We start from the raw sequence: 72,089 nt of genomic DNA, 5'->3' as shown, positions 1-72,089 counted from the left end.
TTGTTTTAGAAAGGAAGGTAGGATTATTCACTAAAAAAATTTATTTTTTCCTTCATCAAAATCAATATCAAAACACAACCTCTTAATCCAAATGAATTCCTTAAAAGCATGAGTAGCTACCATGTAATTTTCTTCTGTAGTGGACAAAGTGACTATAGTGTGTTTCTTTCTCATCCAATAAATATTACTACCAAACATCATGAACACCTATCCACTAGTGGATCTTATTCTATCAATGTCATCTACCCAATAAAAATCTACATATCCACATTTTTAGATTGAATATTGAGGTCTAGAAGGATAACCATGAAAACATAGGGAATACTTAAAAGTACCTCACAAATACATGAACACTCTCTTCATTTCATCCTAAGGCACCCATTTAGGATTATCCATAATTTAGCTAAGGACTCCCACAACTTGGGAAATGTATGGCCTCATACAGACCATAACATTCATCAAACTACCTAAAACACTCACATAAGGAACTTTGGTCAAGTCCTCATACCACTGGAACAACCATCTATCTGCAAGTTGCCATGTTTAATCTCTCCAACACAAAGTTTACATACATTCTCTAGCAGATCCACATTTTATTGTTACCTTTATCTCTTTTGAACTCCATCCCTATAATATAACTTGCTACACCTATATTTTTCATCTTAGATTGTGTTGACAATTAAGAGTTCAAATTTGAAATCATACTCTTTCTAGTCCCAATGAACAACATATCATCCACATACAAGACAATAACGAGAATGTGACCATTATCATATTTATAATAGACACAATGGTAAAATTTATATCTCATAAATGTCAAATACAACACATAGGTGTCAAAATTTTAGCATCACATTCTAGAGACTACTTTAGACCATACAAATATTTCTTCAACTTGTACACCAGATTCTCTTTACCTTTCTCAATGAAATGCTCTAGCTGTGACATACAAATTTCTCCCTCCAAATCACCATGAAGGAATGTTGACTTTACATCCATCTTGTAGACTTCCAAGTCATAAGCTATTGCAAGTGATAATATGAATCAAATGGATGTTAGCTTCACAATAGGAGAGAATATATCACCATAATCAATTTCCTCCACATCTGAATACCCCTTCATGACCAACCATAATTTATGCTTCTTAACACTACCATCTAGACCCAACTTCTTCTTGAACACCCATTTACATAGAATGAGTTTTCAAGCCTTAGATAAAGGTACTAGATCCCTTGTAGCATTATTTTCAATGCAACTATTTATTCATTCATGGATTCCATTTGTGAATTTGCATCATGCATACCCATATCCTCTCTAACAGTCCTAAGCTCCTTAGAGATAGAAATGAAAAAAAATGCAATTATAATCTAATAAGGAAAATACAAATGTTTTTTAGTTGCTTCCTAATAAGTGTAGACCTCCTCAAAGGCTAAGATTGAGAGTCTCGTTCTTTAGAAATTTAAAAAATGCTAGAGATTTCCTCATCATCAATTCTAATATGTATGTAGTTCTTATTTTGTTAGAGTAGGTGGAAATTTAACTACCTCCTATTTCTCTTCTTTCTCTAGCTACAAATCAATAGTAGAATGTTTCAACTCTTGAAATATCATACTTCTTCCATAGATAACCTTCTCTAGAACTAGATCCCAATGCTTGTAATTATTCACACCAAAACCATAACCGATGAACATACACTTAATAACCATTTTATCGAATTTTATTTTTTTATTACTAGGCACATGAGCGTATGCCTCACAACCAAAGATACTGAGATATCTCATTGAAATATTCTTACCAAAACACACCTTTATAGGTGTCTTTTCAACTAGTATCAAAGTAGGAGATATGCTAATTAGATAACATGCAATATCTACAAATTCATCCTAGAACTTTTGTTGAAGACCAACACCAATCATTATACTGCTAGCCCTCTCCATCAATGTGTTGTTCATCCTCTCTACAACTCTATTTTTTGGGGGGTGTATGGAGTTGTCTCGTGTCTCTTAGTCTCATGGTCCTTATAGAACTTGTCAAATTCTACCAAACAAAACTCACCATCGTTATGAGTTCTCAAGCACTTAGTTTTTTCTACTAGTATGGTTTTCAACCATGGATTAGAATTATTTAAACCAACTAAAAAATTTAGATTTAATTTTTAGGAAATACACAAATTGCCTTCTACCATAGTCATATGTTCAAGAGATAAATTACATAGATCTAGATAATTAAGGAACATTAACATGACCAAAAACATCAAAATGAATATAGTCCAAAACCGTAGAAGACTTATGAGAACTAGAGTAAAAAGAAACACGGTGTTGATTTCTATACATACAATGTTCACGAAAGTTGAATTTGAGATTACAATCATCAAGGACTACAACAAGGCTCTTATTTTTTATGGATCTAAATCTATTTTCAGCAATGTCGCCAAGTCTTTGGTGCCACAATATTGTTTATCAACAAGATGTTTCACTTCCAAAGGATTGGCAACCTTGGTTACCCAGAAAGCACAACTATTAGATGTAGAGACCATAGTCTTCTTCTTTAATTGATTTGACAATGAGGATGAAGAATCCAAAGCCTTTTTCTTTGAATTTATAGAAGTATTATTATACTAAACCCTGCATGGATCTAAATTATATAAGGTGCCAATCCGAACACACTTAGAAAGCACCATAAAACCTCTTGTCATCTTGCATCCACCACTTGAGAAAAAACCTACATACCCACAACACTCAATTCGATTATTGGAAGAAGGTTTTATACCAAATCATATATATGTAGGACATTATCAATTCCATTCACTCTATCATCAGTGAATAGGATCTTGGGTCTTCTATAGCTAAAATATTTATGTTAGAGTCATCACCCAATTACACCTTCCCACCATCATACTCTTCATACTTTGAGAAGTAACCTTTGTGAGAGGTCATAAGGAAAGAGACACCTAAGTCAATTGACCACACATATTTTGATGCATGCAATGCCAAGGCTATGACAACAACATCACAACCATCTTGAGAAGATTTGTTTGAAATAGCATTAGAGAGTTTCTTTAAAATTTTTTTTTTTTGCTCCTCCTTACATTTATTCTACAAATGACCAGATTTGTTGCAGTTCCAATATTTTACCCTGTTCTGTTTACCAAAAGACTTATATCTCTCGAAAGGCTTGGATTTACCTTTCTTGTCCTTCTTATATTTTTCCTTTGATCTACCATGGGAAACCCAAGTTTCTTTAGCCATCTCAAAATATTTTCTTCACGTGTCTTCAAATAGCAATGAAGCAACTACATCCTCCATATGGAAAGTGATTGTTGTACTTCCAATGGATATAACAAGGCGATCCCATGAATCTGGTAAATAATATAACAAAATAAATCACTTTTATTGATCATCAATTTTTATACCAATAGAACCTAGTTAGGCAAAACACATATTAAATGCACTCATATGATCCACAATAGATCCTCCTTCCTCTGTCCTTAAAGAATACAACTTTTTTACCAGGAATAGCTTATTTACAAAGGATTTCCCCTAATAAACATCACCAAGATTCTTCCCAAGCTTGATTTTATTCTTCTCTTCATATACATTTAAAAGATCAAAGTTAGCCAAACAGGGTCTTATCAAACCATTGGCTTTTCGATCTATTGTATCATATACATCCTAGGTCATAGTTTGAGGTTTTGTCAAGGATACATCAATTCATGGATATCTATCTATGATCATATCCTTCATTTTTAGTTTCAAAAGTTCAAAATTTTTTCCAATGAACTTCTCCATCTTGATTCTACCAATTGTGCTTGCCATCTATATCTTACAATAAGATTACAATTTTTTTTCTACAAAGCTCCCACTAAAACTAGGACTAGTACAAAAAATCCTAAAACCCAACAAGGATAACAAAGTTGGTCAGGCTTGAATCTCAATAGTGTTAGAGGTCAAGTTCTTATTCAAGAAAGCAACTTTTCTTCCATCAAATTTGAGCATTTAAAAGATGAAACCTCTTGGGTCCTCACAAACATTTATGCTCCTAACACCTTGAAAGCCAGAAGCAATTTTTGGAAAAAACTTATGGAAGTAAGGGACAACTTTAAGAACCTCAGTTGGTTGGTCATGGGAGACTTCAATACCCCATTGAGAGAGGAGGAAAAATTTGGTGGAAGCCCTTCTCAGTTGGAAAGCAGACTGGCCCTCATGGATTTTATAAACACTCAGGCTCTTAATGATGTGGAGATGCAGGGTTTCAATTACATTTGGACTAACAGGAGGGTTGGAAATGACTTTATTCAAGTTCGTCTTGATAGGGCTCTTATTTATGATGATTGGTACATACATTATTTCTGCTCTCTATCTGCTCACATTCGTGTTGTGTCTGACCACTATCCCATAACATTTATTGCTGACCCCATAAATAGAAGAAGGCACTTTGCTTTTAGATTTAAAAAAATGTGGACTTTACATCCGAATCTCACCCATAAAATTCAGGAATGGTGGAACATTCAAGTTGAGGGTACTGCCATGTATAGAGTTGTGAAGAAACTTAAAAGCATACAAGACAACATAAGGACTTGGAATAAATCCATCTTTGGGAATATTTTAGAGGCCAAAGGAAAAATTCAGGAAGACCTCAATAAAATACAGGTCCAAATCTAGAAGGATGGATTCTCTACTGTGACTATTGTTGAAGAAAATGAGATCCTCAAAAGATACCATGAAATCATTGCTAAAGAAGAAGTTTTTTGGAAGCAGAGGTTTGGATGTATTTGGCTGAATGAAGGAGATAAGAATACCAGATTCTTCCATATGTCGACAATCAAACATAAAGCGGCTAATAGGATCAAAAAATTGATGGTGGACAATGTGGAGCTGGTTAAGGAGGAGGAGATAAGAAATGAGGCCAAAAGTTTCTTCACTGATCTTTTTTGTAGGGATCAAAGCCTGGATGATGACGTTCAAAATTCCTTCCTTCAGAACATTCCCTGCCTTATTGATGAGTAGAAGAATGCCTTCCTAACTTCAATCCCTTCGAATTTGGAGATCAAAAATGCTGTCTTTTCTTTTGAAGGTAACAAAGCCCCTGAACCTGATGGCTTCCCTATGTTCTTTTTCCAACAGTTCTGAGATATTGTTGGGAAAGATGTCTCCAGTGGGGTTAAAGAATTTTTTGGGGCCATAAAACTTCTGAAAGAAATTAATGGCACCTTCCTTGCTTACTCCATGGATAAGTTCAGGCCAATCAACTTATGCAACTCTTTTTATAAGATAATTTCCAAGGTCCTAACCTCCAGACTCTTGAGAGTCCTTCCATCTTTAATCAGTCATCATCAAAATAGTTTTGTGCCAGGAAGGCAAATTATTGATTCCATCATAACTGTCCATGAGAACATCCATTCCCTTGTTATGACTAAGAAATAGGGTTTTATTCTCAAGCTTGATCTATCTAAGGCCTATGACCAGGTTGATTGGTCTTTCCTCATGAAGGTCCTTTTGGCTTTTGGCTTCTCTAACAAATGTGTGGACCTCTTCAAGAAACTTATCTTCTTTTCCTCGTTTTCTATTCTTGTTAATGGATCTCCCTCCTCCTTCTTTAAAGCCTCCAGAGGACTAAGGCAAGGGGAACCCAGCTCCCCTATCCTCTACATAATTATGCATGAATGTTTTGGTAGGTCCATGGAAAGCATGGTGTCTAGAGGTATTTTTAAAGGTCTCCAACCCTCCTTTGAAGGTCATACTTGATGCTACTAGCAATTTGTGGATGACACCATCGTTATGGGGGACTCAAGCATTTCGGAAGCTAGAATCTTGAAGGACACCCTTTGTAAGTTTGCATTTGCTTCTAGCCAGCTTATCAATTGAGTTAAAAGTGAAGCATTTTTCATCAACACTCCTGAGAGAAGACAACATAGAATCAATAGAATTCTGGAATGTCGGATTGCTGATCTCCCTACTACCTACCTAGGCCACCCCTTGGGCATTGCTCCACCTGATTCCTTTTGGAGTTCTTTGGTGGATAAATTTCAAAAAAAGCTTGCTGGTTGGAAAGGTTCTCTCTTAAGTCAGGCTAGCAAGCTACAACTTCTTAAAGCATCCCTTCAAAGTATTCCTATTTATGCCCTCAACCTCTTTAGAATTCCAGTTAAGTATGCTGATGCTATTGAAAAAAATCAAATTTTTTTTCTTTGGTTTGGGGTAGAGGAAAAGAAAATAATGGCTTTAGTGGCTTGGGACAAGGTTTGTAGATCGAAAAGTAAAGGTGGTCTGGCCCTGAGGAGGATTTGGACCTTCAATGAATCTCTTTTGTCTAAACAAGTTTGGAGATTGTTCCACTCTGATAGGGAGTGGTGTAAAATTTGGAGAAGTAAGTATCCTCTTCTATCTTCTTCTCTTTTCTCTTTCATCAGTTCTGATTTTAGTATTAACGGGTCCCACATTTGGAATCATGCCTCTAAGTGTAAAGACAACATTGCTAAAGGGGTATTAAGAAAGAGAACCACATGATGGAGGGAATAGCGCAAGCAGAGGGGGGAAATTTGAAAACTAGAAATGGAGGGAACAAAGAGGTTGGATCCTCTGGTTTTGATGCCATTTTAGTTCAAGGACAAGCGATGGATGATGAGGATGGGAGACCAGATGGGGACCCATGGCACTGGGACCCTCCTCCTGACTGCAAAAAAGATTCCCCAAAATCGGGTCCCGAGGCTGTGAAAGTTGACACAGAAAAGATTAAGGAGGTGCAAGCCCTCAAACCCTAGAGTAGTCTCTTTACAAAGAAATCATCTGGAAAAATGACTGGTAAATCATCCTTTTCCTTTGTGAAAGACATATCTGATAGAAAAATGGGTAAGCTTGCTATTGCCATTCCAGATTTGGTTATCGATCATAGCATTTCTTTAATAGTTTTCTCTCTGGTGGGGAAGTTTGTTGGACCACGACCCAATATTGAGGATGTTAGGTCCTTTGTTAAGAGAAAATGGAGGATGAAAGGCTAGGTTGATGTTTCTGCCCTATCTAGAGGTTTTTTTGTTTTCTCCTTCTCTTGTGGGGAAGATATGGAAGTAGCTTTAAGCGGTGGCCCTTGGATGTTTGGTAAATCCTCCTTATCTATGAGAAAATGGTCTCCTAACATGGAAATCAATGACTCCTTTGAATCTACTCCGGTCTGGGTAAGGTTGCCAGGCTTGCTGATGAAATTTTGGGTGGAGGATGTATTCTCAAGAATTGCAAACACCTTTGGGAAGCTTGTTACGATAGATCCAATGATTGCAACTTGAAAAAGATTGGTTTATGCGCGCATCTGTGTCAATATTTCGCAGAAGATGGATCTTCCTAGTTCTATTGATATAAGTTCCAAACCTAGATTATGGGAATAGATAATAGAGTTCGAGTCACTCCCCTTTGTGTGCTTTTCTTGTAAAAAAGTTGGTCACTGGGCTAAGGCCTACCCTAGTAACCCTAAAAAACCTATGACGGTTAACACCCACAAACAGGTTTGGAAAGAAAATAATAATAATAAAGAAGGTAATAAAGTGGAAGGAAGAAGTGGAAGTCCTAGTAACATACTAGACCTATTTGAAGGAGATAGAAATGATCCTCCTAAGAATCCCCTTTGAAGGAAGATAAAAAGAATGAAATCAGGGAGTTTGAAATCAAAATAGTCAATACTTTTGAGGCTCTATAGACTTAGGAGGAGGAGAATGTTATCAGTGAAGAGACACTTGAAGATGGTGAGATTGAGAATGTCACTGAATCTCATCATGAGGCCCCTCAAGTTTCAATAACAAAGAGAGATGAACAGTTCCTAAAAGAATTTGAAGGACATGAAATTAAACTTGGAAGGAATAACAAGTTTGGATCGCCTAAGGTTAATCTAAATGCATTATTCCAGAATATTTGAGTTGATATGCCAACATCATCCCAGAAAAGAGGAGAACTGTGGAGTAATATGCAAGATGAGCCTAGAGAGGAGCATGAGGAAGAAATAATAGGGAATGGAAGAAAGAAAAACAAGAAGGCAGGATGCCTTAATGGGGTGAAACTAGGACCAGATCCAAGGCTGATATTGGTGTATCCAAATCTCCACCGGGACGTAAAACTATGAAATGGCATAGGGACCAGGAGAGCAAGCAAAACATAGCTGATGGAAGGCAGTGAACTATACAAGAATCCTACCCCCAGGTTTCCAAATGAAGGTAATATCATGGAACATCAGAGGCCTAAATGGTCTCAATAAACAAGATATATTACGAAATCTCATTCGAGACCAAAAATGGGATATTATCCTTGTTCAAGAAACCAAAATGAGTAAGGAGAAAGTGGAGAATTTAAAATTCTTTAAATGGAGGGGTCTGTGGTAGCAGCTCGAATGGGGCATTTGGTGGGGTGGCTATTTTTTGGATCAAGAAAACTATTTTAGGAGAAATGATTGATGAAGATGGTAACATTATATCCATGAAATTTAAAAGCATCTATGATGGAAAGGAATGTGTGGTTACAAACATCTATGCCCCTATGGAAGATGATGTTTTAGTCAAACTTCACAAAATCATTTCTAGGGAGGAAATCTATTGGAGGCAGAGATCTAGGGTGACTTGGTTGGAGGCTAGGGACAGAAACACTAAATTTTTCCACATGACATCTTTGAAACATAAAGTCATGAATAGAATTTCCAGATTAATTGCTGAGGAAAAAATTATTCTTAATGAGGATGAAATTAGGGATGAAGCTGTTAGTTTCTTCTCTTAGCTCTTCACCGGGAACAAGGATATTGATTATACCCAACAAAAAGATTTGGTTGATATCATCCCCAAGATCATTAATCCTATTCAGAATAAGGCCCTTTCTGCTATCCCCGCTGCTGGAGAAATTAAAAAAGTTGTCTTGTCTTTTCAAGGGGATAAAGCTCCAGGTCCTGATGGCTTCCCTATGTTTTTCTTCTAGAAATTTTGGCATATTGTGGGAGAAGACACGGTCAATGCGGTAAACAAATTTTTTGGTTCTAGGAGAATCCTTAAGGAATTCAACTCCACTTTTATTTCCCTAATTCCTAAGGTGGCTGGGGTGGATTCAATGGGAAAATTTAGGCCAATAAGTCTATGTAACTCTTTCTATAAGATCATATCTAAAGTTTTGACTACTAGAATTTTGGCTGTCCTCCCCTTCATCATCTCTGAGGAGCAGAAAGGTTTTGTTCCTGGCAGATAGATTTTGGACTCTATCATTCTTGTGCTTGAGAATATTCATTCCCTCAATGCTGCAAATAAAGAAGGATTTTTGATAAAGTTGGATCTGGCGAAAGCTTATGATAGAGTGGATTGGCAAGTTCTTTTCAGAATCATGGAGGCTTTTGGTTTTGATGAGAAGATAATCAAAATTATTAGAGAGTTGATCTCCACTCCTATGTTCTCAATTCTCATTAATTGATCTCCTACTAGATTCTTTAAATTGTGAAGGGGGCTCAGACAAGGAGATCCCATATCTCCTATTCTTTTCACCATCTTGGAGGAGAGCATGAGCAGATTGATCCAAAAATTGAAAGTGAAAAAAATCATCAAAGGCCTTCAACCTTCCTCTACTAATGACTTTTGTTCTCACCAACAGTTTGTTGATGATACTATCCTAATGGGATATTCGTCTGTTGGGGAGGCTGCTGCCTTTAAAAGTGCTCTTAATTCTTATTCTTTGGCTACTGGCCAACAAGTCAATTGGGACGAATCAACTATATACTTCATGAATACTCCGGTCATAAAACAATAGAGAATTCCTAAAATTATTGGTTGCAAGGTGGAAATGCTTCCATCCACCTACTTGGGTCTTCCCTTGGGTTTAGTTCCCCCAAATTCCTTTTGGAATATGCTTATTGACAAACTCAACAAAAAAATTGTTGGATGGAAAGGATCCATTTTATCTCAGGCTGGGAAGTTGCAGCTTCTTCAAGCTACTCTCCAGAATCTCCCTGTTTATGCTCTGAGTCTATTTGGTATCCCGGCTAAATTTGCTGAAGCATTAGAAAGAATCCAGAAGATATTTCTATGGTCAAGGGTTGAAGAAAAAAAGAGAATATCCTTGGTTGCTTGGGACAAAGTGTGTAAACCAAAGAGCAAAGGAGGGCTTGGGATTAAAGCTTTAAATTTTTTTAATAAAGCTCTCCTTGCTAAACAAATATGGAGAGCTTATGACATCAAGAAAGATTGGAACCAGATCTGGTTTGACAAATATATTTAGAATCAACCTCTCCAGGATCTCCTCAACTTTGAACACATCCCTTTTGGGTCCTTCATTTGGAATAGTATTATCAAATCCATAAAAGTGGCCAAAGGTGGAGCTGGATGGGTCCTTGGAAAAGGTGATAAAATAAGGTTTTGGGAGGATCCTTGGATGAATAATGAACCTCTCTTTGAGAAAGGCAGTAGTCAATTTATTAAGGAATGTAAAAGGAGGTTTGGACCTATAGTGTGTGACTACTGGAAGGAGAATAAATGGGCTAGGCTTGATGTTATATATGCTGGATTTCTCCTGCTCCAGCAGGAGCTGCTGTCTTTTTCTATTAACAAAGACTATGATGATGTTTTTCTCTAGAAGAGTAATCCTAGAGGTGACTTCATGGTTGCTTCAGCCTACAATAATACTTTCACTCAGACCAATAACCCCATTTGGGGTAAAGTTTGGAATAGAATTCTTATCCCTAAAGTCAATATGTTCCTTTGGCTTGCTACTCACAATAGGATCCTTACTATTGACAATTTGGTCCAAAGAGGTTTCATGTTCCCTAACAGGTGTGAGATATGCCAGAAAGAGGAAGAATCGGTTGATCATTTGTTTTTCCATTGCTCCTTTACCTTGGAAATTTGGAGTAAGTTTTGGGTGAAATGGAAAATTGATTGGGTCATGCACAAGAGTCTAAAGGAAATTATCTGGCAATGGACATTCCCCACCAATTGTCCTCTTATCAAGAACCTTTGGTTCATGATCCTCCCCATGACTTGCTGGGGAATCAAGAAAGAGAGAAATAACAGAATATTTAGGGAAGCTAAGTGCATTGCTCAGGTGGTCTTTGAAAAAATTTGTAGGGCTATAAAAGAAAACATAAATATTCCTCACAGGAACAATAAACAATGGTTTTTTACTGATATGAATGAAATTGAAAAAGGCATCCTTATTGAATGGAACTTAATACACAAAGTTTGCAGATCTAACAATAAGAATAGGAGAGATAATATTGTTTGGTGATTTCCTGATCATGAATGGATAAAGGTGAATTTCGATGGGGCGGCTAAAGGCAACCCTGGGAAGTCTGGTGGTGGAGGAGTCATTAGAAATGCTCAAGGTGTCTATATTGCTGCTATTGCTTCTCCTTTTGGGTTCCAAAATAATCATGTGGCTGAAGCTTTGGCCATGCTAAAAAGCCTCCATCTTGCTTAGGGATTCAAATTTTTAAAAAATTAGCTGGAAGAGGACTCCCTAAATATCATCCAAGCCCTTAAAGGTACTAGTTCTGTTTCTTGGAATATCACTAACTTAGTTGAAAGTGCTAAAAAATTATTAAATGACTATGTTAGTATTATCATAACTCACACTCTAAGAGAAGGCAATAAAGTTGTAGACCTTTTAGCTAATGAAGGGGTCAATTTAGAGGTGGAGGTTAAATATATCAGAGAGACCCATTGTAAAAGGGATGTTAGAGAACAATTATTATTTGATCGCAACAATGGGTCAAGTTAAAATCATGATTATCTTTTGTGGTCTAGATTTCAAAGACAGAGTTTGGGGGCAGATGAACTATCAGTTAATGATTGCTTTTAGGCATTAGTTATATGATCAAATGTGTGATGGGGATTATAATAATAAATGCTGGTTTTGTGCGGCCATTAACATTAGCTTTAAAACTACGGAAGGGACTCTCTTCTGTTATTCCAAAATTTTACACAAGAAATTGTGGTTAAACCTATGGATTGTGAGATACACCTTTGGGTAATTCTACTTGCTATTAAAAATGGGAGGTAACTTAAATAGGAATGAGCCCCCTGGCTGCGAAAACTGGAAGAGTGAACAAAAAGTATGGAGGAGGCTTCATAGATGTGGTTTCACCGACTATATGGAAAAGTTGAATGGAAGCAAAAATTCTATGTCACATGGCTTCACTAGGGGCTGGAACAACAATAGAGTCACATTATTCAGGGAGACATGGAAAATTGATGAGGATCTGGTTACGGAGGTCACGGGTCTTCAGAAGGAGGGCACTAAATTCTATAGAGACCAAAAGTATTCTGCTGAAGCATTTAAAAACTTCCCGAAATCGGAGGATGAGAAGGCCAAGCTTGTCAAGAAAGACAACATCTCCTACTACCTTCCCCAGTAGGTAAAGTCCTTTTGGCAGAAAGTTTAAAGGGTTTTGATGGAGTTTCTCACGGTAGATGGTAGATTTACTAAAATCTATAACTATCATTTTTCAATTCTTAATCACTTCCGCCATGGGGTTAAAATCTCCCTGCCCTTTTACTTAGCGTCTTCTCTGAATGAGAGTTTGGTTGATCACGCTAAAAAGTCTAATTCTTACCCCATAGCCCATCAAGGGCTTATCCTACTTATTTATGAATACTTGAAGGAAAAACCTAGGGATAGTAAGGATGATCACCTGGTTACTAATGCACATGTTTCTCAGAGCTCTAAAGATTTTGAGTTGGATGAGGATCAGTCTAATGCCCCTACGCATAAAAAATAGAGAACTGATATAGACAAGGTGGAAACAGAGGTGCATTGTGATTTGGAGGAGGAAAAGGGGAAGGATAGTGAGACAAAAATGGAGAGTGAGAAGGATGAGAACGTTGGAGAAAAGGAAGAAGGGAAAAAAGATGTTAATTCTGAAAACCCTTATTCTAACCCCATGGGCTCGGATAGTAGGAATATCGCCCCGAACTCTATGGAGGAAGACAAACCTAATTCTGCGGGCACTAATTAGGGTAGGGATTCGGTGAATACTATTCTGAATACTGCCTGTAATTGTACTCTGGAATCCTTCAACTTCTAGAAATGGGTTATTGACAACATTACTAGCAATCAGAGCAAACAAAGGGACCTGGAAAATAAGATACACAATTTGATTCAGGAAACAAATTCAGGGGAAAAGAATGAGGAGATGGAAACCAGTGAAGCTGAGGAGGAAATTGAATGGAGGACTGGATGGAAAAAGAGCTAATAAAAGGGGATTTGAAACATCTGGAGGATGTTATCAGAATTGTAAAAGAACAATCTAAGGAGGATAAAGGTAACATCATCACTCGGGTTGCTCGAAATGAGAAGGCTTTGAAAAGCTTCATGAACCACAGTCTTGAGGTATTAAGAGTTTTGTCCCATAACATGAATGCCTTGGTGGATCACTTAGAGAGGAAAAATCAGGATAAGAACTTGGTAATCATTGAAGATGTACCGACCTTCAGCTCCACTCATCAAATCTCCAAGCGAAGGACTAGGCAGAACACCACTGAGATGGAGACCAAAATGAAAGACATCTAGCTGAAACAGGAGAGAAATGATCTGAGAGAAGCTGCTAAGGCTATGATGCTTTTGGTTCAGAATTTTTGAGGAGTCTATAAAAGTTTTCATTTGATATGTAAAGCTAGGTTTTGGATGCCAATTTCTTGTTGGCTCCTTGTTGTCTTTTGGTCCTAGCTATTGGTTTTTGTGCTGGTTTTTTTGCAGCTGTTTTGTCTTGTTTCTTTCTTGCTCATCATTTGTATTGTAAGTGGGTTTGGGGTCCCTTAAAACCTATTTTTTCTTAATCAAAAACATTGCTAAAGGGGTGAAATGGAGAGTTGGTAATGGTAGGAAAGTTAGATTTTGGGAGGATCCCTGATTGGGCCCCTTTTGCTGCCCCCTATAAAAGAGTCTTTGACTCCTTGGTTGAGGGGTATTGGATAGGTGATAAATGGCAGAACATTGAAGGTATTCACCCTGACCTCATCAATATCAAGAAACACCTGTCTTTTGCTTGGTTGAACAATGAGGAAGATACTCTTATTTGGAAATTTGAACCCAAAGGAAACATTACTATTTCTTCAATGTATGGAGTTCTATCTCCAGTCCCCTCAGAGAACCCCTTCTGGTCAAAAGCTCGGATAAAGGGTCTTATCCCAAAGATCAATATTTTCTACTGGACCATCCTCCAAAACCTAAATTTTGACCTTAGACAATCTAAAGGTTAGAGGTTTTATCTTCCCTAATAGGTGTGTTTTATGTCTTGAGGAGGAAGAGTCTGTGGACCATTTGGCTATCCACTGTTCCTTCACTGCTTCAATTTGGGAACGTTTTCTTAAGAATTTTTGTATGGAATAGGTGTTTCCTAACTCTATCCAAGATTTGTTCCATTCTTGGAGTTATCATTGGTCTAACCCCACTTTGAGATCTTTGTGTCAGCTCTCACTCCCTCATATCTTGTAGGGGATCTGGAAAGAAAGAAACAACTACATCTTCAAGGACACTTCTCTCACCCAGGTTGTTTTTCAGAAAATTCAAAGGGCTATTGTGGAGAACATTAGGATCATTGGAGAACCATGCAATTCTATCAACCCCATGGAAACTCACATTCTCAACTCCTAGAATCTGAAGAGTGCTATTAGTACTCATTCTAAACAAAGAAATAGACTTGAAGCCAGATGGCACTCTCCCCCTCATGGTTGGATCAAAATCAACTTTGATGGAGCTGCTAAAGGCAATCTTGGCCCAGCGGGATGTGATGCATTTTTCAGAGATGAAAATGGCAGTTATAAGGAAATGATTGTTGTTCCTATAGGTTGCCAAACTAACCACATGGTGGAAGCTATGGCTACCCTCCAAGGTATTCTCCTGGCTAAAAGATGGAATTGTCCCTATCTATGGATTGAGGGGGACTCTAACAACATCATCAAATGCCTAAAAGGAATTTATAAGCCTTCATGGACTATCAACAACATTATAAAGGCTTCTAGAGATCTCATTAACACCTTCGATAAATGTTTTATTTCCCACATTTACTGTGAAGAAAATGGCCCTGTTGACTAGGCAACCAATGTGGTGGTCACTCACAACAATATGGTCACCTGGAAGGGTGAGGAGGGTCTCCTCAATGACGTCAAATCGATCATTTTCATGGATCGATATAACTGCACCCCAAAGATCATAAATGGACAAAATAATGATTAAAAGTATTAATTGGAGGGCTATTACTAATTATCATTGTGTCAGTACCATTAATAATAAGATGAATGCCACCTTTTTCCACGCTTTCTAGGTTTTTGGGGTCGCTTCGAGAAATTTCTTTCCTGTAGCTTTCTGCAACTCTCGGCTTTCTATTTTGAATAGCGAAACTATGGTAGAAAACATGCGTTGCTATGAGCCCAACAACTATAAGGAGTGGAAACAAAAGGAGGAAATTTGGAGCATCTTGCAGCAGGGTGGGTTTACGAAGTATATGGAGAGACTCCATAGTAGGGATGCCAAAATCACTAATTTTTTCTGCAAAAATTGGAGGAAGGGCACCCTGAAGATGGGAGATCAAACTATCTCCATTGATGAAGACCTCACTGCTTAGGTTATGGGTCTTCATAGGGAAGGAAGCAATTTCTATAGGGACAAAAAACTTAGCAAGGAGGCCATTGAGCGATACCCTAAAACGACAAAGGAGAAGAAGCGCCTGGTTAAGGTAAACAAGACCTACTACCCTCCTAGGACATTTATTAAGCCGTGGAGGGAGATTCTGTTTGCTATTATGCGATACATTACCTTGGACGACAAATTCACCAAAGTGTATGGCTACCATTTTGTATTGCTCAACCATTTCAGGTATGATGAAAAAGTTAACATACCATATATCCTGATTTGTTCAATGAATGCTACCATTAGATCCCATAGAGAGAACCCTAAGGGAGATACAACCATGCACCAAGGTCTTATGGTTTTAATTTATGACCATTTAAAAGCTAATGAAATTGCCTGCCCCTAGCCTTCTATCTCTGAGTCTGAGGAGGAAGGGTTGGATTCTGATTTTTTTATGGGTGATGAGTCTGAAAGTGATTCGATAAGTGAGTCAGAGGAGAATTTGGAAGACTCTGAAGTTGAACTTGGTAAGAAAAGAAAACAGGTGAGTATTAAGCCGTCCTCTTCTAAGGGTAAGAAAAAACTAAAGAAAAGGTTTTCCAGATTCACTCCTCCTCCTCCTCCTCGGAGGTCTCCGAGGACTCTGAGAAGGATGAACCCTAGTCCCCTTGGAAAAAGAAAACTAAAACTTCCATTCAGATAAGGAGGAAACAGAAAAGGTAGGACAATTATGAAATGGAATTGGAGGATAAAGTGCAGAGAAAGGATCTTGACATCGACCAAAAAGTGGAGGAGGAGATCACAGGGGAAGGTTTTGATCAGAGGGTTGGTGAAAATGCCGAACAGATCACTAGTGGAGATGTTCCCAATAATGAACATGACAATGCTGGCGAGAAAAGCCCCCCTTCAATTCCTCCTATAGAGGGTTTGAAAGGGTTTGTGGACTCCCTTGATTGGTTAATTAACAGTCACAAGAAAGTTGTGGAGGATAATAAGAAGCTAAGCCACAGGGTTAAAATTTTGGAGACAATCAGTAATGGTGAAGGTAAATCTATGGCTAAATATGTTGAGCATTTGAGTAAAACTACTACCAGAGCTGAAGAGATTAGAGATGCCTTCAACCCCAAGTTTGAGCAAATTGAGAAGCCCCTGGCAGAGATAAAAACCAATGACAATGCTAAGGACCATAGAATAGCGGAAACTGACAACAAATTCAACAAAATTGAAAAATGCCTCAAAAGCATTGCTAAACAAAGCCATAACATTTTGAAAGCCTCGACTGACAATACCAAGATTCTTATCAGCAAACTAGAGAACAAGAAGGATTCCCTGGAGCTAGAACCTGACACTGGAGGTATGGGAGAGGTGCAAGGACCAGAGGCAAGAAGAAGGAGAAGAAGCCAAACAAGGAAATTGAAGAACTCAAAGTTGCTTCGGAAAACTATGATCTGCTGGTCAATAAGGCGGCTGATCTTCTTAAGTCTTTGTAGTTGCTATTTGTTATTTAGGTCTTTTATCTGTTTTTTCACTTTGTTGTTCCTTTCTTTTGTTGTCCATTTGGTTTACTGACCTTTTTGCCAGTCTTTTGGAATCTGTTTCTATGCTGGTTTGGATGCTCTATGTTGAACAATCTTATGCTCCTATGTTAAAGGTTTCGGGTTTTTAAAACCTATTTTTCTTATTAATCAGAACAAAGTTGGTCAGACTTTGATACCAACTAAATGGAGATTAGATAGTGGAAACAAACACCAAACAATAATGTAAGTAGGAGGGTTACATAAATTATTTATTTAGTTCTTTAAATTATTACAATTTAGATGCACATTCATTTTAAAAAATAAAACAATAAATACCACAACACAGATTTATTGTTGGCATTCTATGTTGGCAAATGCACAATCTAATGAGAAATTGTAGGTGATTGAAGGTATTGTCATTGATGGCAACCTTACAGTCATGTGATACCGACAGGCAAACTCAGGCACTGACACCAATAGACTCTACACCGGTATACAGATCACCGACACCCAAAAGAAGATTACTGGCACCATGGCTGACAAGAATTTTGTATAAATGTATTTTGTAATTAATTGTAAAATCTTTTGTAAACCAACATGGTGGATTGTAATATGAGTCATATATATATGAGATCATTATAGATCATTTAAAGAGCAAAGTATGAAAAAGAATATAGCAGACCTAATGTGCGAATTATTAGGATAAGGATTTATGTATATTGCAGAGCCTAAACCGATATTGAATCTGGCATAGAAGATGCTAATCTGAAGCAGTACAAGACATTGGATTTGTATAATCCAATTTTGTAAGTCAGTGTGACTTCTTTTGTAACTAAGTAGTGAGCTCTAGGCACTTGGCCTTCCTGCATGTGCAGGCCCCTATTGTAGACAGTAATATTCCCTTATTGGCCAGTAAGCGAATATTGTGGGTCACAAATCCCACCAAGGTTTTTCCCACACTGGGTTTCCTCATTAAAATATTGTGTTATGTTGGAATAATGATATATTTGTCATTAGTGAATACACTTAGTGAAAACACTTATTCAATTTTGAATGTTACCGAGCTCATCACTCAGTCTACAGCCTATACCGAGCATTCAGCAAAGCTCACCGATTAAACAGTTCAAACCGAGTAGTAAGACTGTCACCGAGCATATGAGACAAACAATAGTTACCGAGAAGTCAGTTCAGACCGAGTCACCAGTGGTTACCGAGTGACACTATATCTACCGAGTCACCACAGCTACCGAGTTCCAAGCTACACTTCGGGACTAGTATGGACCGAGCTTCTACTCTTACCGAGAGCATTACGATGCCGAGTACTGTAGTGGACGCCGTGTATCAGAAGATCACCGAGCCAACTTGAGGAACCGCGTATCTACCGACTCAGTAATATTTTGTTCACCTATGTAAGGCCGACTTAAGAATGAGTTTATGTTATTAATTTGTATGAGGCCGACTTTATGAAATGTAAATGTAATTATGGACGGTATATATATGTGATGTATTATACCATCTGTAGTATGTATAAAAAATGTAAGATGTATGGATATGCAAAATTAGAAAGAGCAGAGCAGAAACTGCATTAAGGCAGCAGACCAGAACATTTTCGCAGAGTCAGTAAAGGAGCAGAATCGACATATCTATCTCAGAAGGAGATCAATACTAAAAGGATCTTATCAGCAATAAAGTTGTAAGTCAAGATCTACTGTTTCATCCTAACAGTTGAATCAGTTTGTAAATCCTTTTACCGGGTAGACTTAACAGTCTTTTGTAAATCTCTTAACCGAGTGCATACTTCATTGTATGTTTGTAAATCCTCTAACAAGGTGGACCTAGCAGTCCAAATTTGCTTCTAACAGGGCAGATCATCAGAAGTGATCATTGTAAGCCTTAACCGGCCAACTTTTACTGCAGTACCAAAGTTTTGTGGGTACCATCCCCACCCCAGTTTTACTTTCTATTTGAAAGGTTTCTGGGTCACCAAATCTTTGTGTTATGTGTTGTGAATGATTATATTTTCATGCATGCAGTAGATTAAATGAATGAATGGTTTAATATATGCAAGTGCAGAAATGAATTAAAAGTTTTAAGCGTTACTGATTCACCCCTCCCCTCTCAGTAACTTGGTTAGTCCTGAATATTTTCAACAATTGGTATCAGAGCTTTGTGGTTCTCAGAGCAAAAGTTTGACAGCTTGAGAAAAGATCAAGACAATGGAGATATTCAGACTTGACAAAGCTATTAAGAATGAAAAGCTAGATCTGGAAATGGCCATAGCACAACTCAAAGAAGCAAGAGAACATCTTTCCCAATCCCTAAAAAGAAGAAAGGAACTAGCAAAAGAAATAAATGATCATGAGTATGTTGAAACAAAAATTGAAGATCTCTTTCCTACAAGCAGTTCAAATGAAGTAGATGAAGCAAACAATGCAATCAAAGAACTCCTAGAAAAAAATGGATTACTGCAAAAAGAAGTAAGGATGCTAAGAAGAGAACAGGAAATTCAGTCTGCAAGATTTTGTGAAATCTTGGAACAAAGGAATAAAATGCAAAATGAAATAGAAGGAAGAAACAATGAAATTGTACAGCATGAAGATCTCACCGAGCAACTCTCCAATGCAAATGAAGAGATCAAAATTCTCAAAGAACAGAATGAAAGTTTGAAAAATGAGCTAGATATTCAAAAGCAAGCAAATGAAAGGACAATGAAATCTCAAACAGATCAATTAAATGAGCAAAATCTTCACAAACAAAAAGGTAACGCTGGTCTTGGTTACAATGAAGAAGGTGAATCTTCCGAGCAAGGTAGCCAAAGAAATCAAAGACCTACATGCAATTACTGTGGTAAGACAGGTCACACATCAAACAAATGTTGGAGCAATGGAAAGACAAGATTCAAAGGCAAATGCTACAGCTGTAATCAGCATGGTCACAAGGCTAGTGAATGCAAGGAAAAACCAAAATTTGAAGGCAAATGTCACAAATGCAAGAAACAAGGTCACAAGGCATCAGAATGTAGAACAAAGACATTCACTCCAGCAGAACAAATTGTCAAAGCAATATTTGGTTGGGATTACAATACCTGGTGCAGATGTCATTATTGTGGAGAATATGGACACATTGGGATGAATTGTATAAGGCATCATCTAAGGAAGAAAGATACAACTATAAGATGTTATACATGCACTGAACTCGGACATATAGCCAATAACTGCATGAACACGAAGAAGGTTGAAGATGAAAAGAAAGCTAAAGCTGACAACATTCGGAAACAGATGAGACAGTAGTGGGTTCCTAAATCTACCGAGCAGGATAATTCAAGCAATGGTCCTGTCACTCAAGAATTGGGTGACCCCACCATTACAAATTAGATCCATTAAAGAAGATAAGGAACTGCATTTTCAAAGCCTTACCATAAGCAGTTCCAAAATACAAAAGTATAATCGATGAAATCTGTATTTCCGATACATACAGAAAAGTCACTTACCGAGTTGAATGTTACCGAGCATGGTAAAACTGCAGACCTTACCGAGTTAGGTCAGTCTTACCGAGCAATCGCTAAAGTCATTAAGTCATCTCACCTACCCACTTATCAAGCATTAATGACAAAATTTTAATAAAAAGGGCAAAATCGACTTCATTCTTCACCGCGTTATTCAGCATTCAAAGAGCTTAGGTTTTCAAAGTGCTTAAGGAGATTTAAGACGAATTTGCAGTGAAGGATCTAAAAAGAACTCGTTCCATTCAGCAATGACTTCCACTAGCACCACCAGCAGGAGCAAGGTGAAGAAGACTTCCAATATGTTAGTGAAAGGAGTTAAATGGACAGCGTCGAACTTCAAACTCGTTCTAGCAATCGCAGAATCACTCGACCCAAGTGGAGCACAGTCCAGAATTCCTTCCAAGGTACTTCTTATCAATGACATTCATACTCATTTCAAATGCACTATTCAGGAGTTAGGGACTTTAGAAATGGACAATGCCCTAAGTCAGCTATGTGTTGACAAAACCCTAAAACCCGAGCATAGACATTTGGAAATCAAAGGTTTGACCCATATCCCACACCTACCAAGAAATTTTCAAGTGAAATGGATTAGGTATGTATTGAGCCATGTACATGATGGGCAACTATGGTTAGATCAACCTATCTTAATAACAAAGAAGATGATTCATAGGATCACAGGTTTACCAATGTCAGACAAAGCAAAATCCACCAAAACCCTAGGTCGGGATGAACTGCAGGAGTTAACTCTTGCCGAGTGGGATGGCAGAGGATTGAAAATTAACAATGTATCTGATGTTGAACTTAAATTTGGTATTATTATCATTGCATATAAGCTGTATAGTTCCAGTAGGCTAAATAGTGTGGCATGTGAGGCAGTAGACCTTGCCTACAAGGTAGTAAAGAAGAACATGGATTTTGACCTAGCAGAGGTTTTACTAACACAATTCAACAAGAACATGGACAGTATAAGGACATCAAAGAATAATCCATGCAAATTCGGTTCTTTGTTGATTTGTATATTTTTCTATGTACAAAACTTTTTCCCTTCTAAAGGCACAGTAGTATGGAGGAAGGATACTCCAATTTTGTATCAGATAAATGAGTTTATAGCAGAAATAGGTCAGAATTTTGAGACAGTAATGGATAATTATTTTGAAGAATTTAAGGACAAAATGAACAACAGGTTCAGGATTCCTCCTAAGTTGGTAAAAGATTACAAGGATGATATATGTTTCATGGTAGACTGTGATAAAGTTTACATCCAGGCAGCCATACCCCGAGTGGCATGGGTAAAACCATTGCCCTATGAAATTAACATAGATGAAGCAAGGGATATAATAGAAGCCCTGATAAATGAACCAGCCATTCCCAACACCCCTGCATTTGGCACTTATGATGAGGCCAAAGCCAGAATTGAGCTTGAAATCAAGCTTCCAAAGGCCATCACCAGTACCAAGAGAAAGGCAGCTAAAGAAACAGAAGAGGAATCAGAAGAGGAAGCAGAAACACCAAAGAAGAAAGGCAAAGTAGTAATCACCAAGCCTAAACTTAAAACTGCAGTGTTCACAAGGAGAACCAGGAAAGGGTAGAAAGAAAGTGAAGTTGTATTCAGGAAACCCCCTCCTACCTTCGAAGAAAAATTGAAACAGTTGGAACAAGGATCTGGCATGTCTAACTTCAAGGCACTGAAGTATGAAAGCAGATCAGATGCAGAAAAGATGCAGATCGAGGAGCTTTTATTGAACAAAATGGGTAAATGGAAATATACCCCAGATGATATCAGTTCTCAAATTCCAAATGAGCTTCTAGTCAGGATTAGACCAAGATGGACTTCAGCAGTGCAAATTGTCAAAGACATTTATGCACAAACCTTAAAACAGTTGTTACCGAGCCTGACATATAAAGAAGTAAAAGAGGCATTAAAGGAGAATGAACACCAAATGACACTTAGGTTTCATACCTTCTTAGTTCTCTCCAAGCAGATAGAAGCGATATTAAATAATGCCACAATTGTGTGGAAAAGGATATATAAGCTGCCAATGCCATCTGACCCCACGGTAACAATTGAGGGTGATAAAGATGATGAAGAGGATGAAGAGGAGAAGGAAGAAGAAGAAGCAGCTGAGGAAGAAGGTGACACGGTGATAATAGATGATGAAGAAGACACGGTGATAATAGGTGATGAAGAAGATGATCTTGAACAGGTAGCAGCAGAAGTCATTGCATCTCTTCCTCACTCACCGCAGAAAGGCGTTGCATCATCAGCTTCAGCCAGCAGGATTGTGAGCACAGTAGCTACATCTATTGCTCAATCCTTGCCAATCACCTCTCAGCTCCAGACCCCAACAGTTACCTCATCCACTGAGCTGCAGAGCATGTCATTATCTACCGGGATGCAGAGTGTTGCCTCTACCGAGCAACAAGTGACTTCTTCAGTCACCGAGATCACAACTTCTCCTACAGCATGTATAGTAAGTTTTGCAACCTCTCCAGTTTTGACACATTCTTTAGCACAAATGATCACACCAATCAGCACTCCTGTATGTACATCAATTTTGGGAGCAGTCGGTACATCCATGAGTCTTCCTCTAGTAAATCCCATTCCAGTTATAACAGCTACTCCAACCTTATCAACCATTGTAACTACATCAAAAGATAAGGAAGTAAGCACAGAAGTAATACAAAAGACACCTTTAAAACTTCTGCTTACCGGCAAGTCTATAGAGGATGATATAGATCTGGATAAAGAGATTGTCATTCCACAAATAGACCTCAATACTGCATCAATTGATGAAATGAGATTGATCAGCCAGTTGTTAGAACAGAAAGCAAAACAAAAACAACTAAGAAGTGAGAGAGACAGGGAATTCAACATCATAAACGGTGCAAAGACTATTCTCACAGATGCCTTAGGTATAAAAGTTGATCCCTCTCAACACATTTTGCTACAACTCGAAGAGGCTGTGAACAGATTCAATGAGGACTCATCAGGAGAAGAGAAACTGATAGAAAGAACCAAGAAGAAATTTGATAACAAGGTGCTTGAGCACATTGCTCAGCAGATAGCAATAAAACAAGTTGAATTGACCACTATTTTGGTCAAGTTAGAAAATTCTTTTAATAATATAACTTCATTTTGTGCAAAGTTATGTGATGTTACCGAGTTCACAAAAGGAATCAGAGATCAACTGAAGAAAATTGATGATGATCTGAAAGTAAGTGCACAACAGTTGCAGCTTGACCCCAGCTCAAGCTCAACTCACCATTCAAACATCAGATTCCTATTAGATAAGCAATCAGAATTGCTCAGGGAAGATGCAAGGATCCGGTCTACATTGTTAGATATTCAGAATATGATCCTTCCTAACATGGATACAATGCAGAAACACATTACACATTCCAAAACATTGATCCATGATAACAGTTTTTCAGTTGCAGAGCATGTAATTGAACTATCAGCCAAAGTTCAAGTTGCATTGTCTATTTGCACAATTTTGCAAGAAAATTGGGATAAGACCTTGGCTCATATCAAACAAGTACACTCAAAGTTTATCTCACACTTTAATATTTCTATTTGAGTTATCTATTCTTTGGCATTATTGTCAAAAAGGGGGAGAATATGGAACATATTAGAGACAAAGGGAGAATGTAAATAACAATTGGTATAGAGATAAGTGTATAGAATTATATGTATATTCTATGGGGGAGTTATGTACAGTGAGATATACAGGTATATACAGCAATCTACAATTGGTATCAATTTTGAAGAATCAAGTCAGCATGACAGATTCATTTTTGTCTCATAAGTGTTTTTGTCACTAATGCCAAAGGGGGAGATTGTTGGAATAATGATATATTTGTCATTAGTGAATACACTTAGTGAAAACACTTATTCGATTTTGAATGTTACCGAGCTCATCACTCAGTCTACAGCCTATACCGAGCATTCAGCAAAGCTCATCGATTAAACAGTTCAAACCGAGCAGTAAGACTGTCACCGAGCATATGAGACAAACAGCAGTTACCGAGAAGTCAGTTCAGACCGAGTCACCAGTGGTTACCGAGTGACACTATATCTACTGAGTCACCACAGCTACCGAGTTCCAAGCTACACTTCGGGACTAGTATGGACCGAGCTTCTACTCTTACCGAGAGCATGACGATGCCGAGTACTGTAGTGGACGCCGTGTATCAGAAGATCACCGAGCCAGCTTGAGGAACCGAGTATCTACCGACTCAGTAATATTTTGTTCACCTATGTAAGGCCGACTTCAGAATGAGTTTATGTTATTAATTTGTATGAGGCCGACTTTATGAAATGTAAATGTAATTATGGACGGTATATATATGTGATGTATTATACCATTTGTAGTATGTATAAAAAATGTAAGATGTATGGATATGCAAAATTAGAAAGAGCAGAGCAGAAACTGCATTAAGGCAGCAGACCAGAACATTTTCGCAGAGTCAGTAAAGGAGCAGAATCGACATATCTATCTCAGAAGGAGATCAATACTAAAAGGATCTTATCAGCAATAAAGTTGTAAGTCAAGATCTACTGTTTCATCCTAACAGTTGAATCAGTTTGTAAATCCTTTTACCGGGTAGACTTAACAGTCTTTTGTAAATCTCTTAACCGAGTGCATACTTCATTGTATGTTTGTAAATCCTCTAACAAGGTGGACCTAGTAGTCCAAATTTGCTTCTAACAGGGCAGATCATCAGAAGTGATCATTGTAAGCCTTAACCGGCCAACTTTTACTGCAGTACCAAAGTTTTGTGGGTACCATCCCCACCCCAGTTTTACTTTCTATTTGAAAGGTTTCTGGGTCACCAAATCTTTGTGTTATGTGTTGTGAATGATTATATTTTCATGCATGCAGTAGATTAAATGAATGAATGGTTTAATATATGCAAGTGCAGAAATGAATTAAAAGTTTTAAGCGTTACTGATTCACCCCTCCCCTCTCAGTAACTTGGTTAGTCCTGAATATTTTCAACAGTGTTATGGTGTGTCTCTTATGTTGTGGTTGTTATTCTTATTTACTGCATTATTTTTGGTTTATCGGTACACAGTTTTAATATGCTTTTCATGTTATAAGTTAAGAAAATTATCCAACCGGTCAGATATTGATTCACCCCCCCTCTCAGTATCTTTGGGAATCCTAACATTCTACACTCTTATGAGAATAATTGATGTTGTCATTGATGGCAACCAACTGGAAACTCACTGAATTGGTTTCTACATGCCCGACATCACAAACTTCATACATCGGTAGACATCGACAACGACAAGCACTTCACCAGCATTCAGATTACATCGTCAACAAAGCATACCGACACTCGAGTCGACATGGGATAAAGTTTTGTTTATATGAATTGTTTTATAATGTAATTATATTTTTTAAGCTGTGTTGGGACTCATAAAAATTTGAGGAATTTGAGAGGCCCATTTCAAAATTTTATATTTGCACTTTCAAAGGACCACCTAATGAGTGAACTTGAGTGGCCTAGTTTGAAAGAGGGTAAAATGGAGCCGATTGATTATCAAGGGGTAAGGCTTGGGAAATATGTCCTACACCTTTCATTTGGCCTATGTAGTGTTCTACAACTTTTAGATTCCAGTTTAGATCAGTTTATCAAGTACCCATTTCAAGGGGTGGACTGAAAATTGTTATAGGTGCAAATGCAGATTTTATCAAATGACTTACTTTGAGGCTTTGCATTTTATGACTAGTTGATCATCATATTGAAATTCAAAGTGCATTGAATTGTGTGCATATAGGTGAGTCCACATGTCAAGTTTCAAGTCTTTATGAATCCATTTGCTCATCTTGTCAAGCTCAGTTTATTTGCAATTTGTACTGTTTGCATAAGTCCCTGTTTCAATAGCTAGTCGGAGCACCACTTTGCACGTGTAAAATTTGCCCCGGTGAATTTCATGTTAGGATGTTTATTTCGGGCTATTATTGGTATGAAAGACAAGCTATATTTCTAGTTTGAATCCTATACCAATCCATTTGATCAGTTTTCCAAAATGGTTTCTTGAGCCATTTTACTGAGTTTTCTGCACTTTCATTGTTGCACTTGTTAAAGTTACCATTTTTATGAACTTATATCTTACACCCTATCAGCTTCCTGGTCAAATTGAACATTCCAAGGTCTTCTCTGTACTTCAAAGTATCTATGCCCCAGATTTAGGGATCTATGGAGATCATTTGATATTTTTAGTAAGGGCATTTTGAGGTCCCTGCACATTGATTTTAACAGGTTCAAATGCTGGCAGAGTAATTTAATCAACTTTGTGCATTAATATCTTACCACTCGGGATTTGTCATGAGGAGTGGTTTTGCAGGGTGATAGTCAATATATTAGACTACTTGTCCTTCAGATGGCGGAATACAGAAAGATGTTTTAATTAGTTTTCAGAGCCAGTTCCTGAGGCCATTTCAGTGTTTTGGGCACAAGTGCCCGAAAGTTGCAAACTCAGTTCAGTGATCAGAAAATTCTGCCAATAAACTCCAGAGGCATGTTCAAGATACCTGAAAGTTTTTCAAGGGTCAGTGGCATGAAAACAATTTTTTTTTTAGCCGGACCCACTTTGGGGCCCGACCTGACTTGTAGCTTCATGCATCTTTTCAGGCAAAGTTTAAATTGTTATTTTAAATCATGTGTTTTATGATTTAAGAGATATAGAAGAAGCTAGAGAATATTATAAGAGAAATATGGACATTTATGGTACATTGAAGCAGATGCCTAGCTATTTGATAGCTGAAAGGGCATAAAACCAAAGTTTTCAAATTTTGGTAGCATTCTCCCTGACAGATGGCGTGGTATGTTTGTGAGGGCAAAGAAGCTTAAAAGATTTCTAGAAAATATAAATTGGCAAGTGAAGCCAAGTCTTGTATGGCATGAAGGCCATGAAACATCAAGTAAATTGCAATGGCGTTAAATGCCAAAGTTCTCCTTGGCCCTTCAAGCAATTCCAGAATGATTTTGAAATTTCCCTCTGAATGGTACTCTTTATAAACTTTCAACAAATTGCAATTGGTAAATGACTTGCGTGGCCATTAAATTCCTTAGGCAAATGCAATGGTAGGTGTAAATCCAATTTCCATGGCTATTGCCAACTAAACCAAATCTTGCGTGAGGTGGAGATTAGGAAGAGGCATTTAAACCTCAAGCAGAATGCAATTATCAGGTGCTACATCCTCCCCTCACGTGCCTGTTGATATCCTCCTTGTGTGGTGCATGGTAGATTAGGCTTGGTGCATTAAAATTATCAGCAATTGCAAATTGGCAGGTGTAATTGCCCTGCCCTTCCACGTGTAGTATGGAAAAGAGAAAAGAAACTTTCAAGCAGTGTGGCGTTGTATGGGTAAAAGGCATCACAAAGAAATCTTCAAACCAAATGCATTGGCAGGCAATAAACCATCAAGGAATTTCCATTGGCAGGTGCTTGACCAATGCCCCTGCGTGGTTCTGGAAGGCTCTAGAAATTGAAGCAAATGCAGTGTGGCAATTTACCTCTCCCATTGCATGCCTCCCTGTTGTGTGTGGCATTTGAACAGGCAACCATGTGAAACTTCCAGACAAATGCAAGGGGTTGCATGGAAATGGAATTGGGGATGTGAAATCCCTTAGAAATTTTCAAACAGATGTATATTGGCAGGTTTAATTCCAAATCCTCCTTGCTATGCAATGAGAAATGATGAAAACGCCATAGAAACTTTTAAACAAATGCAAATGCTAGGCATAAATTTTATCCCACATTGACAGTGCAAAGGGACTTTTCAGTGTTTAAATACAAAACCACATATATAAATAATGTCTAAATCTTGAAGGCTTTTGGCAAGTGGAGGCTTGACAACCCAGTGGACCCCACGCACGTGCACACATCCCGAGGCAACCAAATTTTGCAGCAGATGGGCGAATTAACAAATGAGCAAGTTGCAGATGATCTGACAATCGTCGCTATACCACAATGGAAATACAACTGAACTTTAATCATTGCGACATGATGAATGAATGGTGGGGCCCGCTAGAAAAGAGCAGCTCAGGTGTTAAAGGTCGAGTAGGTCCGAGGCAGATCCAATGGCTGTCGCTATACCACGATGAGAAATAGCTCGCCGGTTAATCATCATGACTTTGCGACAAGGCGGGCCTAGGTCCAGTGGCGGGTCCGGTTCAAGGTGAGGTGGCGGTCCAGTGGATTTGTGAATGAACCATGAGGTGCCACATGGCAGAGCGCAGATCAAAAATAGAGTAAAAATTAAAATTAAATGTATAGTCCAGACTATTGAAAAAATTCAAAAAATTTAAATGATTGATCTGCATCCAGGATTTATTCGTTAGAGGAGTATGTTTTACTCAAATATGCAAGTAGTATATGTCATTGGAAAGCTCTCGAACTAGGGAATTGATTTCTGTAGTTAGTTTCAACAAATCTCAGATATTTGGAGAGAAGTTTCCATGGGAAGGATAAAGGAAAATCTTCAGTTGGGGAAAGAGGACACTTGGTGATTTCTGATGCAGATCTAATATTTTCCCTCCTCTTTTTATTCTCTATTCTTCTCATTTGTAAGGGATCACAAGAATTTTGTAAGAAAGCTCTGGCAAAATATATTTAGGGTTTTTTTTGTTTTTGGAAGATCATTCTGAGTTATGTATAATTTTGATGGAGAATATTAATATACAAATCATAACATTTTGAGCCCTGACTCATGCTGTCTTCTTGTCTGCATGATTGGTTACCATTTTGATGATATGATCTAGGATTGTTTAATTAAATAAGTTGCAAGGCAATTTACGAAAATGTTTTAGGTTGTTCTCTCAAGGAGGGAAATTAAATATACTTAAATCCTTTTCGTTGGTAATCAGTGATTCTACTTGAATTTGATGGTTGGGTTTAGCATATGGTGAGAGTTTATATATATCAGACATATATAGATTTAGTTAAGCAAATGTAATGACATGTATGTAAGTTTCTTCTGTCAATTCTTATCCAACTCTGGATGACTCTGAGGCCTAGATAATGTTGGAATATGTGTCTCTAATTCACTTGACAATAGTCCATACTGATCGGAGTAAGTCTTGCCGATGAAATAGTATGAAGGTTTTTGTTATGAGCTCTATCGACATGACTCTTGCTGATGTATTCTTCTCTGTTGGCTATCGAAGTAACAATTTTGAAGTCATCTCGATGACCCGATAAAGCCCAGGGTAACTTTGGCTATCGGAGTAACAATTTTGAAGTCATCCCGATGAACCGATAAAGCCCGGGGTAACTTCGGCTATCGGAGTAACAATTTTGAAGTCATCTCGATGACCCGATGAAGCCCGGGATAACTTTAGCTATCAGAGTAACAGTTTTGGAGTCATCCTGATGACCCAATGGAGTCACCTTCTGATGTTCGGGTTGCGTATTGGCTATCGGAATGACTTGTGCAGCAATGTGCCGATGATCCGATGAAGTCATCTCGGCTATCGGGTTGACATTCTGAATGTTATGTCGATGCCCCGATGAGCTCACTCTATCTGGTCTCAAAGTGTTCTACTCATCGGTATTATATTTTTCCTTGTGTTCCGATGACCCAATGAAATCATCTTGTCAGGCTGGCGATGCAGGTTGGGATAACAGTTTTGGCTGTGGTCCGATGAGTCGATGAGTCCATGCTCTTGGTATCGACGATCAAAGTAGTAGCTATGTTCCTATTCTGATGTTCCGATGGAGACCACTCCTAGCCATCAGAGATCGGAGTACCTTTGGAGAGTTATACCGGTGACCCAATGGGGTCACCTTAGGTGATCGAGTTTCATTGGGCCATCGGCTTTACCTTTTGAATGTTGTGTCGATAACTGGTGGAGTGGACTACGGGAGCGAGGTCGAATCGAGGTTCAAAAGGTTGACTCTCGGACACTAAACATGAAACCATCGGTATAAATGAATATGAACCAACCCGGTTCTCTACTGCATGTGGATATTGGTTTTTTCATGAATGCAGACTGACACAGACAGACGGTTAGACTTCGAGCCATTGGTGCAGTTACTCTGATGAACCATCTAACCGTTAGTATTTTGGATGCCGACTGAAATCCATAGTATATGATTGAAGCCTAAGAGCTATTGTGTGTTTTGCGAAGAGTTTGATCTGATTGTTTGTATGTCTGGAATGACTGTGTAATAGAGTGAAGGAAATCTGCAGATGAGACTCTATTGTATTGTTTTAACATACTGTTAATAAAGTCGATCATTTGCTGGTGGTGGGTTTTTCTCCCGAAAGGGTTTTCCCATGTTAACTCTGTGTGTTATCTCTCTGTGCTATTTTTGTGCATGTTTTTACTCATACCATATTCAGTAAATGTTGAAGCTTTGTCTACACTAGTTAGTTTCTCCTCTGCAAATTGACATTAGGGAAGAGAATTCCACACTTGCTTTCCTTACAGATAAGGCACTGATATAGCTTGTCGAAGATTATGTCCTTCTTGGTGATCAATAACAAATGAATATGAATCTTTCTATTATGTTCAGTGATGTTTAAGGTGATAAGGTTTGCAGAAGTTGACACTGGTTTTCTGTAAGTCTTCCATCACAATTGTGAAAAGGTAATCACCAAAGGTATACCCACCTAAGCTTAGTAGAGGCTTGAAGTGTAGAAGGTTTCTGTGTAAACCTTGTCAATTATTGTCTTATACTTCTTTTTCCTTATTGTTCTCTCCATATGCGACAAAGGCTAGAGATTCTTATAGAGAAAATAAGGAAATCAGAAATTGAGAACAACAAGCTGACATGGTAAAAGACACATAAATGTATGAGATCTTATAGGTCATTTTGATATGAGAGAGATGAGAGTTGTATGAGAGGTATAGAGAGTGAGACATTTTATTGTATATGGTGATATAGTTGACAATGAAAGTTTTGGTTATAGACTAAGCTTAAACCGGTACTAAACCTAGCATGAGAGATGTTGTTTTGAGCAGTACATTGTATTAGATTTGTTAATCCATTTTTGTAGTAAGTGTGACTCTTTATTGAGCAGTGAGCTCTAGGCTGTTGGCCTCCTTGCATGTGCATGCCCCTATTGTAAGTAGTATTTATTCATTGGCCAGTGAGTAAGTATTGTGGGTCACAAATCCCACTGAGGTTTTTCCCACACTGGGTTTCCTTGTTAAATATCTTGTGTTATGGTGTGGTTCTATGCTGTCTCTATTATTTCTGTTTATCACATTAATTCTTATTTACCAATACACTATTTTTGGATGCAAAGTTATAAATAAGGTTAGATATTCTGTTAACCGGTTAGACACTGATTCACCCCCCCTCTCAGTGTCTTTGGGACTGTCATTGAATATAAAAATTGGTATTAGAGTCTGGTCCTCTATTTTCAAAATCCTAACAGCTTAAGGAAGATTCTGACATCGGTACAGATGGAGAATTTAAGAAAACAGTTGGAAGGAGCTCTTGAAGATTTTGATGCAGAAAAATTGAAGAATATCAAACTTGAAGATGATCTGAGGATTGCACAGGAATTTATTAAAGGACTTCAGGAGAACTTTGTTATAGCACAAAATAAAATAAAAGAACTTCATGAGAAAATGCAAAATGATGATGATGAAAAGGAAACTGACATTGAAAATAAGTTGAGACAAGAGAACAGTGATATGAAGAATGAAATGCAAGACATGACTATGGGGTTATGTAAGGATATTGAAGATATAAAGAAGAATGAAGAAGACTTGGCTAGGAGACTTAATGATGCAGGAAATGAAAATCTGAGACTTGGTCATGAAAATGATATGCTTAAGACAAATTTGATTCACATGTAACATGATAAAGCTGAGCTTGTGAGACAAGTTGGAATTTTGGAAAATGAGTTGGTTACTGCAAACAAACACAAAGACAAATTCAAGAAAAGTTCAGAAGAACTTGATGACATGCTTAAAAGATAGAAAACTGATGGAGATACAAATGGACTTGGATTTGAACATGGAGAAAGTTCCAGTACTGCAAACAATCAAGATCAGAACAAACCGGTAAGACAACCTAATGCTTATGAATTTAATGGGAAATGTTTTAATTGCAACAAATATGGTCACACAACAAATTAGTGTAGATTTAGAACTAATCAGAATACAAACTCACCCATCGGTCAATGTTCCAAATGCAACAAAGTTGGTCATAATTCAGAAAATTGCAGAATGAATGTGAAATGCTATGTTTGTGGAAGATTTGGGCATTTATCTGATCAATGTAGATCATAAACCAGTCAAGGATATGGAAAGGCTATTTAGAGGAATAATGTAACTTGTTATGCATGCACCAAGATTGGAAATATTACAAAATTCTATAGAAGCAATAATGCACTGGCGAACAACAAAGGACCTAGTTTGAAGGGCAAAGAAAAGGTAGATGAAGTAAAGAAATAATTTTCAAAACAATGGATTAAGAAGAGTGATCAGAGAATTGATGAAACTATCTCTGCACTGGTAGAAAAGAGTAATCCTCCACCAACAAGAGATTCTTCATCTAACTGAGGAATAATCCTTAGGGGGTATTGCAGCAAATTGAAGATCATGCATTCTACCCTTGATTGATGGTGAGAAGATACATTTCTTCTTTACCGACAGGTGTGTTAAGTTTTACTTAACCAACAAGTATTTAATGCAGTTTTAAAGAACCTTTTTGGCTATAAAGCACCAGGAAACGCTCATTTTAAACTCATCAAGCATTCAAACAATTAGAGAGCGTGAAATTGAGCAAGGGCATTCTAAGGCAAAGCTGCGAAGTGATTTTTAGGCAATCTAATTTTGGTTAAGAGGTATTTATCTTTGAAATGGCTTCCTCATCTTCTATTCTAGAGTTTATTTCGAACCCTATCATTGTGGAAAACATCAAATGCCCTAGACCTATATTTAAGATTATCCTCGAGATTACAAAACAAGATGATTCTATTGGAGCTTTTTTGAAAATTCCTAAGGGTTTAGCATTTGCAAAAGAACCTAGAATTTACATACATTGCAACATAGAAAACCTAGGGACTGAAGAGTTGAAGAAAATGTTTAATGAGGTCATTACTGATGAACATGGTGCGATTAAACCTGAACATAAGCTTGTGGAAAATTTAGGTTTTGTAGAAATTCTGAATATTCCCGAATTTCCAAAGGAAGTTGCAAGACTTGTATTAAGTAGAGTCCATGAAGAGTTCATGTGGTTGGAGTCAGTTTGCAAGATAACCAAGGATGCAATTAAGGTAGTTAGTGGTTTACCTTCAACCGGTAGTTGACCTGATAAAACCAAGAAGATACCTAACAAGGGAGTTATGGATTTAACCACAACCACATTTGATAATAGGTCACTTAGAGTGAATGATGTTAAGGACATAAATGTAATATATGTGAGTATGGTACTAGGTTACAAAGCTACTCATGCAAATAGACTAAATTTTATTTCTAGTTTATGTATTCACAGTGCATATGAGATGGTAAACAATAATGCTAAGATTGATGTGTGTGAATAGCTTAAGGATGAATTAATTGAAAACCTAAATAAGATTAAGGGAGACAAGAAAGGTACTTTCTGTTTTGGAAATCTTCTAGTATGCCTAATGTTGTACTTTACCATGGAGATACCCGACATAGGTCACAAGGATTTTGGTTATGACATCCCGGTAGGAAGATAGATACAAGATGATTTCACTGGGATGGGAACTGATAGTATTAAGAACATTACAAACTACTTCAAAACATTCTAATCTAAGATGAGAGCAAGAGATAGACTACCACAGAGCAAAGTTGATAAATATGACAAGGAAATTTGTTTTGTGATTAAAAAAGATGAAACTTGGATAGAAGTAGCTGATGAATAATGATGAACAATAGATACCCCAACCGGTACTGAGAGTGGGGGGGTGTGAATCAGTACAGATAAAAACTCTCTTAGCAACTTATCTAGCTAAAGAAAAACCAATTGGTTATCACCATTAGTGAACTTAACCATGGCAATATCAGTTAAACATAGTAAGACACAAGACACCATAAACTGATAGGTCTGAATAATTCAAATACAATCAATTATGCAACATCAACTTCACCCATAAACATATGCATGTGGTATACTAAAAATACCATAACCTATTAACCCTGCATGCATTATCCTTCAAGTAAATACTTCATAAACATCACATGAAAATGCATAACACATAACACACAAATTTTTCATGTGGAAACCCAAATGGGAAAAACCACGGTGGGGATGAATACCCACAATCTTGTTTTGAACTCTTTTGAAGCTCGCCCTATTAGAAGCCTAGTCCAGTTAAAGACTTTACAATAAGGTTCTGCTAGGAACCGATCCTGTTAGAGATCACCCGGTTAATGGATGGCTATATACCCTATTAAAGGTTACCTCACTAGAGGATTTAAAGAACTCAATGATCTTGAGTCAATTGGTTACAGGTTTTACAATAAGCCTGTTAAAGCTACCTGGTAAAGGGATTTTCCATCTGTTGAAATGATTAGAAGATAACAGGAAAAACTACAATCTGATAACAACACTACATGCCAAGGCAGATCCTTTTCATATCCTCTACTCTGCAATCACACTCTGTAGTTTACCTCTTACTGGTCTGACAAGTATCAAGTATCTCTTCACTCGGATACATACACACAACATTTTCCAACAACTTTACAATAACAAACATCATCGACCTTATAGGCAACAGGTAGGTTGGTAACATAAACCTTAAACTCTAAGTATCTTAAGTTTACAACACAGGCGATCCAATCCTGACTGTCCAAACATATTGCATAGAGCATTACAAATTCAAACAGATCATAAGACAATCTGCATCGTTTATTCATCACTGTACATGGGAATCAGTAACCCATCACGCTCTCTTCTCATACCACTTAAGAAGAATGATCATTCCCGAGGTAGACTTCAAATGCGGTCGATCTTCTTATGCCGCAATCCTTCATGCGCACAAAGCTAGCATGGAACCTTGATCACATCTCTTAGCTAACTCATCATAGAGTATCATCAGTTCATCACACAAGCTGGATCACCAAACCGATAACCATAGAGCTGAGACTACCAACCGGTAATCACACTTAGTGAAACCCTGACACCGGTTCACTGTACCTCCTCATGCCTCTTTATACCAGTTCACTTACACTTATTGACATCAATGACAACATACATTATCATCATATGCCAATGATATCCAACAACAACAAGTCCTAGAACTATTTGGGTTACGAAGATGGGTTATGAGGTAGATCTACATGTTCTGGAAACGTATGCTAAAGCTCTACTTGATGCACCAAGGGAGCCATCTGTGAAATTCTTTGGTAATTCAGAAACTATTGAGATTAATGTATCTATGCAGAAAAAGACTAGAAGAAGAGAAATTTTTATCAGAGATGCCTCCAAGAAGGTGAAAGAAATCAAAGAAAATGTCATGAATATCAGTGGTATATCAGCCAGTGAGCTTGAAGGACTACAACCTGAAGCACATGTTTCACTAGTCGTAACATCCTCTGATATTGACAGTGGTAAGACTATTGAGTTTAAAAGAGTAGAAAGGAAGATAAAACCCTCACCGATACCCTCTCCTTCACCTAAGAAAACCAGAACACTAAGGAAGAAACAACAGGTAGTGAGGGAACCAAAGAAGAAACTTACACCTAAGAAGAAACAGACAATGGTTACCCCCTTACTAGATGTTTTACTGAATGAGATAACAAAGGAAGGTAATTTATTTAATATGAATAAATGGTATAATTCTTTTAATGATTCTGACATAAACACCATTGAGGAAAGCACCGTTCTACACTTGGATATATACAAGAAAGTTTTGATAGAAGTGACTGATGAGCTACCAAATGATTTATACATGAGATTGGAAGCTAAAAGGCTATATGCGATGGAACTACACAAGAAATTGAAAGTTGAACCACTCTTGGCTGTTCATCCGGTAAACTCCAAAGAAGAGATAGATGAACTTATTTCTGAAGCTAACCGGTCAGTATTTTCTAGTGGACACCGACAAGTAAGCCTGATGGCTGGAAGAGTTAAGGAGATTGCTAATGAGATTGGAGATAAATGGGATATATTCTTTGTTGAAAAGGAAAAGCAAGAGGAAAGGAGAAGACCTAAAAAGAAATTCAAAGTATATCAGAAAGACAAGGACAAGGGTAAAGGCAAAGTTGGTGGTATTCCAAACATAAAGGTTAAATATAGTCTTCCACTGCCACCTTTGGATACACCGGTATAGATAGAAGATCCATCAGTTATTGATACTGAAGGTATAACTCTTGACAATACTAATCCAGAGTTTGAGATACTCTTTACAATGAATGTGGATACTTAGGAGGTAAACATTGTTGTGGACAAGGAAACTACAGAGGTTAAGACAAATAATGTTGATAATCACAAGATTTGAGAGAAAACGACAAAAATTGTTGACTCTCAGGAAACTGAGATACCAACTCAAGCAGAGCAACTGACAGAGACTAAAAAACCTACAGAGGACAAAGGTACTAGCATAGAGCCACCAAAATCTGAGAAACCGACAGTAGAACTTTTAGAGAAACAAACTGAGGTAGAGGTTCATGTTGAGACTAAGATACGGGTAGTTACAGAGACACTGAAACAATTTGAGAAACCATTAAAGGTTGAGGTGCAAACACAGACAAATCCACCGGAAGAAAATATAAGTAAAATGGATACATCTGATGAAAATAAAGAGGACATAGTGAAGGTGATTGGTCAGACATCCATTGAGATGAAATCTACAGTTGAACCGAGTACATCTATAGGTGAATTTAGACCAACTAACATAACACAGGTACTTTTGGATTCTATTAAGAGGATAACTAATTGCAATGTGCGTGTGTGAAAAAGTGAAATAAGTTTGATAGCTGTAGGTACAACACTTCAATTAAGTCATTACATGTATGGTTAGTAAATCAATAATCAATAAATAATAAACCATAACAAAGTGACTAATTTCCTTCTAAAAGATGCGAGTATAAGATTGCTCTCATAATTTTATAAGCAATACCAGTGACTAGATTACACCAAGACGAAGGATTTAATCCATATGAGCATGAGATTAAATTAAATGGATGAATAACTAAAGCAATAATGATTCAAGCAATATGGATTCAAGCAATAATGAAATAAATTAAACTAAGATGTAATAATCTCAAAAAAGCAGAATATCTTCAATGACTCCATAGCAAAATCAGCATAATAATAATAATCTCCAAGCGTGTTCTCAAAAATCTCTAGGGTGTTTTGGATGAGAGCTGAAGCTAAATTTATAAAGAATTCTCAAGAGAGATAATGAAAAAACTCAATTTAGGATTAATTGAAAATAATTGAGAAATCAGGTTCAGTTAACCTTGAGATAGATTCCAATTATAGTTTAATTGAAATGCATTTAAATAAGAAGTTCAAGTTGCATTAGAAATAATAATTAATTAATTCCATGCAATTATTTGATTTATTCAAGAAAAGGGTCTTTTCAATGCAACTGAACTTCTTTTTCTGAAAAGCTTTGAGTTCCAATTTTAGAGATTGATTAATAATTCAATTAATTGCTTTTCTGATTTCAAGTTCTAAATTTAGAAGAAGAAATAATATCTCAAGTTTGATTTCTCTCTCAATTCAATTCTTTTATTTTATTTTCAATTTAACTCTTGCTTTGTAATTAATTCGTCTTTTGTAATAAATCAATTCCTTTTTTGCATGATTAAATGACAAATTTGTTAATTAATTAAATATGCTAGGATATTTAATAAATTAAACATGATAACTGATCAAAATGATATTCTTGGAATGATTTAATTAATTAATTAAATATTTAATTAATATTGAGTAATTGGTTTGCCATGTGACATTTGATGATTAAAGAATTAATTAATGTGCTCAAAGTTGATTTAATTGCCTTTGGTTAGGACCTTGGTGATGTTGTCGAGATTAGGGGCCCATGGTTTAGATGACCAATTTTAGGGTATTACATTTGCCCCTCTTTGAATTAATGTGCGAGCAACGCGTTGGTTCAAAGAATAGTTGATGTCTAGGAGATGTCAGTTTTGAACTTGATTGAACACAAACCAGATGAAAAGCGAGGTGTTTAGCTTGATTTGAAGCAAAGAAGCTGAACAAAGTTGATTAAAGTGAAACCGATCCCAAACTTGATTGAACTAGGAATGATAGAGAGTAAAGATACCAAAATTGAACTTGATTGATCAAGAAGTAGATCTTACTGATCTAGAACTTGATTGATCTAGACACAACGAGCGAAGATAAAATCGATCTTGAACTTGATGGATCAAGATACGATGAGCAGAGATAAACTATCCAACTTGATTTGATGCGATGAAACTGAACACCTGCTTAGATTGAGCGTGTGATCGAAGATACTCTTTAAACCCTTGATTGAGTTTAAACGAATAATCAGCTTGATGAAAAGCGATGAAACTGATTAACATTAAGAGATTGATTCAAAATAAGACAAATATTAGCTTGATTTGAAGCGATGAAACTGATATGCCCCTAGCGATTGATTCGATTCAGATGATCGAGAGATCTCAACTTGATGTAAAGTGATGAAGCTGAGATGCCCCTTAGCAATAAGAATTTGATTTTCTTTAGTTGAAAAATATTTTTGCTTGAATTTGATGAAGATTTGAAAATTTTCTCGACTTTGAAGATGTGAGGTCATGAGGTCACTTGTACGCCCCCTCGGGAGCAAAATCGAAAGATAGCGAGGGTACATGATTATAGTCAATTTTTGGCGATGCTAAGTGATTTGAGCACAAATGATTCAGAGGAATTTTTTTAGATTTGGCGTTGATTCATGAGAAATTTAGTGCAAAGTGATATGTAGAATTGAAATTGAGATTCAATGTTGATTCATGAGAAATTGAGCGCAAAGTAAAGCGAGAATGAGCATTTGATGAAAAAGCATTAAGTGGTTCAAATTATGAAATTGACTAGGAAAATAATCTCGTATTTTGATTTCGATCCCAAAAATGGAATCAGAACGGGCAAATTAGCGAAGGGTACAATTTTCATGTCCATCGGAGCAAGTTGAAAAATTAGGGTTTTGGCTATATATGGGGTAAAAGTGTCATTTTCAATTCATTTTAACCCTTCAAGTTTGAAAATTCAAAAAGATTTCTGTGAAGAAAAATGGTGGTTCCCACTCATATGCATCAATTCAAGCACTAGAGATGACATAATCAACCTCAGAACTATGAGCCAACGGTAAGTGATCAATCTTAAGCCTATTATTCTTTTCAATTTTGATTTTTTTTGGTTGATTTTTTCAATTTTTGGCGCGTTGAAGTCGGGTTTTCTCATTTTGTCATGCGAGACAGGATCCTGTCTCGTATGACAAACTGATGAAGTCTATTTTTTTATTTTATCCCACCAGTTTTGTCATTCTAAGCCTACCCTTGTATCGTACAAAAACATTCAAAAGAGCCCCTTTTTTCGTCCTAAGGCTAGTATTTGTCGTATGGGAGTCTTTTCTCGTACTAGACCTATTTTTGATTTGTACGAATTTCTGCCCCTACTGTGTTTTGTCATTTGGAAAACAGTGAGCATTTTTGAAGGTGCAAACTTGAAATTTTGATTTTGCAGTTGATGTAGTTGGATTTGTGTGATGTTTTACTTCTCTGATAGGCTAATTTGAAATGTTTTCTGATGCTCTGTTGTTTGATTTTTGTAGGTTCGATTTCCTCACGTTCTTTTCAGATGTGTGTATCCACCAATGATGACATTAGTGCATCAGTTGTCAGAGGTTGACCAGGCTCATATTGATTTGTGTGGATTGACCCACCTTCTTGATTTACCTGATTCTTGTGTGAATCATGATATGCTCACGATGTTAGTTGAGGTTTCATTATGAGCATAACACATTCGATTTTCCAGTTGGGGAGATGACCATCACTCCTGAGGATGTTTATAGGATTATCCATATCCCTTTTGCTGGGGGTAAGGTAGATTATGATGCAGTGTTGCTTCCTGGATTACAGGTTGTCAAACATGTTTTTAGGGATCCAAATATTTTGACACGTTCTATCAGTTGGGATGTGATGATGAGCAAGTACAATGAAGATTTTACACTTGCTTGCATCTTGGCAAGGTTTATTGTCTATTTTCTTATGCCAGATAGGAGACAACAGGGATTTTTGTGTGGATGGGGCAGGATTCTGGAGAGGCTTGTTGAGACGCCTCAGAGATTAGGCTGGGGTTCTTGTATATTAGGATACATGTATCGTGAGATGCATGAGATTGTTTATAGGGAGGGGAAGAGCATGGCTATCAGAGTTTTGATCTTACAGGTATGGGCTTGGGAGTACCTCCCAGTATGCAGGCCGATTGTAGATGACGATAGAGATCTTGGTCAACCCTTTGTATATAGATATTTAGGTTATGTCACTCAACCCCATCTGGAGAAGACAAATTTTTGGAAATGACATGTAGATGACTTGATATCCATGACATGGAGGCCTTACAGGGGTTTAGAGTCGTGGGATGATTGGAGGATTGTTTGGAGAGATCTGTTTGTTACTCACCCACTCATTAGCAGATCGCAGACTGTGGTTGAGTGATTCATGGTTTCTCGAGTGATGAGGCAGTATGGTAGACCTCAGGGGATCTCGCAGGAGTTCACTACATACACATCATATGCGGATGAGGAGAGGTGGGGATGGGCACCAGGGTTATCTTATGCCTTGGGTATGTAGGAGTTGACTGGATTACAATGACTCATATGGGATTACATGGATGACATTGCAAATGTAGGGGTATTGCCCCAGTATAGGGATTGCTTCCAGCAATACCCTTTCCCTAGATTCACTGATCCAGCAGAGAAGGAACCTCGTATTGAGGAGATTGAGGATGATGCCCCCACATAGGGATAGGGCCAGGGATAGAGAGCCAAGTCTCTGAGGCAGACAGGTGGCGATCCTGGTGCTAGCAGTAGCAGGTTTCCAATTGGAGGTAGACAATAGAGGGGTGAGGGTGGATCCCTAGGTAGTGTTGGTGTTAGGTTGGGTGGAGGTGACGAGGAGCGAGTAGCTCCAAGATAGTTTAGACAGAGATGAGAGGAGCAGGGTGGAGCCAGAGGTGGAGATGGAGATGGAGAGCCTATGAGAGATGAAGGGGCCAACACAACGTAATCGATGAGAGCACACCTAGTGAGTTTATAGTCACAGCTGACAGTGGCATAGACACAACTAGCAGATCGAGACCAACAACTAGCGGATCTTAAAGTGGAGAGATATCATTAGGTTGCAGTGATGAGGGTAGAGAGAGACACTCTTCAGTAGGAGGTTTTGCACCAGATGAGTCAAGCAACCTATTATGTTGTGGCTTACAACGTAGCTATTCCTGTAGCGCAGCAGGTTGTACCCTACTCATAGTATATGGCACGATCAGAGGGAGCTCGAACACCTCATCAAGATCCCAGTCAGTAGGCTCCACCTCCTCCACCAGGCGATGAGGGAGAGGCCAAGAGCTAGATATTATTTTTGTAGCTTTGAGATTTTTTGTAGACACACCCATTTTTTTGTAGCCTATACGATTCTTGCTCCGATGGGAGTTTGTAGATGTCAATTGACATCATTTTGTACTCTGAGACTTTATACGATATATATATATATATATATATATATATATATATATATATATATATATATATATATACACACACGATATCTGATTTGACTTCATTGTACTTGTGTTGATTTGTTTTTGAGATGCTTTCTATATGATTTATTCTATATGTATGCATTTCTTATTTAGCATGGATGCATGTAATGCAGATGAATATGAATGTTTGTTTTTGTTTCTTTTCATATGCAAATAAATGACGAAAATGAGTAATGAGTAATGCAAATTTTCTTTTTCTCTATGCAATAAGATGAATGCGAATGAGTGATAATGAAATGTATGAATCTATATAAGATGCTTATGTATGCAACTAACATCTCAATACACAAGTACTCGATTGGAGAAATGATGAAAAAGAGACCACTTAGCTAAGAAATGATGATGCATCCAACTCTCATTAAGAAGATAAAGAGATTATTACCATACCGAAATCACTCTAAATTCACAAAATACAGAATGAAATGCAAAATGAGATGCAAAATGAAATGCAACCTAAACCTAGTCACTGGACTTAAAATGCGTAAGTTTCATCACTGAGCATAAAAAACATAACATGCAGATTAGAGTTCCTGTCTTTTTATGTGCAATATTAATTATCTTGTCTGCAATGACCCTTTTTTCATTCATATCCTTGGACAGATTTCACAGGGACCTGAATTGCATGATAAATAAATTCTCTCAAAACAGACAAAGAAATGATGGGAACCTCCCTGTAGCATACAAATAAGCGGAGTCGAGGTATGTGTGCCTATTTCACCCTGATGTGAAGGCTCTTATCATAGACACCCAACTTATTAGATGTTTCCAGATCATCAGAATCATTCCTACAATAAAACAAAGAAAACATTATGCCCCCAATCCTTGCTTCTCTTAGTCAAGATATACTTCCTCGAGTTACTCAGAGGGATAATAATAAAAAATCATTATAAAAGACAACATATAAAGTAAATTTTAATTCATAGCTCAAGCTATTTAGTGATTGTTTTCAGTAATGTTGTTTTGCTTGTGTACTTAGTGATAAAACTCTTCAGTAATTAGGAGACATGTGACTGACTCAGAGTGGATGACCAGGTTTCACTAACAGATAGATGACTTGGTTGATATTGCTTAGGACATGTAGTGTGCTCTATCAATTAACCTAAGACTAGGACATTGACTAGTTTCAAGCCGTGAGGGTTCCAATGAACCAGAATGTCACAAATGTGACTGAAATATGTACAAGCAATAATAAAGATACATGAGAGCAGGAAATGCCAACGTTGCATTGATAGATGGAGCGTTGAGTACAAGAGGTGCCTATTTGCCAGGTTTTCACCTACTTGGTAGAGATTCATTTTTTTTTTACCAAGGTGCCTGTTTACCAGGTTTTCACCAGGGCATTTTTTTTTCTTTTTCTCTCTTTTTTTCTTCTTTTTTTTTTCAGGACATTTTCAGCCGTACAGATTACTGGAGCAGAGAATGCTAAGTGAAAAATTTATTCAAATGGATGGCGTTAATCGGTTCATGGAGCTGATAGGCACCAAAGCCAAATATTGCAGTAATGATATAGGGACCTAGCTAGTTGGGTTCAAACTTTCATTTGTTATCTCGAAATTGTTGATTTTTAGGATTTTCTCTCAGAACTAGGTCACCAACCTGAAATTGTCTTTGTCGAACCTTCTTGTTATATCCTCTGGACATTCTCTGAGATGATCAAATGCCACTTGCCAACATTCATCTAGCAATTCGAGTTCTTCCAATCTAGATATCCTATAGTCTTCATTAGTAACAAGACCTTGCAAAGAAACTCTTAGAGATGGTATTTCTACTTCAATAGGTAATACTGCTTTGGACCCATACACAAAAGAAAAAGGTGTAACCCCAGTAGGTGTTCTGATACTTGTTCAGTAAGCCCATAATGCAAGATTGAGTTGCAGATGCCAATCCTTCCCAAATTTGTTTACTGTTATGTGTAAGATAGTCAACGATTTTTTGTTGGATGCCTCAACTTGTCCATTACCTTGAGGGTAATATGCAGATGATGAGTGTTGTCTAATTTTGAATTTCTCACAGAGCTCGTCCAGATCTTTATTCTTGAATTGTCCTCCATTGTCAGTCATGATGGATGAAGGTATCCCATACCTGTAAATGATATTATTTAGAGTGAACATAGCTACTTGTTTACTGGTTGCTTTGATGAGCGGAACCGCTTCTACCCACTTAGTGAAGTACTCAGTGGCAATTATGATAAACTTGTGTCTGTTGGATGATGCAGGATAGATCTGACCAATGAGATCAAAGGCCCATTGTTGGAAAGGCCAATGTGTGATGAAGGGTATGAGATCCCTTGCTGGAGCATGTATGAGATTTCCATGTAGCTGACATTTCTCACAAGTTTTAGAAAAATTTATAGCGTCCTTCTCCATGTCTGGCTAGTAGTAGCCAACCCTTAGTAGTTTCTGAGCTAAAGTAAGACCATTCAAATGAGATCCACAAATATCTTCATGGACTTCTGATAATGCATGTTTAGACTCTTCAGTTTCTAGACACTTAAGTAATGTACCATCCAAACTTTGCCTAAACAAATCATTATCAATGATGACATACCATGAAGCGTTTCGAGTTAGGTTTCTTTTCTCATTACGGGTAAGATTTTCTGAAATAATTTGGTCACGTAGATAAGAGTAAATGTGGTTATATCGAGATGAGTCATGTCCAATAATAGAACAGACTATCTGGGACTTAGGAGAATCATAGGAAGGGTAATGTAACTCTTCCACTAGGAATTCAAAGCAAAAATTAGATTCCTATAACTCAGGTATAGACGCCAATGTTGTCATAGCATCTGCTGCTTTGTTTGCTGATCTTGAAATATGCTGGAATGATCAAAAAGTAAAATACTTCTTAAGATCATCAACCATTCTCTTATAAGGCATCATTTTCTCATCTCGAGTCTGATATGTATCATTGATTTGATTGATAATTAGTTGAGAATCTTCATAGATATGTAGCTACAGAACCTTCCATTCAATAGCTAGCTTGATCCCGTTTACCAAAGCTTTATACTCTGCAATATTGTTTGTGCAAGGGAAAAGAATCTTATAATCCTTTGGGATTGAATATTTTTGAGGAGTAATAAATAGTATTCCAACACCGACACCATTTTGAGTGAAAGACCCATCAAAGAACATCTTCCAGGGTTGTTGAGTAAGGTGTGTTATTGATTCATCTGGAAACTCTATATGCAACGATTGAGTGTCTTCAAGTGGAGCTTCAATGAGTTGATTTGATATTACCTATCCTTTGATGGATTTGTGTTCCACACATTCAATATCAAACTTTGTAAGTACCACGACCCATTTTGCCAATCTTCTTGTGAGTGTTGCTTTGTTGAGAAGATACTTGAGCAGATCAGTTTTAGCTACTAGCTTGATGGAATGTGCCAACATGTAGTGTCTCAATTTTTGTGATGCAAAGACTAATGCCAAGCATGATATTTCTATTATAGTGTAGTTCATTTCATAAGACACCAATGTTCTGCTGATGTAATATATAGCTTTCTCTTTTTTATTTTCATCCTGTTGTGCTAGAAGTGCCCCCAATGATGAATCAGTGGCTGATATGTATAAGATCAATGGTTTTCCCTGAATTGGTGGATTGGACAGGTACTATTTGATCTGCTAAAGGTGTTGTTCACATTCTCGATCCTAGTTGTATATTAATCCTTTCCTTAATACTTTTGTGAAAGGTTGAGCTTTGTTTACCAGCTAAGAAATGAAGCATCCGATTGATTGGAGATGCCCCTGTAAACTTCTCATTTGACTGATGTTCTTTGGAGGTGGCATTTCCATTATAGCTTGGACCTTCTTAGGATCAACCTTGATTCCCTTCTTTGAAATGATGTAGCCAAGTAGTTTACCAGATGTCACTCTGAATGCACATTTTTTTGGATTTAGCCAGAGTTTGAATTTTTACATTCTATCTAGTATAGGGCCTAGCTCTTGAATATGCATGGATCTCTTCATAGTCTTTACCAAAGTGTCATCAACATAATCTTCCATATTCTTATGCATCATGTCATGAAAGATAGTGGTTACTACTCTTTGGTAAGTTGCTCCTGCATTCTTCAGCCCAAATGGTATGACATTCCAACAAAAGGTTCCCCATGCACAGGTGAAAGCTGCCTTTTCTTGATCTCCAGGAGCTATTTTGATCTGATTATAACCAAAGAATCTATCCATCAGTGAGTACATCTCATACCCAACAGTCATATTGACTATCATATCAATGTTTGGCAATGGAAAGTCATCCTTCAGACAAGCTTTGTTGAGATTTCTTAAGTCTGTGCAAACCCTAATAGATTTATTTGCCTTTGACACAGGTACTATGTTTGAAATCCATTCCGCATAGTCTATAGCTCTGATAAATCTAGCTTTTAGCAGTTTTTCTAGCTCAGCTTTGACTAGTAGTGCCATGTGAGGGTGCATGTTACAAAGTTTTTTCTTGCCTGGTTTAACTCCTGGTGTGATAGAAAGATGATGCATGATAAGATTAGGATCTAGGCCTGGCATATCAGAGTATGTCCATGCAAAATTGATCTTATTTTTTGAAAAGAGATGAGTGAAATCTTTCAATTCTTCCACTGATAATGATTGAGCTACATGAATGATGTATGGTGTCTCTTGACTCCCAATGTTCACTAGTTGAGATGGCTCAATCAATATAGAAGATATCTCCTGGAAGTGACTTGGTAGTATATCGAGTATCTCACCTTCAAGCGCCTCAGAGAGGATTTCACCCTTAGGTATGTCTTTTATTTTCTCTTTTTTAGATTCTGACACCACCACAATATGGTTTTCACCATCAAATCTTTTATTTTTATTTTTGCTACTAAGATACTTGATATCTATTTCAGTCATGTTTTCACTCTGTTCACTGGTGGAAGAGTCCATAGGTTCAATTGCATTGAGATAATAGGCTAATGTATAGTCATTGGCAAAAGTAGGTATATTCATGGGCTGGTCTTGTAAAGTACAATCAATTAGTTCTGGATGTACTAAGGATAAATTTTGGACAGGTTCGAGGGAGTTCATGGTATTGTCATCACAACTGTGGATAAAAAAGTCAATTTCGAGAAGGATACCTTGCATAAATATCTCGAGACCAAGAAGAGTCAGGACATGATTATTAAAGTGTGCGTTAATATTTAGTTGACCTAATCTAATAGACATACTTGTAGCATCATTCTCTATGCCAGAATGGAATTCGTACCATGGTTTGATAGCAATAAGATCAGTAGACATATTTTCATCATTTACATCAGATGATTCAGAGTTGGATGTTGAGTATAGGACTGTTGTAAAAGTCATCAGAGTCATCGGATGAAGTTTTTGAGTCTTCTTCAAGTGATTTAGTGAGTATATGTATGGTATCAACACCAACATCTTTAATGCTGCAAGTTCCTTCAAGATCTGGCTCATTTATCATTTTTATCCGACACACTTGTTGATATGATCTTGATGTTTTTGTGATTCCTTGTCGTCTACTCCATTCAGCTTCCTCTGGACTGATGACTAGATCTTCTTCTGTAGCTTCCAATTCTTCCTGTGTAGTGCTATATATGATTTGTTCTATTTTATTAGAGGGGTATATAATAGATGAAAAACTTTATGGTATTCTTCCTTCCTCCAGCCCTTGTTCATAGTCTGCTTGTCTTCTTAGTCTAATTTCCTGTATTTCCTTTTCTAGTTTTATGCACATCAACTCTTGAGTATCATCTATGATACTGCTAGTCTCTTGTGGAGTTTTTGTAGTGGATGTATCTAAGAGGTGATATGGACCCCATTCATACTCATTTGAGTCAGTCTCTGAATCTTCTACTTGTTGCCTACCAGTGTATGTAACTGAAATTTTCAGCGGTGTAAACAATTCCATGATTCTTTCTACTTCCTCTTTTATATCTTCTGGGACTTCTATTTATTGTAGTGTTGTAGCTGATACCATCGGAACTTGAGTGTTGACAATTTGTTCTCTCTTGATTGCTAGTTCCTCTTATTCGATTTCATAACAGTCTTGAAGTTGTGGAGTGTTTACTTCCTATAATGTTGATGTTGGCATTCTTGATGTTTATGATGTGATTGTCATTGATTGACACACACTTGCATTGAGATCTCCTTTATATGTATGGGCTTAAGCTCAACCGAAATATGGTACAACCGGTATGTTGTATTATATTCGTTAGACTATTGGTGTTTTGCAGATTGTGTTTACCGGTCTGAAGCGGCATGTCGACCCCAAGCGGTTCGTGGATCCCAAGTGGTACGAGGGATTATAGCGGCATAACACATTTTTGCTAGTCTTAATTTTTGTCAAACCGGAAACTAGTATTTTGTATGAACCAGTAATACTTTGTGATGAGTTACCAACTGACATTTTGTGATAAGTTTCCATCCACCGATTGTTTGACGGTGCTGACACTTTAACGGTGCTTTTTGTGTTGCGTTACCAAGTATGTCCAGGTTCATTGAACCTAGGGAATTGGATTGTAAACCTATTGGACTGACATGAAATCGGATTCCTTTATAAGGACATCATGTCTAGGGTTTTAGGTTGTTGCTATTATTGTTGGTATTGTTGATGTTGTTGCTAGGGTTTAAGGTGGTTGAGGAGTTAGAGAGTATGAATGTGTAGAAGATAGAAGTAATGCTGGAATGCATTAGAAACGAGCTATCAAGGATCTAATCAAGCAATCTGTGCTATTTGCTAGATCACTCACTTGTTGATTACTCACATCTTTGACAAGTCTGTAGCCCTTAACTGGGTAGGCCCAAAAGCGTTTTGTAAATCCTCTAACAGGGTGGTTCACATCTGTGGATCTAAAATCCTCTAGCAAGGTAGTCTTTAATTGGACTTATCTCCTAACAGAGATTGAGATTCCTAACAGGATCTATTCTGGTAAAGAACATTGCAAGACCTTAACCGGTCTGACCTTAACCAGTCTGGTTCCTATTCTGTAGATAGTTACTTGTGAGTTTCATCTCACCATGGTTTTTCCCATTTGGGTTTTCACGTCAAAATCTCTTGTGTTATGGTGTTTGTGCTTTTGTGGGTGAATGCATTATTTGCTATTTGGTTTGCATGTGTGCTAACCGGTTTGTTTGCTAAACTATTTTATCGGTTTACTGTTAGTCTTGCAAAGTGTTTAAGTGGAAAGATTTTTGGCATACTAATTCACCCCCCCTCTTAGTATTCATCAATTGGTATCAGAGCCTACCTTTCTATAAGTTTAACCACTTGGAAAGAGATATGGGGGAATACACATTAAGGGAACTTACTCATTGACTCACATAGTCTAAGCAAGCCTATGATGATCTTATGGTTAAATACAAGGCATCTCAAGCAAAAAGGAGAGAACATGCAAAAAAGTTGATTGAGCTATCTGAAAATAGTTCCTCTGATGAGGCGAACATGGAAGCCTTGATTCAAGAAGTAGAAATGCTAAATGAATCCAATTCCAACCTGAGAAAAGATTTGGAAGGACTAACTATTCGAATGTGCCAAGAGCTTGAGAACCAGAGGAAAGCTGAAGATCTAGTCAAAGACAAGGATCATGAAATCTCCAAGTTAAAGCAAGAGATCAGTGCCCTAACTGCTCAACTCCATGCGAGCAAAGTGGAAAAGGAAGACATGCAAGGAGAACTGAACATTGCTATCTCTGAGAATGAAAACTTGATGGAAACAAATGCTGCTATTTCCAAAGAACTCTTTGAGTCAAAGGAAATACTTGCTAAGTTCAACAAGAGTACTGTCAAGCTAGAGCAAAAGCTTGAATCTACCAAACCTATCAAGAATACTGATGGACTTGGTTATTCTAGTCATAAGGAAGGTGAGACCTCTGGTACAAATGCTAGAACATCAAAGAATCAACCGACATCAAAGGATAAAGGTAAGCAAAAGTTTAAACCTATTTGCTTTAATTGTCTTAAAGAAGGACATATTGCCAATGTGTGTAGGAGTAAGGCTTACAATAATTTTCCTTATTTCCTAAATGATAAGCCTAGATCCTATAAATTCAATGGTAACTGTTATGAATGCAACAAGTTTGGGCATAGAGCATCTAAATGCAGGTATGTTATGAATAACGCTGGAAGATATCCTCAGAGAACCCAAGGATTTGGTCCTGAACCTTTTGTGAACTAGAATGACAACCGATTTAATGCCTTCAATCATCAGCCAAGAAGCGGTGGCTATCAAGCGGCAACTAGATGGAAAGAAAACTGTTGGATTTGTCATGGTCATGGTCACATTGCTACAACATGCAAAAGGAAGAATGGAAACATGAACAATGGACCTTGGAAAGCACCTGGATTGGTCTATTATGACTCCAAATCGAGTCACATTGTCAGATTCTACAGAAGTAGAAAGAGTATATCAGATGATATACTGGTTACTCTGGGAGGAAAGATTGATGTTGACATTGTTCAAGTAGATATGAACAAGACTTAGAAGAAGAAACCAGCGGTGTTAGAAGAGGAACCGGTTTCTACACCTAGTGTGGAAATCACAAAACTAGCAAACTAAGCTTTAGAAAAGCTTAGGGGGAGCAAACAACAAAATGTTTTGAACCCCTGGTTTATACCAGTAGAAGACCTTAGCTGGTATGCAATACCTGTCATTTGGCAGAAGACCAGAAATGGTAAAAGGGAAATTAGGGTTTACGCCCTAATGGTGGAGCATTTATTACGGTAGGTGAGGAATATGTTTAAAATGATTTTTCAAATCATTTCTCACTATCAGTTTTCGAGCGAAGAAAAGTGATTTGTGCTATGATTTTGAGAAATTTAGAAACCTTTAAGGAGATTCAAATTCAAATTGCAAATGGTCAAGTGAAGAATGCAAAGTGGTGATTCTGCAACCGATGGAGTGTGAGGTGGAGAAGAATCTGAAAGCCCTAAATTCATGATTTTCGAAAGGTATTTTTTGAGTTTTCAGTTTCTATCATGGCTTCTGCATCCCATACTAGCTCTAGTACATCTTTAGATTCAACAAGCTTTATTCAATGCAAGTCTAGATATAATGCCCTATCACAAGTTTTAGCTAGTTTGATAGTAGAAGAGGGAATCTCATATTACATAGATTGTAAAATCGAAGACCTGGGGTCTCTAGCAATTCACTTGCAACTAGGTTTATTTTGTGGACAAGATAAAAAGATCAAATCGAAGTATAGTATTTTGGAGAAGAAAAAGCTCCACAATGCTGTTTATTTCTTGGAGGATTTCACAGATGATCACATTAGGATCATCCTAAGTGGAGTTCATGGTGACAAGATGTACTTGGAAAGAACGCATGATATTACACCACAAGCAATTCATGCCGTCACCAGTTTCTACAATACAGGAGAAGTGTCAACCCTAAGGACGGTAAGCAAGACTGAAATGTCCAAATTCACCGATTCAGTGAGTGATTCACAAGGTATGACCATCAATTCAATCAAGGATGATCTAGTCAAGTATGCCTGCATGGTGATAGGCTACTAGACATTCTTTGCTAGTAGACTTAACTCTGTATCTACTGCAGTGGTAAATGCTGCTTACCGGATGATCAAGGAGGATGCATCTTTTGACCTATGCACCAGTATGCAAAGGCAACTCCTCTTGAATCTTAAATTGATCAAACAGGATAATGCATTGAGGTTTAAGTTTGGACAACTATTGGTTGGGTTGTTCTTTTACTTCCAAGGCTACTTTCCAGGAGTAGGTGATGTCCAGTGGTCTGCTGACCAACCGGTAACCAAGAAAATCAAGGAAAGCATTCAAGCAGTTGGAACCGGTTACCCTGAAGTTCTGAACAAGTACTTTGATGAGTTCAGACGCAAAATGAGTCAGAGGGTGAGAATATCAGGTGATATTGTCAAGAAATATGAAGATGATATCTGTTTCACCATTAAAGTGGATCAATGCATAATGGAGGCTATTGAGCCCAGAGAGGAGGAAGTGGAGCCTATGGGCTATGAGATAATGAATGATATGCTACAAGGATATGCCTCTACCCTTATTGCCTCACCACTTGATCCAAAGGCAAAAAGAACTGGTACCTACCTAGAAAGGATAACACTGGCTGAGGAACCCTCAGCAAAGAAAGGAAAAGAACCTTCAGTGAAGAACGTAAAAGCAGTGCCTTTAGCATCAACACTAGCTACTACAGCCAGTCCTAAAGTGACCAAGTGGTCACCGGCTAAAAAGAAACCAAAAGCGGCACCTGCTAAAGTGTTCAAGAGAAAGAGGAAGACAAGGAATACCTCACCAGACTCAGAAGAAACTCTGTCTGAGGAAAAACCAAAGAAGACACGTCAAGCAAAGAAAAAGATGAAGAATGAACTGGCATCATCGACATCGGTAAATATTGACATCTCCTCCTACAAACCTTTGACACATTATCAAAGAACTATCAAAAACATTAGGAGAATAGTGTTAAATGATTTGATTGATTGTTTTGATAACTTTAATGATGATGAAAAGGAAGCGGTTGAAAAAGAAATAATTCAGTATTTATGTGTTAATGACTGGTCGCCTTCAGAAATTAGATCTGAGACACCAGATTCTTTGTATAAATCCTTAGACAATAAATGGCGCATTGGCATAGAGCAGGAATAGGAAATGTGAGAGAAAGTTTTTTTTGAACATTTTCCTATTGTATCAAATTCAGAATTGTTTGAAGTAATGAACAAATACAAAGGCCTCTTCTCCATGAGAAGAAGAAGACTCCTGTTACTAGAAGGGAAGGGTAAATAAGTGCTCAAGAATACACACACCCTTTCTCTAGAAGCTCTGAAGATGCATCGAGTGGATGAAGCCAATAGGAAGGCTGGGTAAGAACCGACAATAACTAAACCGAATGAAGTGTTTGATGATGAAGGAAATCCAGTTGTTGAATCGATCAACACTATTGATGTCGATGCTCTGGATGGAGAAGATATTGCTTAGGGTACACCATCGGAAGCTACAGGATAGGAGAAGCAGGCAGAATAGGAAATAAAGCAAAAGGAAACTGAGGAGAAAAAGGAGGAAGCAAAGGATGAAGTGGAGAATAAGAAAGCATAAGAGGAGAAGAAGAAGAAGGATGAAGAGGAGAAGAAGAAGAAGGATGAAGAGGAGCAAAAGAAGAAGGATGAAGAGGAGAAGAAAAAAAAGGATGAGGACAAGAAGAAGAAGGAAGAAGATGAGGAGAAATGGAAACAACAAGAGAAGAGAAAAGAGGATGAGAAGAAAAGAAGAGAAGAAGATGAAGAGAAAAAGAAACAAGAAGATGCAAAGAAGAAGAAAGAAGAAGAAGATAAGGAAGAGGAGAAGCGGAAGGAAACAAAGAAAATGAAGAAGGAAGTGGAAGAGAAGGAAGAGGAAAAGAGAAGAGAAGTGACAAAGAAGAAAATAGAGGAGGACAAGGCAGGAGAAGCGGAAAAGCACACATAGATGGAGACACCTAAGGCAACTGGTAGTCAAGCCAAACCGGATGACCTTACCATTCCCATTGACCTCTAGTCTGCAAGTGAAATGGAGCTACTGTAGAGCATCAAGGTTGCTCAAGAATGCCTTGAGGTGTTAAGGAGGAAGAAGGATGAAGATGTGATCCAAGCTGTGCTGGACACTCTTACCGGTTTGTTACCCAGTATAAACCTCCCCAGTACTGACTCATCATTGGCACATCTAAAGCTCCTATGCACAGTAGTAGATGATCAAGTGCAAATCTTAGAAGAGGTAGCAGAGGCAAATGCTAAGAAAGAGAATCAAAAGGCTCTAAATATTTCTCTGGTGAAGAAGTTAAATGAGCTCCAGGCTGAACTCCAAAAAGCACAAAAGGATATAAGGGACCCTCTCGATGAGGGGAATCTTCTACTCAGCAAGATTTGCCAACCCCATCTGTTCTATGATGATGTGCTTGCACAGAAGCAAAAGCTTTAATCTGACTTTCAGTCCTACATCAGCACATTCAAGCCGCCTTATGACTCCTTTACAACCTATGGGAAAACCATTCATTGGTTTCACATCCAGACAACAAAAATGGAGCATGAGATAAGCACCCAGTCTTGAGATTTGCAGGAGCTACAACTAGTTCTACTCCCACGTCTACAAATTCTTCAGAAGTGCTATCTAAATCTGGATGCCTTAACAGTGACACAGGAGATGAGCATGATTGACGCCATGGAAGAACAGGTCTCCTAGATGCAGATAGAGAAAGAAGTAGCCACCTTCCTACTTGAGTCCTGGTCTTTATCTATGAAACAATTCTTGCAGGACTTTAAATCTGTTTTTGACAAGTTTTATTCCTTACTGTCATAAACTTTTATTATTTAATAGCAAATGAAAATAGGGGTTGTTCAGCTGTACATTGTCATTGTTGGCAAAGGGGGAGAAGTATTCTAAGGGGGAGAAGTATCTGGTATTTAAAATTTTGATGTATGCTCTAATATCTCTATGTGCAAAATAGTTATACACTGTATTGTTAAAGGGATAGTGTATATGCTTAGGGGGAGCAATTTTGCTAATGACATGATTTTGTTGTAAAACACCTAGATGTCAAAATTTTATTTTCCTAAGTGTTTCCATCAATGCCAAAGGGGGAGATTGTTGGCATTCTTGATGTTTATGATGTGATTGTCATTGATGGACACACACTTGCATTGAGATCTCCTTTATATGTATGAGCTTAATCTCAACCAGAATATGTTGCAATCGGTATGTTGTATTATAGTCGTTAGACTATTGGTGTTTTGCAGATTGTGTTTACCAGTCTGAAGCGGCATGTCGACCCCAAGCGGTTCGTGGATCCCAAGCGGTACGAGGGATTATAGCGGCATAACACATTTTTGCTAGTCTTCATTTTTGTCAAACCGGAAACTAGTATTTTGTATGAACCAGTAATACTTTGTGATGAGTTACCAACTGACATTTTGTGCTAAGTTTCCATCCACCGATTGTTTGACGGTGCTGACACTTTAACGGTGCTTTTTGTGTTGCGTTACCAAGTATGTCCAGGTTCATTGAACCTAGGGAATTGGATTGTAAACCTATTGGACCAACATGAAATCAGATTCGTTTATAAGGACATCATGTCTAGGGTTTTAGGTTGTTGCTGTTATTTTTGGTATTGTTGATGTTGTTGCTAGGGTTTAAGGTGGTTGAGGAGTTAGAGAGTATGAATGTGTAGAAGACTGAAGTAATGCTGAAATGCATTAGGAATGAGCTATCAAGGATCTAATCAAGCAATCTATGCTATTTGCTAGATCACTCACTTGTTGATTACTCACATCTTCGACAAGTCTATAGCCCTTAACCAGGTAGGTCCAAAAGCCTTTTGTAAATCCTCTAACAAGGTGGTTCACATCTGTGGATCTAAAATCCTCTAGCAAGGTAGTATTTAATCGGACTTATCTCCTAACAAAGATTGAGATTCTTAACAAGATCTGTTTTGGTAAAGAACATTGCAAGACCTTAACTAGTCTAACCTTAACCGGTCTGGTTCCTATTCTATAGATAGTTACTTGTGAGTTTCATCTCACTATGGTTTTTCCCATTTGGGTTTCCACGTCAAAATCTCTTGTGTTATGGTGTTTGTGCTTTTGTGGGTGAATGCATTATTTGCTATTTGGTTTGCATGTGTGCTAACCGGTTTGTTTGCTAAACTATTTTACTGGTTTACTGTTATTCTTGCAAAGTGTTTAAGTGGAAAGATTTTTGGCATACTAATTCACCCCCCCCTCTTAGTATTCATTAGTTGAAGGCAATGTCTTTTTCTTCCACTTAATCTTAGAACCATGTTTTGGTCTGATGTTTTTCCTGGATTGTATCCTAGTCCAACTTTATCATTTGTGGACTTTGTTTGCAGCTAAATTGGTTTAATAATACCCTCTTGATGTTTGCTTAGGGGAATAGTACCTGAATATCCCATGCGTTGAATCATTTTGTAGCTTGGACCATATTGTGTTGAGAAAATCTCACAATGTCGTACTTTTTTGTTTTCACTATCTTCCTTAAAAAGCCATTTAAGAACTGCATCCTCTTCTATTTCATCTACCAAGGAAGTATAATACTGTACAAAAAAACCATCATATATGATATTCAGAGCTGAAGTTTGTGTTCTCATAGCCTCTGATGGTTTGCCCAACTGTTTTGGTGATGGAGGAAGAGAGACTAATTAAAGTACTGGTTCTATCTTGTAGCTATCCATGCTAGTATTTGTAGTCTTTAATTTCTTTTCTAAGTATTTCATCATTGTTTCTAGATTTTCATTTGTAGAGGCTGCCCTGTTATGAGGCACAAAGGTATCAACACCTTTTGTCAATGAATTACAAGTGACATTTGTATCAACAGGAATACTGACTTCAATTCCATTATAAGGAAATTTTAAGAATTGATGGTATGTACATGGAATTGCCTTCATTTCATGAATCCATGGCCTGCCCAGTAAGATATTGTATGATAGAGGAAGATCAAGTACCTGGAAAATGACATCTCTTTCTAAAGGTCCCACCTTGATTGGTAATGATACTAGACCTTTAGAGGTCCTTTCCTCTTCATCATAGGCTTTAATTGTTATTTTCTTGCCTAGATCAATGATATTTTCAAAAAATCCTAGTTGTGTAAGCAGACTGTAAGTACATATATTCAACCCCATGCCTCCATCTATCAAAACACGTTTGACTCCATGTTTATGGATCATGGCTTCAATGTGCAATGGCTGGTTATGTGGATGATTTAGTGAGTTGTCATCTTCTTCAGAGAAGGTCAGATAGTGTGGTGAAGTCAGATGACCCACCATGGATTGAAACTGATCAATGTCTAAATCTTCTGGAATATTAGTGGTGAACAAGGGGTTGTCCAAGATCTCTTTGTGAGTAGAAGAGATTTTTAGTAATTCAAATATGGAAATTTGAGCGTTTCTCTTTTTCAACTATTCAACAATGCTATATCCAGAGGATGATGATGAAGTTAGCCTTTTAAATTTATCAAATGTTGATTCTTTTTGTTTTGACGAGGTTGGTAGGTTTGACATTGTTGGAGAAAAAGTTGAAGAACTAGCTCCTTGGAGAGTTACTTTATTTTGAGAATGGGTCATAGCCTTTGCATATCGTGATTCATTTTGTTTATCTTGGATTATGATAACATTGCAATATTCAGATCGGGAAGGCTCAATCATGTTGATCACATTGTCATTGCTGGTATAAGTATAATTTACTTTGGCATCTCCTTTGGTGTTTGAGGAATCTCCTTGTTTGTAAACAGGTAAGGGGTCTTTAAAAGCTTTATGATCAACATTTGTTGGGTGATTCCCGACAACAATTTTACCAGCATCTATGAGATCTTGGATCTCATGCTTGAGCTTCGTGCAGTTGTTTGTGTTATGACCTTTATTTTTATGGTAGTCGCAATATTCATTTTCTCTCCACCATTTTGGTTTGACTTCCAGATCATATGGCCTAGAATTATTTGGTAACATTATCGGGTTATTTGCCAATAGAGTTTTGAAAGCGAATTTGTATGATTCTTCTAGAGGAGTGAATTCACGTCTAGGTTTCGAAAGCCAAGGTTTCTCTTTGAACCACTCTTTTGATTTCTTTGGAGGATTTTCTACTGCGATTTCAGCTGCTTTGAGTGCTTGTATGCCACTAGCCAACTTGAATATCATGGGCTTTGAGTTGGTTTTAACAGTGTCTACTACTCTTTCATTAACAATATTCTTATTGTTGTCTTTGCCATACTTCCAATACTTGTTCTTCTCTTTAGAGATAGATCCTGGTTGTGTTTCTTTCCAAGGCATGATATCTCCTTTCCTTATAAGCACATCTTCCATTCAGATAGCATTATCTACCATTTTGTTAAATGATGGGTGTACTTGCATTTGGATACTATATTTCATAGGGACCAAATTATTGATGAATATATCCATTTTCTCAGCATTTGGGATAGGCCGTGAATACCTAGAGAACATCTTTCTCTAACGTTGGAGGAAAGTGAGAAAAGGCTCCCCTATTTTCTATTTGGTATTACAAAGTTCGATCATAGTAACATGATGTCAAATGTTGTAGGAGTATTGTTGTAAAAATAGTTGGATTAGTTCTTCAAAATTTTTAATCCCTTTAGGTAGACTTGAGAACCATTCCATAGCTTGTCCTCCCAAACTCCTCAGAAAAAGGTGCATGAGGTACATTTGATAGTGCATGAACTCCATACAGGCAGCACAAAATTCTTTGACATGATCTTGAGGATCTGAGGTACCATCATATTTGTCAAATTTTAGAATCTCCACTCGTGAAGGGAATGGAGGCATGTGTAGGTTTTTGTCAAATGGAAATGGGCATATTGTCTCCAGAGAATATTGCTTTGGGGACTTATCCTTGTTTTTGAGTTCTGTGAGCTTAGTTCATAAAGATAGTAATTATCTGTGGACCATCATTATAGGTGATTCTTCCTTTTTAGTGATGAGAGTTTGAACATCATATCCAGTGGGAAGTTTGGTGCCTTGTTTTGCTAGTTCTAGAAAATAGTCTTCTTTCTCTAGCCATGATAGCCTTCATCATTTTTTGGAAATTTTTATCCTTTTGACATTTATGAATATCTTTTTCTGGAGGTTCAAAATCTTTAGCTTCAATTGATGAGGAATCATTATTGGTTTCATGAATATTGAGGTTATCTTCATCATTTTGTTCTGTTCTAGGTATAGTGGGAGATAATGGTTGATCATAAACTGGTCTCTCTGATGATGAAGGTTTATCAGTCAGGAGATCCTCTTCGTAAAATGGATTATCTTTATATGAAAAGGGTTGCCCTTTGCCTCTGGCATCTTTCTTACAAGAACTACTGGTTCGAGTAGGCATTTTTATTGATTGGTGTGACCTAAAATTGTTTGTGATGCAGAAGTCAAGATCAAATTTAGAGCTAGTTGTTCAGTTAACGTATTGTTTGAGAGGAGCAACTAAGATTTAGTCTCGTTTAAGGAACGATCTATCATGTATAAGATGTTTATCTAAGTTGATCTGAGAGAAGTGACTAAGACTCAGTCTGGTTTCAGGAAAGATCTATCATGTATAAGACGTTTATCTAAGTGACTTAGGTTTGATATGTAGTTGATTGAACTAGCTGAAAGATGATCGACAAATCATGCAACACAAATGGCAGAGGTACATTGTCCTGATCTATTTATTCTTAGGATGATGATAACCAGTATTATGCTCGCTGTAGATTTATTTTAGGCAACTTTGACTATTCTGTTCTGACAAAATTAGAGATTTGTACGATAGGTTTTAATAAGTTGGATGACAATTCAATAGCTTCAGGACGATAAGAATAGTGTTTCGTACAAGTTGCTGCCTAGTACCGTACGAAAGATGGGTATGTCTAGGATGACAGACTATTCAGTGTAATTTTTTATCGTACGACACAGGATTCAGCATCAGACGACAGACTTTTAGGATTCGTACGACACAGTATTGAGGCTCAGATGATAAATAATCAGACTCGTACAACACAGGATATGAAATAGGATGATAAATGATCAGATTTGTACGACTGTTCAGAGGACAAAGACTAAATTCTGAGTTTTCAATAGCTAAGTATGACAACTGAGTATGACCAATTTTGAGATGGACTGATTTTTGACTAGGATAGACTAGTTTTGGAGATAATTTTGACTTAGGATAGACTAGTCTTGACATGGACAAAGTTTTTGATCACTGAGTTGTTTCTTGTTTTCTCCAGTTTTTGGTATTTCATTTTTAGTTTGAGGGATGTAAACACAGAAAACATGTAATATAAATAGTAAGCTCCAATCACAACATGCAAACCCTACGAAATTTGGTGAGAGAAGAAAACCTTTGCTTGTAGACTTAGGTACACACCCAATAGCTAATTAGAATACGGTCGTTGAGTCTCACGCAATGGATTCTCAACATCGTATTATCCGACTCCAAACACTAATGGGGGCACAAAATGACAAGTATCTTGGGAGAGTTACTATCTCTCTTGCACAAAGATTATCCCCCTTTCGGAGGTGTACCAGGTAGCTTCTAATTTTAATTGGATCTAGTAAGGGGTCCATTCGATGCGTTGAGGTATAAACTCAATTAAGAGGTCTCCCAACCTTGAAAACCAAAGTTTAATATACCTGAAGGTACTGAGGAGAGCTATTCCTGAGCACTGTCGTTGACTTGATTTTCATCAAATCACGTTTATTTTATAATAGGTTGGAGTACTTGGCATTTAGCCATTCCCACTTAGGTCATTCCCCTCACACCGACCATAACATCTTTAAGAGTTCTTAAGCTCCTCGGGAGGGTAGGCCTACTAAAGATGTACAAATCTCAAAAAAAGAAAACACCTCAAGGGTCTGGATTTCTGATTGTCTAAAAAGACAAGAGCATACTCTCCTACCTCTCAGAATTTACTTAAAACACAAAATATAGATTTGTTCTTTAACCAAATAGCAATTTAGGTGCCTAAAAATGAATTTAAAGAATACACGATGTTTGGTCGATTCTTCTCAGGCAACCTGTAAAGACAACGAATCAATAGTCATATTGTCTTTGTGTGACAATCATATTCTTTGACAAGCATTCTGCAAAAATTGATTAGGCTGTGAAAAATTCTAAGACAGACAGATAAACAACCAGGGTTAGTCATCAGTATAATCAATTTGAATAGAAAACTAGAGTCATAATTATTTGTTTTCTCTTTTTAACTAGGAAAAATATAGAATCGTATGACAGTATTTACCATATCGTACGATACAGGATTCTAGTTTGTACGACACCTGTAGTTTGTCATTTTGGCCTGTGAGAAATGTCGTACGATATTACACAAAGATTGTATGGATGAAAAATCCGAAAAGTCAAAAAATCTAAAAAATAACAAAAATAAAGAGTCAGTCTTGGAGGCCGAAAAATGTAGTCTTCTGCCCCACGGTGGGTGCCAGAAATGGAGTGTGTGAAAAAGTGAAATAAGTCTGATAGCTGCAGGCACAACACTTCAATTAAGTCATTACATGTATGGTTAGTAAATCAATATTCAATAAATAATAAACCATAACAAAGCGATTAATTGCCTTCTAAAAGATGCGAGTATAAGATTGCTCTCATATTTTTATAAGCAATACTAGTGACTCGACTACACCAAGACGAAGGATTTAAGCTATATGAGCATGAGATTAAACTAAATGGATGCAAGATGGATGAATAATTCAAGCAATAATGAAATAAACTAAACTAAGATGCAATAATCTCAAAAAAGCACAATATCTTCAATGAGTCCAGAGCAAAATCAGCATAATAATAATCTCCAAGCGTGTTCTCAAAAATATCTGGGGTGTTTTGGATGAGAGCCAAAGGCTGAATTTATAGAGAATTCTCAAGAGAGATAATGAAAAAGTTCAATTTAGGATTAATTGAAAATAATTGAGAAATTAGGTTCAGTTAACCTTGAGATAGATTCCAATTATAGTGTAATTGAAATGCATTTAAATAAGAAGTTCAAGTTGCATTAGAAATAATAATTAATGAATTCCATGCACTTGTGATAAAAATAGGTAATTCCATGCAATTATTTGATTTATTCAAGAAAAGGGTCTTTTCAATGCAACTGAACTTCTTTTTCTGAAAAGCTTTGAGTTCCAATTTTAGAGAATGATTAATAATTCAATTAATTGCTTTTTTGATTTCAAGTTCTAAATTTAGAAGAAGAAATAATATCTCAAGTTTGATTTCTCTCTCAATTCAATTCTTTTATTTTATTTTCAATTTAACTCTTGCTTTGTAATTAATTCCTCTTTTGTAATAAATTAATTCCTTTTTTGCATGATTAAATGACAAATTTGTTAATTAATTAAATATGCTAGGATATTTAATAAATTAAACAGGATAATTGATCAAAATGATATTCTTGGAATGATTTAATTAATTAATAAATATTTAATTAATATTGAGTAATTGGTTTGCCATGTGACATTTAATGATTAAAGAATTAATTAATGTGCTCAAAGTTGATTTAATTGTCTTTGGTTAAGACCTTGGTGATGTTGTTGAGATTAGGTGCCCATGGTTTAGATGACCAATTTTAGGGTATTACACAATGCATTGGATTTTAAGGCAATTGATAACACCTTACCTATTCTAAATATGATTGCACCTAATTGTAAGATAGATCACATTAAGGATTCTTTAGGAAAATTGGACACATTGTCCAAATTCATTGCTGATAATGTGATAACTATAAACAAAGTGAATGAGGATATCATAAAGGAGAGAGTTAAAAAAGAGAAAAACACATTCTTTGAAAACACCATAAAGAAATGTACCGATCATGTGGACACACTTTTACCGGTACTCAATTCTACAATTTTGGAGTATAAGGAATTGTATAGGAAAGCATGTAAACCTCATTGTTTAACTGGGGATATTGATGAGGAGATCAAGAAGACACAAAAATAAATTGATGACATTGCAGATAATATTATAGGTTCATCCAGACTTATATCAGTTTTTGAACAAGAAATGGCAGTTTTTGAGGAGAATTGGAAAAACTTGAGAAAGAGAAGGCAAGAATAAGGTCTAATGCCTGAGAACTAAAAGACAAACTTGGGCTGAGGCTGGATAATCTATTATTGAGAGAGTTGAATTATCTAAGGCAACAGTACAATGAGAACAATCACCGAAGTAGAAAATGCACTATCTCACTGGTATGATCCAATAGACTGAGGCAACTTTAGATGACAACAACAAATTTATGCAGAGTCTGAATATGATTTTGGTGGACATCTTTCAAATTGTAACCAACTGGTTGTAAACCTTGAGGTGGAATTTTTGTACTCTTTTGATTATTTATGACATCCTTCATCATTGATGTCAAAGGGGGAGTAGTGGAGAGAAAAATGAATGTGCATTTACAGAGGAGATCATTTGCTAAGGGGGAGCACATCTTTTTGGATTTTAGTTTTTGGATAACAGTTTTGGATTTTTCTCATGAGTGTTGCCATCAATGCCAAAGGGGGAGATTGTTGACATTCTACACTCTTATGAGAATAGTTGATGTTGTCATTGATGGCAACCAACTAGCAACTCACCGGCAATTGGTTTCTACATGCCCGACATCACAAACTTCATACACTGGCAGACACTAGCACCGACATACACTTCACCGACATTCAGATTACATCAGCAACAAAGCATACCAACACTCCAGCCGACATGGGATAAAGTTTTATTTATATGAATTGTTTTGTAATGTAATTATCTTTTATAAGCTGACATGGTAAAAGACTCATATATGTATGAGATCTTATAGGTCATTTTGATATGAGAGAGAGATGGGAGTTGTATGAGAGGTATAGAGAGTGAGACATTTTATAGTATAAGGTGATATGGTTGACAACAAAGGTTTTGGTTATAGACTGAGCTTACACCAATACTAGACATGGAATGAGAGATGTTGTTTTGAGCAGTACATTGTATTGGATTTGTTAATCCATTTTTGTAGTCAGTGTGACTCTTTATTGAGCAGTGGGCTCTAGGCTGGTAGCCTCCCTGCATGTGCAAGCCCCTATTGTAAGCAATATTTATTCATTGGTCAATGAGTAAATATTGTGGGTCACAAATCCCACTGAGGTTTTTCTCACACCGGGTTTCCTTGTTAAATATCTTGTGTTATGGTGTGTTTCTATGTTGTCTCTATAATTTTTGTTTATTGCATTAATTCTTATTTATCGGTACACTGTTTTGGGATGCAAAGTTATAAATAAGTTTAAATATTCTATTAACCGGTTAGACACTGATTCACCCCCCCCTCTTAGTGTCTTTGGGACTGTCATTGAATCTAACATTTATATGGGAAAACCTGTTAGGAAAAACCCATACACCAAAGCACAAATCAATTTTATTATCAACAAAAATATTAGTTACAATATAATATCAGATTTGTAGCATTGTAAATTGTACACCTTTAATTAGGGTGTCCAATCTCACATCCTCCTAGCATTTACTTTAGTATTTTTCATTCCTCTATGCATTATAGGACCTATATTAATTTAAATTAATATTTAAATTAATATTGTGAGTCCTCTCTCAATTCAATTCTCACCAAAATCTTAAATGGGCCCTTATATCAAAGCTGTGCCCTTTGATTTTTTCATCTTCTCATTTCTCACATATCTCGACCTCAAAACTCAATTTAAATGTAATCCTAGTCTCTCCTTCACATTCTCAACCTTGGATTTAAATTTGGGCCTATACTGAAGGGAGCAAGGTGCCCTGGGAACCCTGCTCCATGAAGCAAGGTGCCCTGAGAGGCTTGGTCCCTAATGTTTTGGCTCAAATTTAAACCACTTAATTGTTCGCTTAGTTAATAAATAATTCTTTGCCCATGTTAGCCTATTTCGAGTTATACACCCTAGAATTATTGATGAGGTATATAAGGAATCTCTCTCAATTCATTTTCATGATCTTATTTCATGCTAGCATTATCATCCAATTCAAGAGAAATCATTCTTCCTTAAGAACAAATTTGATTCAAGGAGCAACAAGCTACTTTAAAGCATCTTTAAGCATTTTTTCATGATTTCATGATGTTTGATCATATTATTGGATCAACACATGGTTAAATTATCTTAAGAGCATTGCATCATCTATTGAAGGTCTAATCACTTACATTCAAGCATTCAATTTTTAGTTCAAGCCTCTATTACTTAACAACACATTTTAAATTTAAATTAAATTAAATTCAATATGAAGGTCAATTCCTAAAGCCAGGGTTTGACTTAGGAAAAACCCTTTCTACCTAACATTTTCTCTCTTTTTTGTTGTGCAAGAATAGGTGACACACCTAAAAAAACAAGTATAGACTAATCAGGAAGAGATCTACAGTCTACAATTCGATAGAGCAAAAGAGTGCCAAGAGTAGGGTGCCCCTAGCAGTCCAATCCTAGGAGCAGATCACCCAAGGCACCCCGACCAATCCATTTTTGCCTCAAATTTGGATTGCACATAAGTTATATACTATTCTATTGTTTCCTCTTTTGGAATTGGTCTACGAGTATTCTATCTTTTTATGCATGTCAAAAGTTTTCAATTTGAGTCTAGTTGATCCTACTTTGTTTGATTCTGATTTACAATTACATAGTCATCTTCAAGTACCCCACAATGAAGGATCATTGCATTGACTCAGTGCTTGAGTCTTTTTAAGGCTAGTCGATCATCTTCCTTCCAATGTAATGTAGGGTATTGAAATAGATTCCTTGTTTGCATGCATAAGCTTGTGAATCCTATTTCCCCATCATTACATTTTGGTGAACGTGACTCTTCTTACTCTTGTATATTTTTATTTTTAGTTTTAGATCTATTTTTCAAGTTTTGATGCATTGATTCATTGTTTATGTACTTGCATTAGTGAAAAAATCATAAAAAAATGCACATTGTTATATCTTTTTATCATGCATTTTGTATATATTATCATTTCAAAAAGAAAATTGTTGTTTTTTAATTTTCATTTAGTTAGTACCATGATGCATTTACTGTTACACAGTTCGAATAATCAGAAGGCAACTGAGAAGGGGGGGGTGAATTAGTTGTCACCAGATTACTAGAACCTTAAGCAATTAAAACTTTAATACCGGAATGCATAAACCAATTACTGAAATAGCAGATATACCAATTAAGCACAAGTAACATTTAGAGAATAAATACCATCCACATGACATCAAGATTTGTATGTGGAAAACCACAGTGGGAATCCTACCCATAGTCAGATAATACTTATGTAGTAAGTATGTGATTACAATTGAGGGGCCTACACTTGCAGGAAGGCTAATAGCCTAGAACACACTGCTCATTACAAAAGGAGTCTCATTGACTACATAGAAGTCCAGACTACAATCCAGAAGAATGAATGAACTACAATGATAGCATCTCCTATGCTTGAGTACAATTTAGGTTAAGATCAATACTGGAGGACTAAATCCTCTTACATAAACCCAACTCGATCACCAATGATCAATCAAATGCTCTACCTGAATGATTATTACATTATTTGCTCCTTTCATATCCATATCCCTTAAATATATGATCTACAATGAGATCTTACATTATATATATATATATATATATATATATATATATATATATATATATATATATATATATAAACCCTCTACCATAAACAATAAGGTCGACCACTAGACAATAAAACAATTACATATTTTATAAAACATGTCGGCCTGAGACCAAACAAATAATATCCAACCCATAAGACTTCTCGAAAACACATCAAGAAGTCCAATGAACATGTTACATTAAGCCGACCCATAACCTAGATAGTACCAGACCCAATTTAGGTCCACACACACTAAAGCAATTATCCCAATCAACCAAGTCTCAAAAATGATCACCATCAACATCCAGAGTCTCTACCAAAAGACACACCAACACCACTTATGCATATCATCAAAGATCTTCAACAATGCTCTGCTGGTGAAACCCTCACCGGAACAACAAACCAAGCTTGCTAGCATACATGATAACATTCGATCACCAGATCAAAACCAACTGCCTGGACATGAATTTGAGTAGCATTAATAGAAGATCTAAGCCAACTCCATAATCCAAAACATATTGAAGCATACCGGATCATCATCATCTAATCCAACTAGAAACCAAGGAACTTATCGGGACCAGAAGGATACCGGTAAACAACCAAAACAACTAGTGTTGACATCAATGCAACACATAATCAATTCCTCCAAATGGCCAACATTTAATTCATAGATGTGATAATGGCTTGGCCTCCCTTGTTTCACTCCATCCCTCTCCTAAGGATCCTCCTACCCATGAGGACATTTTAGTACAAAAAGGGACCATTAACACTTCTTTAAAAAATCTCCCTTCTAAGGATGAAGTTTTGATGAATGATGTTGATATTTCTCCTAAAATGTATCTCTCCCATGAGAGTATCTTGTATCAAGAGGATGATATCATAAACACCTTCCTTAATGTAACTTTACCTTCCATACATGGTACCTCTCCTAGAGAATAAGTGTTGATGGACATTTCTAATCCTTCTCCCCATGTTTCTCCTACCCATAAAGATACCTTGGAGAAATAAAATGAAACCATTAACACCCACCTTGATGCTCTCCCTCCTAAATATGAATCCTTGGAGAAAAAAGAGCAAGGTCAACACTATTCATGTTTCTAGTTACGTCACGCCTAGATTTCATCAATCTCAAAATCAATCTATGATTGATTCTACCAAACTAAAGAGACGTCCTAACATATTAAAAATTTCAAAATACATATACAAAAGATGTGCTATTGGAAGGAAACTAGCATAAAAATATTGTATAGAAGTGCCTAAATTTAGTAACAACAAGCAAGATTCCAATGTTATTATCACTTCCCTTCCTTTGCCTCATCATCCTAAGAAACATGTTGAAAAGGAATCTAATCTTGTTGATAAACTCCATGATATCTTAGCTAAGATATCCCTTTGGGATTTTATACATACTTCACCTTTATACCATAAGTTGATCCAAGAAGCATTACAAAATGTGGTTCCTCATCCTTCTTCTAAACCAAATCATCTTACATTCTTATAAGATGAATTTCCTTCTACAGAGGTTAAAAATATAGATGATCCTGTTATGATTACTCCTTGCATTTATGAACAAAACATAAGAGGTACTTTAATTATTAATGGATCGAAACTTAAAATTTTCCATGTTGACTTATTAGAAAAGACAAATTCAGATTATTATTCTATTCAGCTTGATTATCTTGTGTTCATGGATTTGATAACATTCCTAGAGAGTCACTTGGTATAGTCATATTACCTATTGAATTAGGACCTGTGACTTTGCCCACTCCTATTCATTTCATGCCCAATGATCTCAGTTATAACCTTCTTCTAGGTAGACCATGGATTCATGATATAAAAGTAATCCATTCTACTCTTCATCACACAATCAAATCTATACATAACAATAAACTTCACAAAATCAAGGTTTATCCTAATACTTATGATTTTGTTCATGATGAAGTATAATTAATTTCTCCCTTTAATTCTATCATTCCTTTAACAACACAATATCCTATCAATGATGTTTATTTAGCCAAGAATTAAGGTACATTAGACTTTACACCTTCTTTTAATGGGTATAGGATCCCTCAATCTATGAATGAAGCCTTGAAGGAGCCATGCATGCCATTTATCAAAGCTTCTTTTATGTCAATCCCCACCTCTTGTTCCAACACATATCTTGACAATGATGGGGGATCTTTAGAATTTGAAATTAAGAATGAATATTCTCCTCTAGAAATTTCAACTACTACATTTGGTTTTAAACGTGGATGCAATGGACATGATTTAGGATTTGTGAAAAAAAGTTTTGATGGTCATGAGAAATCTACATCATACTTTTTAAAATAAGGTTTAGGTCTCCAAACTCCTCCTTTGTTGACATCCCTTCCCCCATTATCCAATACATCCATGTCTTCAAACAACTTCTCATCACAATAAGAGAGTATTTTGTATGAGGTTCTTAAATCCAACTTGATTACCCTCTCTTCAAAAAATAAAAGAAGGAATTGAAACAAAAATCAACATAATCCTTCTTTTTGAAAATATCATCAAATCCATGGTCATTTTGTTGGATATTGTTGAGAATTTTGATTGAGTGTGTGTTGTCATTGATGTCAACATATTCTTCTGTGTATTCCAGTGTAGCAGTCAAATTAAATGAGTTGGTTTGGCTAGTGTGTTGTAGATGAGTTGATGCAATTTAATGGGTTTTGATATGCTTATCTCTTGTTGATTCAACAAAAGTTTTTGTGATATGCATGGTGATTTGATCGACTTATGAGATCCGGTATTGTGGTTAGTTTTTAGTTGTTTGTGTTATTCGGTGTTTTGGATTTTGCTCCGCATTGCTCCAGAATTGCAATATCTTGGTTCGTAGATTTGGCAGTGTGTTTGGGACATTCAAGTGTGTCCTCAATTCAGACGGTTCATAATTTGGAGATCTGCAAGTGTATCTTTAAGTTTGGTAGTTAGTTGAGTTGATGTTCTTGAGGTTTAGTATAATGATGATGAAGATTCTAGTAAGTGGTGATGTTGCGGTTGTTGGTGTGGCAATTCACATTGCTTGTGGATGTTTCTAGATTGTGTTCTATTTGTGTTGTTGGTTCACATTGATCATTGTGCTCGTTGTTGGTGATTTCTCCAATATGTTTGTGTTATGTGACATTCGTGGTGACTAGATGATTATAGCATATTGTGGATGGTCGTGGTGTGATTTTTGGTGGTGTTGCAGGTTCGAGGAATTGATTTGGGTCCAAACCATGTCTTAGTCAATATTTTCTTGGTCCACATATTGTTTTTGAAACGTGTGTGATTATATTTTATAATTTATGTTATGGGTTGAGTCGACCTTGAAATATAGGTTGATGATTTGTATAAATATATATAAATTCATTTGAGATATGTATTTGTGTGTGCAAACGTTGTTTTGATCATTCAACAACAAAGGAGAAATACAAATAAGTATGAAAGAGTGTGCAAAAGTGGAGAAGTGTAGAGATTGAGTATATGCGCTTAACCAAAACTGTAACTAGGCATTAGGAGATGCTATTTCATTAGTTCATAATTCTCTAGATGTAATCTGAATCCTTTTGTAAGACAATGAGTCTTCCTCAGGTTTGTATCCCTTCTTGTTTTGTAATTTGAGTACTGAGCTTTAGGCTGTGTTCCTAAATACATGTGCATTCCCCATTGCAATATTTCACTTACTCCTAACAAGGTATTATCTCATTGTGGGTAGGTTCCCACTATGGTTTTTCTCTTAACTGGGTTTTCCACGTCAAAAATATTGGTGTTATGTATGTTATTGATGTGGTGTTGATTTGAGCTTTAGTTGTTATTTATCAGATCTGAATTTAAGTTTGAATTGTTTAATTTTTGTGAGCAAACTGATTCACCCCCAGCCCCCTCAGTTTGTTGCCTTGTTGCCAACAATTGGTATCAGGGCTAGATATTTCGGAAAAAAGATTGACTGCTTGAGGAGATTTGGAAAGACACCACATGATTTCAAGAAGGATAGTCTGAGATTTGATGGAATGAATTACACTTTTTGGAAAAAAATGGATGGAGTGTCATTTGAGATGCATTGGTGAAGACTATTGGAAGATTACTAAGATTGTGTATAATGTTCCTCAGAATGGTCCAGCATCTCTAGATGATATTAAGGAAGCTAAATTCAATATTAGGAGAAAGGAAGCATTGCTGAGTGCCTTGTATGATTTTGAGATGACTAATGTGATGGATTTGCAACCTGCTCATAAGATCTGGAAGAAGCTAGAGACGTTGTATGAAGGTGACAACCATGTGAAAGTTACTAAGTTGTAGAGCCTGAAAGGAAAATATGAGATGCTGAAGATGGGTGAAGATGATAATTTAACCTCTTTTATACAGAAAGTGAATGAACTTGTGTTGAATACCAGATGTGCTAGTGGAGTACTAGAAGAGTCAGAGATTGTTTCTAAGGTGTTGAGATCCTTACCTCTTGCTTACAAGCATAAAATTGTGGCTATTGAGGAGATCCGGATTGTCTCTTATGTGACTAGAGACATACTCATTGGAAAACTTGCGGCCTTTGAGTTGAGAAAGTTTGGTGAATCTCTTCCTAAGTAAGAATCTGCATTCAAAGCTACTGTTTCTGGGAAGCATAAATATGATCTGTGAGAAAATCCTTCAAGGGTGTGCAGATATGAGAAGGAGATGAAAGAACTTGAAGAAGAAGAGAAATAGCTTGAGGAGCTTGAAGCACTTATTTCCAGAAGATTGCCTAAAGGTGCTAGTAAGTATGAAGGAAAATTACCTTTTAAATGTTTTTCATGTAATAAGATAGGACATTTTGCCTCAAGGTATCCGAAAAGAGTTTCTAAGAAGCTATTTAAGTCATACAAGTCTAAGTATCAGAAGAAGTGTTATTATGCCGCTGATGAAGGTGTGACAGATGATGAATCCGATAAGGGAAATTCAGGTAATGAATGGGTATTTATTTCTATCAAGGAAGATGATATGGTGTCTACTGATTCTACTAGCCACATTAATGAGGAGAAAGATGCATAGGTTATTGACAGTGGTTACTCTCATCATATAATAAGTTTGTGAGTATGGAAAAATATGATGGTTAATCTTGGTGTTATGGTGTTGTTGATCTTGGATTTGTATTTCTACACTAACTTTTCCTCATTTGCATAAAGTGGTTGTATGATCAGGTTTTAAAAGTTAAATTTGCTGAACACTGATTCACCCCCCCTCTTAGTGTTCACTTGATTCCAACAATTGATATTAGAGCCTAGTTCCTCAGAAGGAGCCTGACAGCTTGAAGAATATCTAGGAAGGTGTCTTAATGGATTCCAGTGGTCTTAGACATCAACTGCTTGTTGCACTTGATGATCTTGATTAGTCCAAAGCCAAAGTCTAGGAATTGAAAACAAATCTCAAGGATGCTAAAAATTTCATTCAAGCATTGAAGGAGCAACTGAATAAGTCCAAGGAAAAGAGAAAAGAGCTTGTTGATCAACTTCAAGAGAAAGAAATCCAAAGCATTGATGAAGAAACCCTGAAAGAAAAGACAAAAGAATGTGACACTTGCTAGAGTTAATGCATTTCAAAAGAATGAGATGGAAGCCATTGTGATGAAATTGATGAAGGAGATTTAAAACTGGAAGAAGAATGAGGAAATATTGACTCAGTCACTAAAGGATAGATCTGATGAGTGTTGTAGAC

General features: G+C 36.9%; 1 protein-coding gene across 1 annotated transcript; it reads left to right on the top strand.

The window, feature by feature from the left end:
- The first annotated feature begins 15,573 nt into the window (after positions 1-15,573).
- On the top strand, positions 15,574-70,985 carry LOC131874299 (uncharacterized). The gene is made up of 6 exons (XM_059217598.1): positions 15,574-15,681; positions 15,982-16,119; positions 16,335-16,955; positions 37,073-37,447; positions 70,512-70,588; positions 70,796-70,985. The coding sequence occupies exons 1-6, from the start codon at positions 15,574-15,576 to the stop codon at positions 70,983-70,985; spliced, it is 1,509 nt and encodes a 502-aa protein (XP_059073581.1).
- Positions 70,986-72,089: the final 1,104 nt, after the last annotated feature.

The sequence above is a fragment of the Cryptomeria japonica genome, chromosome 3, assembly GCF_030272615.1.
Source record: "Cryptomeria japonica chromosome 3, Sugi_1.0, whole genome shotgun sequence".
NCBI classification, from domain to species: Eukaryota; Viridiplantae; Streptophyta; class Pinopsida; order Cupressales; family Cupressaceae; genus Cryptomeria; species Cryptomeria japonica.
Note: the sequence above shows the minus strand (reverse complement) of the source record. Positions and strands in the feature narration are given on the sequence as shown.

What these genes read in the sequence shown, in the direction of transcription:
- LOC131874299 (XM_059217598.1), top strand. Translation starts at nt 15,574, where the DNA reads ATGGGTCTTCATAGGGAAGGAAGCAATTTCTATAGGGACAAAAAACTT. An exon ending in TTGGTAAGAAAAGAAAACAG is followed by an intron (nt 16,120 to 16,334) that starts GTGAGTATTAAG and finishes GATAAAGTGCAG; the next exon opens with AGAAAGGATCTTGACATCGA. An exon ending in GACCAACTAACATAACACAG is followed by an intron (nt 37,448 to 70,511) that starts GTACTTTTGGAT and finishes AATGTTCCTCAG; the next exon opens with AATGGTCCAGCATCTCTAGA.